Source organism: Schistosoma mansoni, chromosome W, assembly GCF_000237925.1.
Source record: "Schistosoma mansoni strain Puerto Rico chromosome W, complete genome".
Classification (NCBI taxonomy): Eukaryota; Metazoa; Platyhelminthes; class Trematoda; order Strigeidida; family Schistosomatidae; genus Schistosoma; species Schistosoma mansoni.
The window spans coordinates 52,726,625-52,794,955 of record NC_031502.1 but is presented as its reverse complement, the minus strand read 5'-3'; the positions used below and the strand labels follow the sequence as shown (position 1 = coordinate 52,794,955).

General features: G+C 36.0%; 1 protein-coding gene across 1 annotated transcript; it reads left to right on the top strand.

Annotated features, from left to right (window-relative positions):
- Nucleotides 1-14,105: 14,105 nt before the first annotated feature.
- Smp_143750 (putative metazoan probable membrane protein) lies at nt 14,106-43,724 on the top strand (the record flags this gene model as incomplete). Its single annotated transcript, XM_018790123.1, has 9 exons — nt 14,106-14,253; nt 15,439-15,487; nt 22,153-22,462; nt 28,314-28,396; nt 33,925-34,005; nt 35,803-36,117; nt 40,560-40,722; nt 41,852-42,045; nt 43,125-43,724. The coding sequence occupies 9 exons, from the start codon at nt 14,106-14,108 to the stop codon at nt 43,498-43,500; spliced, it is 1,719 nt and encodes a 572-aa protein (XP_018655497.1). The 3' UTR covers nt 43,501-43,724.
- Nucleotides 43,725-68,331: the final 24,607 nt, after the last annotated feature.

Genomic DNA, 68,331 nt, shown 5'->3' with positions numbered 1-68,331 from the left:
TAATATTCATTAAACTTAAGTCTAAGATTTCGTTTGTATGGATCTTCAAGTTTATAAAATAACGAGTTATTTTCAAAGAAAAAATTACGTTCAATTTCATAAATGTATATAATTTATTTGATTTACCGTAGTATTATGAGGTTGTTCCTTCTATAATTGAATAAATACTAAGCATGATTTAAGTTAATCATCACCCTTAGTTATTATTTTTAACTTCAATACAAATCATTTAGTGTGTAGTTTCTCATTACATGTTCATTTGTGATCATATCGTTCTAAAAATAGCAAAAGGTCAGAAAAAAAATGACAGAATCTCTGATGTCCAGGTTTTGTGACGTGTCAATTAACCTTGCAAAACAACTGTTAATTACAATGTTTTATATATTTACACCGTTAGTCTGCTGATCAACAGCACATCAAACATGAACGTAAATTACATTATTACGGGTCCTCAAATTTATCATTACTAAATTCATAAAGTTTACCATTCAACTACGAACACTTTTGATCACATTTGACACATTAAACTGAGGTGTCGTTGAAATCTGTTAATGGAATAACGAATATGTAGAAAATTGTTAGGATGAGCCGTAAAAGGACAAACTCATACATACCATTCTTAATACTAGAGAGTAGCTAATGTACTATGGAGGTGTAGGTTTAGATATTTATAATCACTTTTTGAGCTATTAAAATAATGGGTAGATAGAAAGCTAGTCGGTATATTGTACTTTGTAATTTAACGTGACCTATTGGTAAGTTCATAACCGAATTAATAATGTAGGCGTTCGATTGAACTGTTGTTAAAAGATAATACGACTACCTAACACAATAGTTTTTTACTCTAGTATATTGCAATAGTTTATTCAAAATAAACATCATTAGAGGTCTCTTGAAACACAAGCTATTGAAAGGTACAGGCTGCCTAGTTCTCTCACATACTAACAATATCCAGATCAAAGCTTTAGGCTTAATTTTTGCTTTTTGCATAAATATTATCTTTGTAGCTACTGTGAACGATTCTGCGCCATATCACCTAAGCGTTTAGTTTATTGGCTACTGTAATCCCACAAACTTCAACCATATAGTTTAAACCTACCAACATGACTTAGTTCAATAGTCAATGACCTATTTACTGGTCACTTGATCATATTCAAATAAGATGAGGCAGTGGGCTTTCTGGTCCAAGATTACTGAATAATTTCATCTCTGAATAAATGAAACCATTATTCAGTTTTCAGATTTTTTGAGTACAATACAACTAACTAGATTTCGGTAATCTGCATAAATATCGTTGGTTTGTTAAATTGATTTTATGATGTTTGTTTTATCTTTTATTTTATAGGTTTGTATTGGCCTTTATCTTATATTACAAGAAATAATCGGTAGAGAATTTGTCCCTAAAAGGTATATCTGTTCATAGTATGAACTTGAATGGTGCTCAACAGTGGACTGGTGGAAAAGCTTCTTGTTCAAATTACACACCGTTTAGGAATTTCCATTGTTACTTGACACTAACTTCTGTCTTCTTTAATGGTAAACCATTATTCGCTAGGCTAAGGATGTGTAATTACCTAGTTAATTTACCCACACTAAATTTGAAACATATGCTTTTCACTGTTGCTGAGCTCCAGTTGAACGTCGGATAATTATGCACACCACAATTTTAGGAGTTATGCTAGTCAAGCGCATTCTTTTGTAGTTACCGAAGAAGGTTTTCATGCCTTTTATCGTCTGTATTGATCAGTTGTCGAAATCAGTAAAATGATGGCACGACTAGCTTACATATCTTAGTTTATATCTCATACAACTGATAATACTTGACCATCATTCTTAAGGACCCTTGCAGTTAATTTATAAAGGTTTGATGCTCTCCTCCGTCTTACATTAACTACAGTTACTTCAACTCTGTGAAAAATCGGGGGTTCGACCCTCATATTCTAATGAGGCTATTCGTAGATAGTGAGTATTTGGAGAGTGGTAAGATAGTCAAAATATCTCTAGACAAGTTGGCTTGATTGCTCCAATCATCTGGTCTAAGAATAAGTCACTATTTCAGGATATTATCACTGATGACTAGTTTTTACTTTCAATCTCCTTTATGACTTTGATCTCATCTGTCAGTGCTTTTCATTTGTAAAATTTCTTTACAATAAATAATATTTTTGTCACAGGGCTTTTCAAGTTCATTAACTACATTTCTGGTATTATCGAACGTCAAGATATTTCGTGATGATTTGTTTTAGTGAATCAGTATTTATTATTTATTTATTTGAACACATAAATATTGGTACAAGGGGGCACCAGATATATATGCGCCACACAAAAAATTGTCATTTCATTTAATTGTGTGAGGGCTATGATACTGCCCGGATGCCCAAACTGAAGAAGGCAGTTTTCTTAGGGGACCACATCCGGAGCCTTTGACCTAAAGGTCTGAACCACAAGGCGGCGGGGCATTGTGAGGAGATGCAGTCCCATGGTAGCCGGTGACCAACAATAGGTTCATACGCCATCTGTTCCCTCAGGATCCTGAAGCCCATGTACACCATTGGTTTGGTATCAGGGTTTTCCAACTCCCCTAGGTGGACTCGCCGTGTCCACCGGCCTGGTTAAATCGCCGGACATTCGCTTTTCATCATCTCAATTTCGTAAAGAACACCCTCGCCATGAGAAGGCAGTGAGTAGGACTCAAATAATTAGATTTATTAATAAATTATTTATTATCATTAGAACTTTCGATAAAATCATAAACGAAGTTCATATAAATTGAACAAAAAAAACACAACCCAACGTTAAACATAAGTATCTTGATTACAAATTAGTATGTAATTATTTTTAAGATAATAAATACATGAAAGAAAGATATAGATGAGTTTAATTTTTTGTTTATTAAAAACTTTGATAATAAATAGTCAATGTTTGTTATATGTAAAATAATAAAATAAGTTTGTAAGCAAAGATGGATAGTGGCCAGCAGTGGAATCCAGGACACGCGTTTCGTCCTATTTGGGACTCGTCAGCTAGATGTACCTGCATCTCAGAGTTGATGTTCACTCTGGTACTCGAACCCAGTACCTTTCGATTCAAACGCCATCGCGTTATCCAATCAACTATTGAGTCCTGATAGCCACTTGCTTGTGCAATGGGGTGAAGTTAGAATCCACTTAGTATTGTTTGTTTGAATCTTCCCATTGATGTTTAGGTCTGCAACTGGTCAGTCTCTAATTGCCATAGGTGCATACCGTACGTATTGCCTCGATATAGCCTTAATTGACAAGCATTGTAAGCAAAGGGAAGATTCAAACAAACAATACTAAGTTGATAAAATAAGTTGCTTAAAAATTATATAGTTGAACATTGCATTACATTCAAATCTGAATATATTCTCAAAATAATAATGGTTTAAAAAAATGAAATAAAATGCTAGTTGATTTAATGTAGAATAAGAGAATTTTTAGGCATACTTTGTTCATACTATAAACTTAGTTATAAAATTATCATTTGTTGTGTAAAGTAAATGTAAGTTTCCGATAATTAATTCAAAATAGGTCAGAAATGGATTATTAAAGAAAAAAAAAGTGAATAAACTCTATACTTGTGCTTTCTTTTTCAATAAATTCGAATCCAATGCCATAATCAATCATATATTCAGATTATTTGTTTCCAGTAACATGTTTTATATGAAGGTTAGTGATGCTGCTCAGCTAACCATAACTAAGTAAATACAATAGAGTTCAAGGTTACAACTCAATCCTGGTAATTAATAATCTGTCACGATTAATACTCTTATCTTCCATCCTGAACTTCTTTGATCGTTTGTTTCTTAAAATGCGTATCCTTTCGTTATGATGTATTAAAACTTGAAGTAGTATTTCTGTATCAGGGTTTGAAGCCATTCCATTAAGTCAAGGATAATGTGACCTACTTGTTCATTATTTTTCTTACTGACATGTTAACTTGCTTGAATGTGTTGCATTTATGTAAGAAATGTATCGCTTATCATATTTCTGTAGTCCTAAAAATTTCAAAAATATTTTCACTTGTATGATATATTTATTTACTTGAGCAATGAGTTTTCGTCATAATGTTTGATCTCTGTCATAAATATATTAATATACTAAATTATACATTGCTTTTTATTATAGAGATTTCCAGGACTATGTGGAAAAAAATCGTAAATCAAGATTTTGGAAATTTGTCCCTTACTTTTTAAAAATTAGGTAATTCCACATTTTACTGTTATCTAATTTATTCTAACTTCACTTTTGTAAATTGTTACCTATTGTTGGGATAGTTACAAACAATTAGGATAAATTCTTCATCTAGGTTTGTCTGATAACCGTTATGGCGTACCTTCAACCTGAGATGAACAATTTTATTCAAAATCCATGCACAAAGTGCTCGTTTATGAAAATTTGTTATGACGAAGAAGAACATGTGGTCTGACTATGCATTTGTTTTTTTTAATTAATCACTTGTGATCAGGTGAGGACTACTCACTGAAACCTAACTCTTGACTTTAAGTCCTTACATAGACAAATAGTTCTGGAAATACAGAACAAGTAGTGAACGTAAACCTACTTTTTATGCAGTAAAATAACAAACTTATTTACAAATGACTTCATATAACATAAATATAACTCAAGTAATTTTTAGCATCAAAGATTTTAAAATATGGATCTGTTAGGTCAGTAACCAGTCAATGAGATTAATTCTTGACTATCACCATTGATTTGGGCTATGTTACTCAGAGGTTCGAATAACAGATAATGATTGTCTCACGAATGCAGACTAGTAAGCCGAAACCCTGCATGTCTCAAGCTAACAGTCTGTGATATTAAGGACCAATACTGTCTTGGATTGGGTGCCTTAGGTTGTCTCAACCTACCCTTATAGTATTCTTTATTGCGCTCTTAAGGTGGTGTGGGAGACATATGATGGATGAAAGTTCATTATTATATCAACCATAACTACCAAGATCCCTACTTTTAACCTCAAAACGACTCAGTTGTTTTCACTATATGTGTGTGGTGTTTTTAAGGCCAATGTGGCTTAAAGATATACGGATATCATCAGATATCAAACCATTCAGTATCCTTCAAGTGTAGTTTAACTGCTTCTAACATATCAGCTGATTTCATATTTTTATTTCTCCCATAATACACCTCTATCTCCATATTTTCGTGCATTTGAGTCCGTCAGACAATGTTTCTGCAAACACCATAGTTGTCGCTACTTCCGATCGGTTTGGCTACTAATGTTGAACCCACTAGCTCAACAAGTTACGATTAAACAACAAGAATCGAATCTCATAGAATAGCTGACTTAACCAAATGATAGCATTCAGTAGATTCCAAAGTACCTCAAAGTGTTAGATGACGATCATTGCAATATTGAATAACGACCATCTAGTAAGCAGAATATTATTCACAGTTGCAGTTGTTACCGTTATATCACAGAAGTTTTGTTAAACACTTAGCTATTTGTCTTCTGTGGAAACTGTTCGAGATTCTATTAGCGGTTTCAGAGGTTAGTTAAGCGGTATAAATCAGTTAATTTCTTTAATGCACTACGAAATACGTCATGTTTTCCTCTATCTATGATACTCATTGATCTGAGTGTTAAGAGTTCTTTCTAGTGTCTGTACTAAAATATACAGATATTTCATAAAAAGTGAGCGCTTTCAGGGTATGCCATAAGGTACTGATCCTGCTATTGTGGAGTTCATGACTGTGTGCTTTTGTGTAATAATATTTAATATAGATAGTCGTCCCTATCTTTAAAAAGGGTTCATGTTGTTCCTGTGATAACTATCGGGGGATAAGTCTACTTTCGATTGCGTCCAAACTATTGGCTTCTATCATTCTTCGTAGGTTGTTTAAAACCCGAGAACGGTTGACTCTCGAGGAGCAGGCTGGTTTTGGTTCTGGTCGAGGATGCATTGATCACATCTTCACCCTCCGCCAAATGTTAGAACACCGTCATACTTATCGCAGGCCAACAATCGTAGTGTTTCTTGATATCAGGGCTGCCTTCGATTCGTTGGACAGGACTGTTCTCTAGGATTGTCTATTGAAGAAGGGTGTGCCTGAGAAGCTTATTAACATCTTAAAGGCCCTGTATACGAACACCTCAGGCAGAGTGAGGGCATACAACCACCTTTCTCCCTTGTTCCATTCGAGCAGTGGGGTTAGGCAGGGTTACCCGATCTCACCATTCCTCTTCAACTTTGCCATCGACGACATCCTGGAAACAGCTCTGATGGATGTAAGTAATGGCGGTGTGGATATGTTGCCTGGAGAACGACTTTTCGACCTCGAGTATGCGGATGATATTGTCTTACTGTGCGATAATGCCCAAGGCATGCAATCTGCACTTAATCAGTTGGCAATCAGTGTCCGCAGGTACGGCATGTGCTTTGCAACCTCCAAGTGCAAAGTATTCCTACAAGTTTGGCAGGATTCTCATCCTGCACTCACCCTGGATGGTGAGCAGATTGAAGTAGTTGAGAAGTTCGTGTATCTAGGTAGCTACATAAGTGCTGGTGGTGGCGTGAGTGATGAGATTGATGCACGTATAATGAAAGCCAGAGCGGCTTATGCCAATCTGGGCCATCTTTGGCGCTTTCGTGATGTTAGTCTGGCTGTAAAAGGTCGGATCTACAACGCGTTGGTGAGAGCAGTTTTGCTCTATGCTTGTGAAACTTGGCCTCTCCGAGTTGAGGATGTTAGACGTCTCTCTGTGTTCGATCATCGTTGTCTCCGACGGATTGCTGACATCCAATGGCAACACTATGTTAGTAATGCAGAGGTTCGGCATCGTGTGTTCAGGCGCAGAGACAATAATTCAATTGGTGTCACCATCTTGAAACACCGACTTCGGTGGCTTGGACATGTTTTACGAATGTCGTCACAGAGAATTCCACGTCGTGCATTATTTGCCGACTCTCGGACTGGTTGGAAAAAGCGGAGAGGAGGTCAGTGTATGACATGGTGTCGTGGTATGAAAGAAAACTGCAAAGGGCTAGCTTCTGTTGGTCCTTCACGACTCCCTGGCTGGGGTCCGAGAGATGGTGCAACACAGTGGCTAGAGACGTTATCAGATATTGCTCAGAATAGAAGCCAGTGGCGAGCCTGCTGTAACCTTTTACTTTATTCATAAAGAGTGGCTATAACTTTCTTAACTGAGAAAGCTCTTCTGGTTGTGCATTTCAGTTCCCCCCTATCATTACTCTTCTCCTTCTTTTTCTTTCCTTCTTTTATATATACACATCTTCCTTCTCCTCCCATTCTCATTATTTTGTGTGGCGCATATGTATCCGGTGCCCTTTGTACCAATATATATATGATTAAATAAATAAATAAATAGCATTAATTTGGGATAACTTAACTCACATAACTATGCAATAGTCAGTATAATATTCTTCGGTCAAGTCAAGTATCTTCTAGGGTTAGCTACGATTAGGTGTGCTGAATAGCCAAGCAAGGAGAAAGGAAAAATTCTGAATGGTCTTTAAACGATGCTGAGGTGACCTTGAGAAACTTGTGCTACCTTCTAGGTTCGAAATAGAGTTGCGACTTAGTGTAGGGAATCAGTTAAGCTTTATGGTTAGAAGTTAGGGTCAGGAATTAAATTCACGTTTTCATCACGAACTGACATCAACTACGACCCCAGAATGCCATTTATCTGTATGAATGAATGAATTTCGCGCAAAAACCCAATAAATCATATCTGACATTTGATCGGCTCGTTTTTGAGTTACAATCCTTCCCTGAAAAACCCAGTCTCTGGTATATCCAAATCCCCCTAAAACAGTTACTTACGATATTGTTATCTTTTCTTTATGAAATTAGAGTTTCTGTTTTCTCACGTCATATTTCTTATCACATATAAAAACACTTGCTACTTTATGCTTTTCTTTTCAAATGCTAATTTCTGGCCCACTTCCGGTGACAATATAATCATTTACACACAATAACTGCTTCCCTAATTGATTCTTCTTTGGTCGTTACTAATAAATTTACCCAGTAATATCAGACAGGGTTTTGATGATGAATATCAGTTTTCTAGCATTTAATGTAACTGCATTCGATTTCAAAGTTTCTCCTTGTATAGACAAACTGTATCAGTAACGTAAATCTACATTATGCGACTATTATTATTATTATTATTATTCGATATATTATTTTGCAAATGTCTGATTAGTTCTATCAATATATTATTCAATCACCGAGAAATTTTGTAGTTTTATCATCTTATTCTCTGTAACCCATCATAAACTTTCATCTTCGATCGATGAAATCTAAGTACATGTCTGTTTATTTGTTTATCAATAATTCCATGTTAAATAATTAGAAATCCAGTTAACTAAATGATAGCGTTCAGTAAATTCCAAAGTACCTCAAGTTACTTTATTTCCCATAGGAGCATGCAGAATATTCATGTATGCATATTAGATACACGTAAACTGCCCATTGATAACTATTTCCCAGCATCATGCCTATTCCTAATTAGTCTATTTATCATATAGGACTGAGTGCACAATGCTAGCATACAGACAATAGTAATTTCTTTTTGACTGATGTTATTAATATCTTTTGATTTAATACGTCTGACTGACAAGTTCCAGGATGTAGGCATCTTATTCGACCACTTCTTAAACTAAGAATTGATTGAATTGAATAAATTTACATATGAATCAGACGCCACCCATACTTTTAATATAGTCTATTAATAACTCTGCTGTATATGATAGTCTTATTATAAGCACTCACTGTTTAGGTTTGGTTACAAATATACGTTCCTTAAGGATTTAAGCTAATAACTTTTGGATCCATTATTCCTTTCGATACTAGTGAGCTAAGAATAACCTTATCTATAGTCTATGTAACGATAAGGCAATTGCTTCAGCTATTTGATTCCGATTGATTTTCATGAACATATTAGGTGACTGATGCAATCCCACTAGCATAATAAATACACGTAGTCGTTTATTGACAGTGGCTCGATATTTAATTAAAATGTACATCATATGCTAGTCAACTGATATCTTGTTCAACTGACAATTTTTAGATAACTAATAGTTCAAAAAATTTCAAATCTCTCATTTTTATCCAGGTAGTTTTTATTCTCTGGTTATCATTTTTATATTCTTTCCAATTATTTGTGAATAATAGTTTATATTCTACAGTATTCATATAGATATACAAAACTAAAACCAAATGGTAAGTAATAAATATAGAACAGAAGTGTGGTCTATAGGAATTTTTGTCTCAATCTGAATGAATATACAACATGAAAGATCAATCGGAAGAAAGGGTTAACTCGGTGATTGTCTCATAAATCAAATGAATTTTTAATAAATCAAATAAGTTTCAAACCATTCTAATATAACAGTTTTCTTCTAAATGAATAGTACTCTTAGTTCTAAGTTGGTAAGAATCAAACCCAGCAACTTCGTTCTCGTGCACAAACACTTAACCCTCAATAGTGGCCTAACTTAGGTCGCCTCAGGATTTCAGTGAAATCCAACGACCTCCACAAATCTATGCTTATCATTTATATTGGATTTCCCGGATACGACAAAGCTTGCCTAAACACCTCCATCTAGTTTCATTCAAAGATGCAAACATGTTTCAACTGATTTTACTGAGGAGGCTATATTGACCACACAAAACGTTCCCTTTTAAAGCTCAAACCAATGCACCATCGTCCATGGTTGTCTGAAGGCAAATAGAAATCAACCATTATCGAAAACCTTGACAATTCTGGTTATCCATTCCTTCGTCCACAAAACCAGATGTCCTGACTGCAAGTGAGTTGGGATTAGGAGTTTGTGCAGAGAAAAGCCAATCTGTCACATCAAGCTTGATTTCTGTGTTCATAGACGACATCTCCAAACCTTTTTTGTTATCATAGTCATAACTTCTGAGATTCTCTTATTTCTTTTTAATGTGTTCGTTTCTTGATACTTGTCAAATTGATAATAATCTTTTAGATTTCTCTTCTGTATGTTGCTTTGACATAGCTACTTTTCGTTATTCACTGAACAATTGGTAGAGCAACATATCAACCGGCCTTCATCTCTCCCTGTTACTCACTACTGTGGTAAAACTAGAATTAGAGGTTGAGATAAGCCCATCGACTCTTAGTGAGGTTAAAAGGGCTATAGCTATTCTAAATAACCAAACACTTTTAATCCATGATAACAATAAATATTAAACGAATGTCCTGTAAAAGACAGAATAATTATTATGTGGTCTCTTCAATATCCATGCCTTCGCTAATTTCATAGAAACCCTATAATTTGAGCGTGTATTATACATACAACCTGTAGGAAGAAGTAAAATGAAACGAAATCGTTGCACATGGATAGTGGCACCTCAGACTAATCAGTAATGAGGCCTAAAAAGTATCAATATGGGAAATAAACAGCTAAATGAAAGTGCTATAATAATTATTATTACTAACCATGTTGACACAATGAAATGCTTAAGGTATAGTGATTTCTACATCATCCGAGCCAAAATAAATTTGGAAATAGTTCATATGTAAATCAAATGACTAGATATGTAGTCCAGGAAAAAATAGAATTTAGCAACTATTTGTTAACTCACAGTTGCATGAAAACAACGTATACCGGAAAATCGGTTTAATGTGAGTTTTTGTAAGCGATTAAAATTTATCTATGGGTTCATTTTAAATAGACAGGTTTATCGTAATTATCATGATATTATCGCAATAGACAACATTTTACCTTTCAGTCATCATTCATTTTATGAATATAAATTAATGCTTTAACGTTCCCTTACTCCTGTTTACCTTCGTGGGGTATAAACCGTCGACCAGGGATCTCTAATCTACTCTGTCCTTATCTATCGTTTCCAGTTGTTCTCAAGTGCTATCTATTCTTTTAATGTCCGCCTCCAATTTTCGGTACAATATGTTCTTTGATCTGCCTCCGCCTGAATCAATTCTAGGGTTACTGTCGGTCTCAAGCCCGATAAATTATAATAGTTGCGTATTAGGTTAGCAACGACATCCCATAGAAGATAATCTTGCTAAAAAAAACTAATGTTCCCAACTACTATGTCAATGTCTTGTAGTTAAATGCGTGCTAGATGAATGATAGTGCATTTCTTATTAGCTTATGTAATTAATATCACTGAAGTTTGGCGGAAATTGGATACCAAGTATATAAAAAACAGGCGCTGAAATTATACTTGGAACAGCTTATTTGATAGAAATTTAAACAATTCCAATGTTGTTCTCACTAATCTGGTGCTAGCTTCATTGAGGAAATCATCAATTTTATGATAAACTTTTCTCCAAACATATTCGAAATTTGATTTTATGTGTATTAAGAATGTGAATTATGAAAACAACCTGGCGTATGAGTATATGTTTGTAGCTGTGTGTTGTAAGCTAACTGAAAGAATATGTAAGCCTCTCAAAGTATGTACTGACAGAAAATAATCGGATAATATGCTGTGATGCTAATTAAGAGCAATAATGGAAGCAAACTTTGTTCTCCTATTCAGCGAGTTTATCTAATCAATTTCGTCTCACATTTAAGCCATACATGAAATCAACATATCAACGCATTTGGACGTGTTTAGTATAGACCGGGTGTAAGGCTAAAATTCGAATTTCTTTCACTGGGATTATTTTATGTATAAGTTTCATACCAAATATTACTAAAGGTCAGAAAACATGTTCTCGTAGAATTAATATATATATTACCCTGGAAATTATGGAATCAGTGTAACTTTAATCGCTAAAAAAATCCTAATATCTGTAAAATTGTTTATCAGAATCATTATTCTCTCAATATTATAATAATCCCTTTGCTGAATTAACAGTTTAGAGTTCATGCATGTAAGGATTTTAAACTATTAAAAACTATCAACTCGTGAATGCAAACAATGCACTTACACTGTAGGAAATCTTACCGTATAAATATGCCAAATATTTTTTATTTATTTAAAGAATCGTAATAATGACGCTAATAAGAGTAGCCGTTGAAAATAAATGGCAGTGGCTTCTTGTTGTATTCCATTTGTTATCTTAATTAAACAAACTCAGTAGCTCACACTACAAAGTCCAACTTTTCTTAACACACACAAAATCCTATGTCACTTAACATCACTCTTGACCTAAGTACGCTTTTATGTATCTATAATTATTCATGAATAATATACTTGTGACGAGCATATCGGACACTTGGTATGTTTTAGATGAAATATTACGATTTTTCGCACTTTACATCACGAATAGACTTTAGTTAAACAAACATTAAAAACTAGGAAGCACGGAACATTTGTTTTTTCCTTGTATGTAACTCCTCATCAATGTGCATCCACAACCTTTCCGCTGATCAGATCCCATGATGATGGACTCAGGCATAAATTTAATCCATCCAACTTGACTTGCCTTCACTCTTACTATCATCACTCATCGTATGGGACAACTTTGCATGAATTATTGAATCCTATGCTTGAATGTCTCTACATGATTTCACAAACCAGAACAAAATTTCTATTTATGTTTAAAATTAGTATTGTAGTAAATGTATGCAAAGATACGAACCCACTTTTATGTCTTAGAGATGAACTTTGTGGTTACTTTTTTTAGAAAAAGTGTAAACATTCAATTACTTGTTGTTAATAGAACTACAAAAATAATTTATGTAATTTAATGATTTATTCAGTGTGGAAATGTACATTGCTGGTCTATTCATCCTTTGTGCACAAAGAAGTTAGAACATCACTATGTATTTATTGTTGTTATCTTTTCTTCTCATGTTTACTTTGTACTATAACGTAACTAATCGATTTCTACATGGATGTTTGTTTTAGTTGTTGAATTAACTATAACTTAAAGAAAATAATCACGTTTCGAAATAATAATGTGCTGTGTTGTAGTAAATCGATCAATTGTGTATTATGGTTTTTTGTTAAAAAAAGAAAACGAAAACCACTGTGCTATTAAAGTCGTTCAAGTGTTTGGAAATTACTTGACGAAAGGATTTTTTTAAACAGACGTTTATAACTGAACATTCTTTTTTGTATACTTTTACGGCTAAACTCTGGTAAAATAGAATTCTTTCAGTGTCTGCTTGTAGTCAATAGTAAGTATTCGCTGAAGTGGGGCGGAAAATACTGCAGTGTAGTCAGATGAATACATGATGCGATCATTCAGATTATTGGCTGTTTTTTTGATAATAATAATGAACATGTGATATATTTATGGTGGAATTTTATTGACTAAATAATATAGTGACTCGAAGGTATCAGCGCCAAGGTTGGACTTAACAGTTATTACATAAATTGACCATTGGGTCGAAAGCTAATAATAAATATAGTATTGTTATATCCCAATGAGTAGAAAATCATATTTCTGACGTTTCTTGACTTGGATTAAGTGGCTTACATTAAGTCACGAAACGTCAGAAATACGATTTTCTACTCATTGGAATATATATATATATATAACTTTTATTTTAAAGCGTTCAACTGATAGTTGTAACAATTCCAGATAAGTTATTTGTTTTAATCTACAAACCCTGGTATTCTTTCGAAATCCATGTATTGGTGTTTAATTAAACGATACCGGGGCACCCGAGCCGATACAAGTTGTTTTCTCAAGGGGCCACTCCTCGAGCCTTCGACCTAGAGGTCTAATCCACAAAAAGATGGAGCAACTTAAGGAGATGCAATCCCATGATAGCCGATGAACAACAATTGGTTTATACGCCATTTTTTCCTTCAGGATTCTGAGGCCCATGTGCACCATTGGTTTGGAATCAGGGGTTTCCAACTTCCTCAGGTGAACCCTCCATATTCACCGACTCGGTTAAAGCGCCGGACATTTGCTTTTCGTCGTCTTAATTTCATAAACAGCACCCGATTGGTTTCATATCGTACTTGATACTAATATCTCTTACCATAGTGAAACGATTTAAAGAACTGTAGATTGTTTTCATAATTATTCGCATTCATGTTATTATGGTGATGGACTCAGACGTAAATTTAATCCATCTAACTTGACTTGCCTTCACTGTTGCTATTATCACTCATCGTATGTGTATTTTATCTGCACCGATGTGTAGGTCTTCTGAGTTTGCGAAACGAGCAGGTCTTGATGGTGTCGCGTATATATTGGCTATGCGTTTTCGTGTTTTCCAGTTATTTGCACTCACTCCAATTTTCGTTATTTGCTTACCATTATTCTTTACATCTCAAGAGTCAGGTAAATCAATCGGTTTTTAGATGATAAATGTTTCATGCAGACCAAAATTCTAAGCGTTTTTATTCCATATATATATATATATATATATATATATATATATATATATATATATAAACGTCGAATAAAACTAACATCATGACAAAGAATCAGTCTTCTACTTAAAGTTTGGTTATACCTCACTCACTCATCTGTGTTAATTCGTAAACTATATAGCGACTGCTAAACCTTGGTGACTTTTTCTTTATGTTTTTATCTCACTAATTTTTCTTTTCTTTTCGAGACGTACCTTCTGTGCTTAATCCTTCCTATTACCACTGGCACTGTTACTACTTTTACTATTCTCGAATTCGGCCTGACAACTTCATCTCTCTGTATTAATAGGGTATGGGGACCTAAACCGATATACTATACCTACATGTTCTACGTTGTGACTGACTGGAGTGCTTGAAACTATGTTGGAACCAGTTTTCTTTTGTAATTCTCTCTTTCAAAACAATTAGTGGAAAATACATAAAACGAATGTATCCATATTCCTTGTCGAATGTTGTTATAACGAAAGAAGGTCATCGACTCATTAAAAAATGAAGATATTTCAGCGAAGAAACTCTTTTTTACGGCATCATTATTTTGAAGCTGTACAATCGTATTAATAGATAATTTTTTACATGTAGTAGTCCATAGTTAAATTGACAAATTTTACAAAATTATCAAAGATAGTCAAACTTATACAAGTGGAAGTCAGTGAAAATTAATTGGTGTTACATAATGTATTCAAGATTATCAAGAATTCCAAGTATCGAATAAAAAAAAGTTGTATCATGTAGCAAAGTAATCAAAAATCATCAAGAACTTACGTTATGTAATAGTTTTGGAAGTAATAAAAGGTAATAATCTATGATATAAAAAATAAAAATAATTGTCTACTAAATAAAAAAAGAGAAGGTAATAGGTTTCTTCATTGAAATATTATAATGAAGTTGCAAAACTCACCTATCAAAGTGTATCCCTACACCAGATCTCACCAATAATTTTTTGTAGAAAAGCATGAACTGCAAAGAAAGTACAGTCATTCTTCGTCAAGCTGTCCTAATATATATATATATATATATATATATATTCAACTATATACATGTATATTTATGCTTTATATAAGTTTCCATCAATTTTTAAAAATTACTTTTACAGATAATGAATTTCGACGAATCACAATAGCTAATCTTGGAATAACAGATATGTAAGCAAATTTTACTGATTATTTACTCTCTAGTTTGTTCATTAGCAAGTGTGGTTGTAGGTGAATGGCGAAAATTGGAATGGTCCTTATAATGAATATTCAGTTTTTTTAGTTCATCCGACATTGTTTTTTATAGAGACCTCCGTTACTTCTTTGATCATAGTTCCAGTAAGATTATACATAATGTTGTCAGTTAATATCGTGGTACAAGTGAATATTTGTTTTTGTTATATGATTTATGTGACGTGATCACATATCATGATGCTCAGAGTAACATTTAAATAAGTTTTTAACTGTCTGTTTCACTATAATATCATTTCGAAAGCGATTTCCATCACAAACTACTGTCAGCAGAAGCTGGTAAAATACAGAGTCTTTTGGTAGCAAGATGTTTCGAATGCGTTTCTCTCCCTCCAATAGCAAGTTGTTGCTTCAGGACTGATCTGCATCAACACCTGAACTAAGGATAGAGAGTGAAGTAATCGAACATATCGACAACTTCACTTATCTTGGAAGTCTGATCAACCTTAATGGGTTGGTGTCTGGCGAAGGTGAGATATACGTCTACCAATTAAGGGACTAGTATACTGCGCAGCAGTTCGCTCTATTCTACTTTACGGCTGCGAAACGTGGCTATTAAGATTGCAATACAATGAAATTGAATACTAGTCTACACTTTTCATAGGTATCTGTCATAAAAACACAAAGACATTTTACTTTCTTCTAAAGGTTGTTTACTGCTAATTTATTAAAAAGAACTGTAACTCTGTGATTTATCTCTATTCTCTTAACTTTAATATCATCACACATTCACAATAGCTAGTTTATTTTCAGTGAATATGCTAACACTTCCACATAATAATTGTTTCTGGTCACTCAATACTCATACTTACTCACTTTTTTATTTAGTTACCATAAGTTTAATCAAAATCTATTTTGTCTTCCAGTTCGACTACTTAAAATTTGTATCTTCTCTTAATTGATAAATTGGTAAATGTCTACTTCCAATGGCATGATCCCCTGGGGTGTATTCACTTTTTTCAATCAACCATTCTAAGTCATCGTACCATCGGAAATGTTACTATTTCGATATTCTCCAACATGAATTCGTATTACTAGGAAATTCGTCCATGCAAATGAAATTAAGTGTATCTTACTTACTTACGCCTGTTACTCCCAATGTAGCATAGGCCGTCGACCAGCATTCTCCAACCCACTCTGTCCTACACATTCCTTTCTAGTTCTATCCAACTTTTGTTCATTCTTCTCATGTCTGTCTCTATTTCTTGGCGTAATGTGTTCTTTGGTCTTCCTTTTCTCCTTTGACCTTCAGGATTCCATGTGAAGGCTTGCCTTGTGACGCAGTTGGGTGATTTCCTTAATGTGTGTCTTATCCACTTCCAGCACTTCTTCCTGATTTCTTCCTCTGTTGGAATCTGGTTTGTTGTCTCCCACAGTAGGTTGTTGCTGATAGTGTCTGACCAACGGATCCGAAGTATCTTGCGTAGACAACTGTTGATAAACACTTGTATCTTCTGGATGCTGGTTTTCGTAGTTCTCCAGGTTTCGACCCCATACAGTAGAACTGTCTTGACATTTGTATTGAAAATCCTGTCTTCGGTATTGATTAACAGATGTTTTGAGTTCCAGATGTTCTTCAGTTGTAAATATGCTGCTCTTGCTTTGCCGACCCGCGTCTTCTTATCTTCATCAGATCCACCATGTTCATCAATGATGCTGCCCAGATATGTAAAAGTTTTCACATCATCCAGAGCTTCTCCGTCAAGTGTAATTCGATTGATGCATGCTGTATTGTATCGGAGAGTCTTGCTTTTCCCTTTGTTTATATTGAGACATACTGCTGCTGAGGCTGCTTCTACACTGGTCATCTTCTCGTGCATTTGTTGTTGTGTGTGTGATAGAAGAGCCAGATCATCTGCGAAGTGTAAATCGTCCAGCTTCATCCTAGCTATCCATTGTATCCCGTGCTTCCCTCCAGATGTTGACGCCTTCATGATCCATTCGATCACCAGGAGAAAGAGAAAGGGTGAGAGTAAGCAACCTTGCCTGACACCGGTCTTTACCTCGAACGAGTCAGTGAGCTGTCCTCCATGAACAATTTTTCAGTTTAATCCATCATGGGAATTCCGTATAAATTAAGTGTATCAGTACCAATTTTATCTACAATAAAAGCCTTTTATGAAAACTACTAATAAATAATAACTGCCAAATTATCTTGGTTAACTTTCTCCTCCAATTACTGTTAATAAAAAGTGGGACTGTGTCTGAGATATTGTGTTCTCTTCTGTGAATTGAATGGTTTGATTATGAACCTTCCAGTTGTTAATCCTCCTCCTTATTAGCTGATAAATTTGATCTATTTAGATATATCTGTTGCTTTATGCTTGGTTTAGTGTGTCAAACTTCTAAAAATTATCGGTTGTCTATGTTTCTTTTGTCTAACCTTTCGATTTTTCCCCCGTTCAAACTCACACCCATAGTCATCAACATTCATTGATATAAGCGAAGCTATATCCTTGGTGTTTATCAGATAATTGATGCTTAATTAGGCATAAATGGAGAGGTTTACCGTTTTGTCATTTGAATTCTGGCTTTATGTAAGTGATACCTGATGATGTGACTCACCTGTTTGCCAAGCACAGATTCGTGCATTGCTTTCGTCCACTTTCTTATGTGTTAAAGGTAGTGCTGCTACATGGCTGCCCAAACCAATGTAGGTTGAGCTGGTCTCAAATCTGCGACCTAGTTTTTGAAAATCAGACGCTTTATTCACTAACCCATTGCTCCACTAAATCGTAACTACAGATCTACAAACCTGGTCATTTTATTTGTGTATTAGTTATAATATAAAGAAATCTTTTCTGAATTTCATGTCTATTTATTATGTTTTAAGTTTTTTACACCGTTGCACCTTCCTATGTGTCACGTGTTAACAATCCATAAACTCTTTCAATTTCCTCCCTGTTTTCTCATTGATCGTTTTTGATTGATTTTCATTCTTTAAATGCTTCTTATTGAATTTCTATGAACTCAAACCATAGTTATTTTTTTCTTTGTTATGTAAGTTAAAACAAGTTAGTATTAGAAATGAAGAATATTGCTTTACACTTAACTGTAAATATAAGTATCATAAAAGAGATTACTTATAGATTAATGAGTACAAAATATTGATTATGGACCTGTTCAGAACAATAATAATAATGATAATGATAACATTTCAGTAACTGTTATGTTAGTAACCATCCAAGTAATATTGACACAACAAATACGTTTCAACATATTTAATAATTTCGAAAAAGATGTATAACACTTTAAAATGAAGTATATGTAAATAAGCCCCATTTTAATACATGTGTTAGAGAAAACGAAAAAAAAAGATGATCAGGGGGGGGGCAGAAATGGAATGGTGAGAATTGATTAGCTTGTATTCGTAAAATATTTCATCATTACTAGTTGATTAAGGTGAAAGTATTCAAATTATGTTTTTTTTGATAGTTGTTACCGATTCGAGTACTTTACTCAGATTTCACTGTTTAAACAACATCTTGAATGTATTTAGCGACTAAGAAATAATACAAACCTTGTTATACAAACGAACTGGATAAGAGATAAAAGAATTAATTTTGGCAGATTAAAGATATAGTGACAAAATGTATTCAATGTTTGATGTGATAGTTTTCAAAACGTACTATGGTAGCTGACCAATCCAATGTGGTGTTCATTGGAATCATGGAGTGATCTAAATTAGACCGCCATTGATAACCTGGTAGTATAGGAAAACCGTTTTTTTTCTAGTATGGGACCCTGCAGTTCGGATCCACGATACCACATGTGGAGATCGGAAACCTTTTAGTCTCTTGTATGAACGCTTAACCTATAGACCTTTGAACCAGCATCTTACGGTGTTAATGTCTAACCTTAATCAATATGATTTCCAAAAAGGGTGACAGTAACCCAATATGTAACATAATTGTATGTCATTTAGTTAATAGTGGCTACACGGTGAACGAAAACAAGCATTTAAAACTTCTCACTGTATTTCATCACATCTTTTTAATACTCATCAAACACATTTTATGTTCTAGTGAAGCTTTGTATTATTGGTGTGACACTCCTGTATTATATATTAACAGTTAATTTAACTAAATAACATGATTCAATTTTTCAGTATTATATAACTAATAATGATCATGTGTAATCTGAATCCAGCCTTATGGTACTTTACCATGAGAATAACAATCCTCATTAGCTTTGTCGATTGGCGACATTGTAATAGAAACAGAATCTCGAGATTACTAAATCACAGTTAGTCTCTCTTTTCTTTTCAATAATATTTTGAAACTGATTGGTATTACGATTGTTTAATGTAGTACATTAAACTTCAAATGACTACCGAAATAACCTAAAAACGTTTTTGCTTTTTATCGAATGAGTGTTTGTTTAGTGCCATTTTTTTATTTGAACAAGTTGGTTTTCTCAAGAATCACTAGAAGAATTGGACAATAGTTTACGCATAAAATTACCAGTACAAAAACACCCATTTATTATTTTATTGTTACTTTTGAGTTTTCTATGCTACATGGCTTAATTGAGTTGTTTTGATCGTCATTCTGGACATTACCAGAGCCTACATGAGGCATCGATCTTAAATGTTAATCTCTGTTTGTTCAGTAACATTCATTTGGTGTTTCACATGTAGTCACACAACATAGTCCTAACTAAGGATGAGTAGCGACTGAACATTATGTAAGAACTCGGGTTTCCTTTCATTAACAATCATATAGATTCAGTCTAAGCCAAGATTTAGATGAACTACTTAACAACGATCTGTTAGTTGACTACTTTTCGAACAAAATAAATGCTTTGTTTCATACTAATTATATTTCCCGTATATCCAGGGGTTTTTTCAAAAACGGTTGTCAGATTCATGAGATGTTTGCGTTGTCGTATTTAGCAAAAATAAATTCTTCCCCTCTTAAGATCTGAAATCGTCAAATAATAAGACCACAAAACAATCATCTAAAGAAATCAGAAATGATCATTTTGATAATCCACTTCAAAATACCATAACCTTTGGTATACATTAATTAATAAAAACGTTTAACAACACTCACTGTTGACTTTTTGAAAGTCAATTTACGCTACACAAATCAATTAAATCGATTTCCAACCTGTTATATCGTGTGAGTGCGTTCTTGCCCAGTTGATATATATGACGTTATAAGACCGCCGATTAGAGAGCAGTGGATTTATCGATCGGGTTAGTGTACACAAAAGCTGTATGAGCAGTCTTGAGTACTTATCAGTCCTGCTGTAGTGAACAGAAAACTCGTTGGGGACAATCGAATGTATCTAAGCAAAGATTACAGACTATCTCAGTAAATTCTGATAACCAAACAATGAACAGTCAATTTGCAAATTAACAACCAATTGTTTCAATCTTCACTGTTTCTTCTCTAATTCCATTGCTCATGCATTTTCCTACCGATTGCGCTTCGTTTCAGTTCTTTCCTCATCGGTCTTCTGCCAAAATACATTCTACGTCTGACCATACCATATACTACTTATATGGATATAAGTAAACCACACCACACTGCTATCTGCCTAACCCAGTCAGTTAAGTCCAGAACACCAATAACAGCCTCTGCAATATGAACCATTATTCTCAAACATACTGGGTTTATATACCAATCAAACTGACCACAGCGTACCATAAAATAGAAAATAACATTTGTACAAGATTTAGCCAAATGTGGCTGTGAATAGGGAGAACAGTAATTAATGGACTATGGATAACTCAAGAATGGTAAATCGTATAATAATAGTCTATAGGTCAAAATAAAGCTTATAATAAGAGGAACACGAATATGAATAGTTTAGTTACTTAACAATTATACGATAGGAAATATACATATCATATTGGTCCATAAATAGTTCTTAAAGTTACCATTCATAAATCTCCACGGGTTACAACAATACTATTTTTTTCATTATACAAAAAAATTATATGTATAGTACTAGTCCAGAAATAGATTTCAACCATTACCGTTCATTATTCTCATCGGTATATGACGCAACCGTTTATCAAGACACAACCCGAAATGAAGGTGGTCTTAAGATGTTTATCCGAAAACCTTTTAATTTCAGTAATGATATATTTTTTTGCACAGACGATGTTCACATAAATCCCTGTCATAAAAAAGCGTACACACAACACCACGAATTTCCATTTATCTTTATTTACTTAAATGTTTATTTCATGCTAACAGCAATAAAAACGTGTTATAGTAGACGGGGAGGTGAATTATGTAAAATCCTATGTCAATCAATAGAATATTTAAAACGATAATGATAAATGTGAACAATTTAATGAGAATATTCAGGTTATCAGAAAGTCATAGATTATTTATAAAAAATAATTAATATACCCTATTTTTGGTAAGTAGTATCTGACAGAAAATTTATATATTTCTGCAAAGACACAACATTAATTAATATATAGCATCACAGAACTTCTATACAGCTAAATAATGTAGCCACTAAGTCCTTATTGTATTCTTTTACTCACTCTAAAATTAAATCAATGTTTTAATTATTTAGTATCCATTTAACTTTTTTTTCAATTTTTCCCTTTATTTTATTAGTTCAAGAGGATGGATATTATACACCATTATTATCACATGTATAATATTATATTTGATGATGACTGGATTATGCTTTACCGAAGCATATACCTGGCCAAGAAAATTGAGAATATGTAATAGTTGGAAAACATTACCTTTAAATAATGATTATAACAATAATAGTGGCAGTAGTAATAAATACCAAAAACCGGATTCATCGTTGACTAACGGAGATAGAGAACAAATTAATCAAGGGGAACAAAAAACTATAAAATTCTCTGACAGTGATGACGATGATGTTGATGATTGTGAATGTGATCGTATTAATGAGGTAGGTAAGCATAATAATTTGTAAATGTGAAATTTGATTTTTAAGGTACATTTTTTCCTGAAATTAATTTTATTGAGTTGATTATTTACTAAGTACTACTTCTTCTACTGTAGTGAACGAAAGCTCATGTACAGTAAACCAATTTATCATTTTGTGCATAATCACGCAGCGCCCTTTTAAAATATGGAGATCACTCATCACTTGCATATTTTCTTCGTGTTTTCTTTTACTTACTCTATCGTTCTTCGAATTATGTTGTTATTCCGAGTACTCACTGTTTTCTCTACTCTTTATTTCATTTTCTGCTAGTAAGCATTCTGATCCATGCTACATACTACTTATATCTGTTCATATAAGTAACCACACCATACTATTACTACCAAAAATAGTAGTATTTGTGTTCACAGAATCCATTGTTTATATTATTATATTACAGCTGTTAAGATCTAAACTTGGTCCGATAAACCATATCTTTCTCATCTTGTGACCACTGATTTGTTCACTCAACCAGAGCATTTAAATATTCTTGTAATTTTGTCTTATTGACCGTACGGTGTTTGGATCTCCATACTTTTAAGTGATCCTCAAGCAACAGAGCAGATAATTTTGAAACTTTTGGCAGGTCGTTTATATAATGTAAAAGAAATTAAAATAAACAATCTGGTCAAGTGAATTCGATTATAGCTAGTTGGTTCTTTCTCTTGTATGTTATTGGTCTATTATTCTAGGTAGCGACACATTGTCATTGGTAAAAGACTTGTTTCAAATAACGTTCATCATGTATGTATGGTGTGAAGTTAATTTTTCACATTTAAAAGCCAATGAATGATCTAATCAGCTGACTATCTTCAATTGTACGTGAAATACGCCAGTTGTATATACCCCTTTTTTGGAACAAAGAAATGGTATATGCATGTCTAAATTATCACATTTAAGTGCTTTCATCCGTTTGATTATTAAAAATACGAATTTCTGTGGGGACGTATGAACAATGAATAAACATAATATAGAAGAAAGATTATATTACTATATATATATATATATATATATATATATATATATACTGCAATTAATGATAGAAAAGACTATGTATTTGCAAATGTAAGTTATGTATTATTAATAAGCTGTTAGAATAATCTTAATTCCACCGAGTACGTTAGATTCGTAATATCGAATGCGTTGAGGAAGGACTTGGGTTCTGCAGAGAAACGTGTCTATCCAAGCCGGTTCGTAAAGAAAAGTATGGAAGATAGTCGGAACAAAGAATTCCCAAATTTTATTTCAAAAAATATCGTTATGTGCATCTGTATTTTAAAAGTGAACAAATTTTCGATGGACCTAAAAATCGGATGTCAACAAATAATAACAGAAGGCTTTATGCGGCAATGCTGCGATTAACATTCACTAGCAGGAATTGAATTTTCGTATACATTGAAGATAATCTCTGTCATCTAATCACTTCTATAAGCATCTCCTTGTTTACCTACGTTTGTGAAATAAAGTACATAGACCTTAGCTAGTCCTTGCTTTCAACTCGGGGATGAAGACATACTAATGTTATTCTCCATAGATGAGTGGAAAGCGGTAACGAGTTCTATCCTCGAACGTTTAGTCAATTCAAACCACTCCACTGATTCACTGGTTGGTTTTAAGATTGTCTTTAAAATGCATTCAAATGTATTCAACTCTTTAAAACTGCAGATGTGCTTGTCATCCATGGCATGAAGTCTAAACTGTGTGTACAAAAGATTTACGTCTTATCGTCGTCTTTACCGTTTCCTTTAAATATCATTATTTTTTTATTTTCATTTCATTGATTCCTCATTTTGGAAATTTCGCTCTTTAGTTATTTGTTATATCCCCATAATCTTATCCATGATTGTTTCTTATGTTACTTTATTTAATCCAATCCCACTAAAACCTTTAATTAGTGTGACGAAATTATCTCGCTTCATTCACATTATAGGCCATTGTTAAGTTATTAATTTTATTCAACTTTTTATTTGCACACAATATTTTTTTACGATTTACGCTATATCATCTAGTATTATAGTCTTTCTAATTTTCACCATTTTTATTTATTGTTCATCTATCCTCAAGGAATTAGTATCTAAATCTGATATATATATATATATATCTTGAGCAGACAATTGTTTAGAAATACTTGTACTATTTTGACAATGGTTGTTGTAGTTCTCCAAGTTTCATCTCCGTACAGTAGAACCGTCTTGACGTTCGTATTTAAGATATTTAAGCGGAAAGAGGAAGTTTAGTGTTGAAAGTCGAGGTGGGAGGAATAATAGGAATTGAAGAGGGAGATTGATTATGAATACAGTGATCTTGAGTGCTGTTATAGGTATGAGGGCAGTTATCACTTCCCGGTTGCCCACACCGTGGAAGGGTTCTTCTAGAGGTACCTGAAAAGGAAATTGGGTTAGAAGTGGTCTTAATGACCTGAGAGCGTGACCGCAGTGCCCAAGGGACAACTGCTTGAGGTCGGTCACACACGACCTTTTTGTGGGTAGTTTTTGTGTTAGCTCCGTTCTTTAAAGGACCTTACCGCCGGAGACGGAAATACGTGGGATAAGGCGAGGTGTGCATTTTTAGGGTCGACCTTTTCTAAACCCACCCCTCCTTGTGGGAAGGCAGCATCGCTTTTATGCTAGTTGTCTGAATGAAACACCTTACTGCTATCACACCTCTGTACAGTCAGCAGTATGACTTCGCCTTCGGACCTTGGGTTTGCTGCTTTTAATCTCACCGCTCTTCAAACGACCTGCCTGGCATGGTCAGTCAGTCAGTCAGTTACAAAGTAGAACTTCGTACATACGTACATCAGTTCGAGTTGCCATACCACATTAGCACAGAGATGAAGTTGTCGATTCAAATCCCATATTGGTAGAAGTAGTAAGAGTATAAGTATTATGTGAAAGATAAGGGTTTGAAGATGTTATTGAAGGAGTATAATACGGTGAAATAAATTTGGAAAAAGAAAAAGGATACGGACATGAAGAATTCAGAAGATTAGAATTTGGTAGAACACAAAGAGTGTATGCATTTTCGCCATTGCAAACGATTTTGAGCCATGTCATTCAAGGTCTCTAACCATCCGTTGCCTGGCATGGTAGGACCTTGAGGAACGATTGTTCCAGCCAGTATAGCTCGATTGAATCATCGCGATAGGCAAGCCCGACCACCACGTCAAGGAAGCAGCAACGGTCGGGTATCAAGTCAAACTTTGGTAAAGATACCTACAATGCTCCACATTGTTACGGCTGCCATGTACTTTAAGGTCACATTGGTATTTGATTAATGTTTTAGAATCTACCAATCAGTTAACAGGTGGGATGATAGTTACACATCTTATCTTTATATATTTACGGTAATCATAAATCGTATATCATTGTATCAATTTCACTTGCTTCTATGAGGAACATTTTACGATCAGTGTTCTTTTTTCAACAAATTACATCTCTCAATGAAGCACTATCATTTTATTCCGATTTTCCTAAATATTTTTACTTCATGTTTATTTCACTTCTAGACAAACATAATTAAGGTGTGTATATTGATAAAATAATCTGACAGCTGTGTATTAAATGGTGAATACTTTGTTGTGACAAGATATATTTTTCATGTCAGTTCTTAATATTTACTTAGTGTATCACTATTTACCTTGAAATACGCGAGAAATTAGCTTAGTAACACTTATAACACACCCTTGTCAGAATTGTAGACATTTTGTTTACTATGACAGGACCTCAATCCGATTGGTTTCTGTTGTAATTGATTAACGACATTTTGTGAATATGCATTTGATATGGTATTTCATCCCTTTTGCTCGTTTTCTTTATTTAAGTGTGTTTCTGTTATGAAATGGATTATTTCATAAAATTATATCTGAAGCACTCAAAAATTTGTTTTTTTCTTCAAATTTCCATTTTGAAATTTTAAGCTGCGCGCTTTCAGTTGGATTCGGTACTACGAATTTCTCAGCCTCATTGACTGATTCTCGAGGACACTTTAAAGTTTTACACATGCTACGTGTTTTATTTGCATCATCTTCAGTTGTAGTTATAATAAAGCTCTTGTTTCCTTATGTGATATTTTTACATTTGTCATTAAGCCACGACTCGAGCACAACCCACCGCAGCATCTCAATCAAGTCATCATTTTTCGCCCCCGAATGCCCTGGTACGGCCGAGAGTGGGGAGAGTCCGCTCTCCCTCTCGAAATGCTCTCACATGGCCAGCGAATATATAGCCTCTGCTAGGGAAGTCCTACTCACTGCCTTCTCGTAGCGGGGTGTTGTTTACGAAATTGAGAGGACGAAAAGCGAATGTCCGGCGCTTTAACCGGGTTGGTGGACAAGGCGAGTCCACCTAGGGGAGTTGGAAAACCCTAATTCCAAACCAATGGTGCGCATGGGCTCCAGTATCCTGAGGGAACAAATGGCGTACGAATCAATCATTGATCACCGGCTACCATGGGACTACATCTCCTCACGATGCACCTGGGCAGTATCACAGCCCTTAAACAAATCGAATGAGATTTGTGAGGCGCATATTTATCTGGTGCTTCCTCGTACCAATATTTATGTGTTTAAATAAAATAAAAAAATTTTTACATTTATTGTTATTAAGGGTTTCAGTTATCCTTTGGTGGTCCTATATCTGACTCCAATTTGATCGTATGTTGATTGTTATCGAAATATACATATCGTCAATCCTTGTATATTATTATCCACTTAGCTCGCGTCAGTGGATAACGGAATTAAATTAGTCAACTACAAGGATGAAATTTGAATGCGCATATTTCATACAATCGTTGATCTGAACTGACCATCTGTCATTGAAACGAAGCGAAATGACCCTCGGTGGAGAGGGCATGTAAGCCAACTCGTTTTAATCAAACGTGACTCGATATTTATAGTCAGACAAAAATAAGCTACAGACATGTGATGAGTAAGATAGGGTATACACATACATACGCTTACATAAAAGCAGTCAAGGTTGACAAGCAAATAATTAGCAAGGTCAAAATGTGACACAAGAAAAATAAATAAATCGGCCTGTACGGAAGCTAGAATAAGTTATGTGGCCTTGCATAGCAGTACAATCCTGTCATTAATATTCAGGGCTGAATCTTGATCATTCTTTGTGTTTATATGTGCGTTTGGTCCAGGGACATTCAGCTGGTTAATCTCAAATAGGATAAAAGTTACATCCCGGACTCTAATACTAATTAAATCTGCATAAAGCCAAAGCAGTGATTTGGGCAGAATAATATGAATTCATTATTTTTCATGATTTCCCATCAGGTGCTAACAACCATATATATATATATATATATATATATATATATATATATATATTAAGATGTAACACTGAGGTATGATATAATGCGAAACAACTGACATTGATGGCGGAAAGAATTAGAAGTACAAGGATTATCTTTGTAGGAATAGGCGTGAAGTGATTTAGAGATTTGAACACGTGATGAGAAGCTATGAAATATAGTGAATTAATATTAATCTGCCCCAATCATTGTTTTAACATTAGTCAAATCTATAAAAGAAACCAATTGGATAAAACTAATTAAATTTCATGTAGTCTAAGGAATTTGGTCTCATAATTGTGATACACGTTTCATCCACCATATATTCACGGTCCAACAAATCTTTTATGAGCTTTGTTCTTTCTCTCTCTTTACTAAAAAAGTTGGAGTTGTTGTTTACAGTCGTCCTCAAACTAGATTTTAACGGTATTTTTTACCATAATTGACATTCTGTGTATTTTTCACACAAATCGTTATAAAGTATCATTCTGATATAATTTTCTTTTTGTATCAGATACCAAATGTACTCATGTTAACAGGTGTCCCAAGTAGCACTACAGTGAAATCATTTGTAAAAGAAATAACAGAATTCTTCAAGTAAGTTTTTATACTGTTATCGTCTTCGAGTTTCATTCTACTGCCAAGAATATGTATAGTTTCAAATGTTTTCAATAACCTGATATGCACTACTAATATATACGCTATTGGTTAATTTAAAAGACGATAGCCCAAAATTTATGGCATACAATATTCAAGCATCCGGATTGTTTCAAAGAAATAAATTTATAATAAGTTTAGTATCTTCAAAAATAACCATTACCATATATGGTTGGCTTTATTCTGCAGAATTATTCTTTCAACATTTGATTTTTTATCGCATAAAACTACTTAAAAAGGAAATAATATTATCCGTTACATTGTTCAAGGTCTTATAAAAAGATATACAGCATTGTATGTTTCTTACTGTGAAGAAATGAATGTCGTATCAAATACTTCATTCTTTCTTTAGTTACTGTAGATGTACGCTTATATGTGTGCTTTTTCTAAATGTTTTTGTCGTGACTAGTTTGTATTAATACATGATTAATTGGTTTATTTTACTGTATTATAATCTGTCTTATTCTCCTTATCTCTTGTTATAATTGTATTTTGCTAATAAACGACCCAGCTATTCCTATTGCTTAGTATTCTTATACGATGACACTCAACAAGACCCCAAAATCAGAACACGTTGAACAGGAATGAAATTGTATTCAAAATAATAATGGTATGTGAACAGCAATCACTAGTTTAAATAACGTTCATATATTTATAGTATATACATAAGAAGCTTCTAGATTTTTCTCCAATAATATGCTCGGGCTGATCGGTTTAGAATTAGCCAATCAGCGCGCAACAACACCATGCATGAAACATGCTTTAATCCAATCTATGTCCCACTAACATCTCTCTATATAATGACGATGTTGATAATACTGCTACTAATGGTGATAATACTAATAATAGCGGTGACCGAAACATTCTACGGTAGCCATTAGATATACAATGTTCTTTGTTTATTCAAAAAGCAAGTTTTAGTAATCTGGTTAGCCATCTTCCCATATATATATATATATATATATATATATATATATATATTAAAATGCAAATAAGTCTTTTGCAAGTAATACAAACTAAAGCAATTATATGAACGAATATTCCTGAATGTTGCTGTACTCCAGTTGTATTTCATTGGTAATTTCTTTCTAATTCGTTGATCCCAAATAATCAGTACGAATCTAGTTAATTAACTACAGACATTTTTCCGCTTTCACTGTCATTGTAATTTGAAATTTGTTTATTGACTTATGAAGTAATTATTATGAATGCACATTTCTGTAAGTAGCATTACTTTGTATTGTAGTCTATTTCAAGTTAATTATCCAAAGTAAGCTGTAATGGCTTATTTTCAGCCTTGCTATATTGTTTGGGGAACTTAGCTATCCTTTCCTAGCTTGAAATTTTCTTTAAACACATTAATAAATCTATAGACATTGTATAGTCTTTCTCCTTCATACTTATAAAAGACAAGTTAACTGTTGCCACACTAAGAAATTTTATTACGAAACCCAGCTACAGAATTTCATCTACTTCTCCTTGAAACATTCAACATTAAAATAAATGGATTTCGATTTGCAGGTGAATCCAGGATGGACATTTTGTCGTGTCTAGGACTCTTGCGCTGTATGTCAATATTCCCGTTGGAGCTCAAACCCATGCTTTCCACCCCAAACGCAAACACGTTATCTATCGAGCTACAATCCATTAACCATTAATTTTTCCTTTGGTATAATTGAGCTAAACTATGATAGTTATAAAAATATCCTTTAAATGCAGTTTTATTTTAAGCTAATTCCTAGCTAGTGGTTGTTAGATATTTTTTTATTTCTATCTCGTTTGTTTTCGTCTCAGACTGGCTTCAGTTGTTGAGCCGTTGAAAACAGATAGCATTAAACAACAGCTGATCCATTCTACTTAATGAGTTGGAGTTAATCTGTAGTGAGAGTTATCTCGAGATGATTTCGTTTCTGAAGGGTCTTATATTTGAACGAAATAGCTGTCCATTAAGTCTCCATAAGTCTTCTAACTCTTTTGCTGACAAGTTGAGAGTATTTTTTTCTACAGTAACGTTTATTAGCTAACTGTTCAGCAGTTTTTCCATCTCTCTCAGTCTATATCCTATTAGACCTTCAAAAATTGAACATTGCAGTTTTTGCACTTAGAAGAATTCGCACCTGGATTTCGTTTCATATCTAAAATTTCTAACACTAAATAAAGTCAATTGTCGAATTTCTTGTATATTCTCAGTGTCTTGATTGTGAAGTCTTGATTACTATAAAACGACAACTACTGTTATAAAGCAAGTGTTTGTTTATCATTCTATGCTTTATTTAGTAATTTTTTTGATACTATTTGCGTTACGTCATCCCGCCAGCAGGAAATCGTATCACATCACTAGAAGTAGTTCATTATTACATTTCTATAGTGTAATAAAAAGAGGTAGATTATCAGAACTATGCGAACATGTACCAAAATGGTTACGAAAATCAATAGAATCAAATGACTCAATAAGAGTAGGGGATAAACATCCATCATCCTCTATTGTCAAACATATAATCGAAACAGGCCGTACAATTGATCTTATCTACGCTCTTGTGGTGTTGTATAAAAGTTTAAAAGAGTGTATACTAAGATTCATTGAAGTCATATGAAAATTCAAACCCCCTCTGTGTATTCAAAATCAGTTTGTTCTCACCTTAAACCGCCTTAGAAATCAGCTCAACTGGCCTTCAGCCACACTTCGGTTTCACACGATCACCAGTCGACCTGAATGGCGGGTTGAAAAAGCTAAAGGAAATCTAAAGCGAGGGAGAGCAGCAGGCTCTGGCAGGTTTACCCCTAATATTTTTGAGGATGGCGGTCCAGTACTAACAATGAAATTGACTGAGGTCTTAGGTAGAATCTTGGAACTGGACGTAATTCCATCTGACTGGTCCCAATCACTGATTGTGCCAGTCTACAAGAAAGGGCAAAAGTCTTCTTGCGACAATCACAGAGGAATCAGTTTGACTAATATAGTGTCCAAAATATTAAGTTCAATAATACTTCGACGCCTAACCAAAGCTCGTGAAGAGCATACTAGAGAAAAACAGGCTGGTTTTCGACGTGGACGTGGTTGTATAGACCAGATATTCACTCTACGTCAGGTCCTAGAACATAGACACACATTCAGACGTCCCACAATAGTAGTATTTCTTGACCTTAAGGCGGCATTTGACTCCGTTGATCGTGAGGTTCTATGGCAGTGTTTGTCTCTGCAAGGAGTACCAAAGAAGTACATTAACCTCATAAAGGCTCTCTACTCGAACACAACTGGTCGAGTTAGAGCCTATGGCGAACTGTCATCAGAATTAATTACCTCAAGTGGTGTTCGTCAGGGCTGTCCACTCTCTCCATTCTTGTTTAACTTTGTCGTTGACGTACTTTTAGAGATAAAACTTTCATCATCTCAATCTCCTAGAGTTGAACTTTTACCGGGAGGCTCACTTGTTGACTTAGAATACGCCGACGACATAGTTTTATTTGGTGAAGACGCTGACAAAATGCAGTCTTCTGACCACTATAAGCAACAATGCAGGCATGTTCGGGATGCTATTTTCCCACTCGAAGTGCAAAATGTTACTTCAGGACTGGGTTGCATCGACACGTGAACTAATGATAGGGAGTGAAGTAGTTGAGCGTGTTGACTGCTTCACTTATCTTGGGAGTCTCATCAGCCCTTGTGGTCTGGTGTGTGACGGAATCTCAGCACGGATACAGAAGGCTCATCTAGCTTTCGCCAACTTTACGTCATTTATTGCGTTGGAGAGATATCCGTCTGGCAATCAAAGGACGGGTTTACTGTGCAGCAGTTCGTTCCGTCCTACTTTATGGCAGTGAAACATGGCCGATAAGAGTAGAGGATATTCGATCATAGGTGTCTTCGAAGCATTGCTCGTATATCCTGAGACCACCGGGTAAGTAATGCAGTTGTTAGGAAACGGGTACTAGGTAAGGATGGTAAATCGATTGATGAAGTAGTGAAACTTCATCATTTGAGATGGCTGGGACATGTGTTACGTATGCCCAACCACCGACTGCCCCGACGTGCAATGTTTTATGGTGTAGTAGTAGGTTGGAAGAAAGCTAGGGACGGCCAGACCAAAACGTGGCACAAATCCATGAAGTAATTGACAATTGGACTGAGCCATGTTGGTAGGTGTAGACTATCTGGTTGGGATTCGCGAGATGATAGCAACCGATGGTTAGAGACCTTGAATGACATGGCTCAAAATCGTTTGCAATGGCGAAAATGCATACACTCTTTGTGTTCTACCAAATTCTAACCTTTTGAATTCTTCATGTCTCTATCCTTTTTCTCTTTCCAAATTTATTTCACCGTATTATACTCCTTCAATAACATCTTCAAACCCTTATCTTTCACATAATACTTATACTCTTACTACTTCTACCAATATGGGATTTGAATCGACAACTTCATCTCTGTGCTAATGTGGTATGGCAACTCGAACTGATGTACGTACGTACGAAGTTCTACGTTGTGAAGTATTAGGGCTAAGATAATTTGGTCACACTTAAAATCAAATTCCTGGTCTGCATTTTATATTATGAAGTTCAACTAATAAGGTGTTTTTGGTTCTTTTTAACGTTGTCATTCACACTATAATTTTTATGATTATATCCTTACTCTGTCTCAAATCATGTTGAAGAAGCTTTAGGTTACATGTACTCCTTACTGCACAAAATTTAGATTAACAGATTTGTTACTAATTAGTATGTTTGTCACTGTTGAATCAGGCTCTGAACTTGAACGGTAGGTAATGTATTTCTTTTGCGCGCACAGGTTCATACACTTTTTATTAACACTGTACATTTCGAAATTGTAATTAATTAAAGTTTACCTCACAAATATTAACTTTTTTATTGCATATTTTAAAAGTTGTCACTTGAAACTAGTAATTTCGACATACATACTTGGTCTTTAAAGTTGATTGATATCCTCAACTAACAACATCAGTTAGGTACCATCTCATTCTCGACGTTATTGACTCATGCACGCTACTCATTACCGTTAGAGTTTAAAGCCTGGTAATCCTCATCTCGCTCATGTGCAGAGTCGTTGTGTATTGGTCTAAACTTTTGAATTAGAATCTTACAGCTGTTCATTAATCTTTATTTTAATGGTTCTCTACCATTAATACTGTTACTACTTCCACTACTCTGACATTTACCTTGATTATTTCATTTAGTTGTGCTGATATGGAGTAGCCACCTAAACTAACACGCATATATGCTAAGTTTTACGTTATTTACAACTGATTGACAGGATAGTTTCCTAGCTGATGTTAAATCATAATGAAAACGCCTTCAGAAACCATCTTTCCTCAGAATGTAAGTAGAATTTATTAGCCTTATTCTAGTTTCAGTTAATTAATACTCATCGGTAAATAGAAGTTTTTAAAAAAAGAATTATTATCCTTGTAATTCAAGTGATACTTTCTTCCCATAAAACACATTTATTATAGGATTAATCATCCAGACTTGAAGGTAAAATGGATTGAGCCGGTTTATTTAGTTCGAAATTTGATGGAACTCGAACAAGCAAAGTGAGTTCATTAAACACAGTGAACAAAGGAAAGAGTTTATTTCTTAATCTCAATTTACATCATATAATTTCTGTTATCAACACTTAATTGGTTAGTCTATGTATTTTAAAAATGCAATTTTTTGATAAATTTGGATTGTGTAATAAGAAGATTATCAGGACTATGTAATACATTGGCGCAATACATTTCGAACAATCTGATCACACATATACTTGTTAAAAACATTTATCTATGGAAATTAAATGGTCAAATAAACAAATGGTCAGTTCTAAGTTCTGTTAAACATAGCTAAAATATTTAGAGGGTGGTTCGCTCTTTAAATTGTAATTTATGTCGTATGCAAGGCAAAGCTGCACCAGTGTGTAAAGCATGTATGATTTCTTTCACCATTCAAATGGCTTATTACATACATGCTTCTCACGAATTTTCTTTCACAAGTATTATATAGCAGTTAGAGATACTTGTTATATCGATTGCTTGAGTGTCCAGTTAATGTATGACGTTATAAGACCGCCAATTGGAGAGCAGTGAATTATCGATCAGAGCAATGATACACAAAAGCCGTATGAGCAGTCTTGAGTACTTATCAGTCCTGCTGTAGTGAACAGAAAACTCGTTGGGGACAATCGAATGTATCTAAGCAAAGATTACAGACTATCTCAGTAAATTCTGATAACCAAACAATGAACAGTCAATTTGCAAATTAACAACCAATTGTTTCAATCTTCACTGTTTCTTCTCTAATTCCATTGCTCATGCATTTTCCTACCGATTGCGCCTCGTTTCAGTTCTTTCCTCATCGGTCTTCTGCCAAAATACATTCTACGTCTGACCATACCATATACTACTTATATGGATATAAGTAAACCACACCACACTGCTATCTGCCTAACCCAGTCAGTTAAGTCCAGAACACCAATAACAGCCTCTGCAATATGAACCATTATTCTCAAACATACTGGGTTTATATACCAATCAAACTGACCACAGCGTACCATAAAATAGAAAATAACATTTGTACAAGATTTAGCCAAATGTGGCTGTGAATAGGGAGAACAGTAATTAATGGACTATGGATAACTCAAGAATGGTAAATCGTATAATAATAGTCTATAGGTCAAAATAAAGCTTATAATAAGAGGAACACGAATATGAATAGTTTAGTTACTTAACAATTATACGATAGGAAATATACATATCATATTGGTCCATAAATAGTTCTTAAAGTTACCATTCATAAATCTCCACGGAATATAACAATACTATTTGTTTTCATAAGTCGAAATAGATGTAATACATTTTATATCTCTCATGTAGTTGTTCAAAGTTGATTATTCAGATTACTGACATACAACTTCATAAAGTATGAATCAATAAAAAGCTACGTTTTTAGTATCTTACCTAGCTGTTATAATTTCGTGATAAAGCACGAATGTAATTTATGATTTCTGAATAATATACTATGAAATGAGTTTCTTACGGTAACTTGTATGTGGTCTGATTAAAAGTGCTTCACGTCCTGGTTATCAACCATGGGTTACATTTTTTGTAATACCAGCAACACACATTCTACGAGATAAAATCAAGTCTTTGATTTTAGACAGTTCTGGAAGACTTTTCTATCTTTTTTTGAATAACTATTTCGACAATGGAATATCTGCCCATATCTTATTGTAGATCGTAACTCCTGAATGTTTTATTTTGATACCAATGAGCATCAACTTATCATAGTATACAATTCAGGTATTATGTACATGAATATGCTTTCATTACATTGGTAAAACTGTTTGTTTGTAGAGCTGAAACAGAGATTTATCTACGCGCTTCAGTTGAACAATTAGAAATAACTGGTGAACAGCCAACCTATCATAATTTCGGTACTATTTGTCATAGACGGGGTATGAGTAAATCAGACGCCGATGCAATCGCAGTATATAAAAAACAATTAGATGTGCTTGAAACACAAATCAACACTTTTTACGCAATCAGTGGTCTATCGAACATTGAATTTTTAATAAAGGAAAATCCAGGAAAGAATCTTACTGATTTATTCGATATACCGCATACAGGAATTGTTTTTATCGGTCTAGAAAATTCAGGACAAGTTCTAAGGTCGGTAAAACCACTTTTGTCAATATTTCTATAATTTTTAGTTTATGTGATGATTGAGTGACTTTCTTATTTGATTTTATCCCTATTTTTAAAATAAAAGCTCGTCAATTCAAGCTGTTATACATTTTTGACCATAGTGCATTAAGTTTCAGTAATTTTATGGATGAATTCTTAGTTGCTGAAATGAAATAAAAGACTATTGATTGGTAGACGATACGTTGTGGACAAGTGATAGCTCCTCGCGAAATTGAATAATCCCAGGTTTGCTATGTTTATAGAAATTACGAGGTCACCTAAAATCAGCATACGGAAAATAGGATCAGCGACATGACCAGACAGCTTAACTACTCCAATACACCTCAACCCTGTTAAGTAGGCGGAGAAGACTAAGTTCAGATCAGGGGTAAGTATATTACACGAGCAGTCAGATACACGAACAAACCAGGCACACAACTCAAGCATATATATACATCATAAAAAAGTCTTTGGGAAACGTCACGAAATAGCTTATTAAAAGAGGCAACGAACCAACGACATTTAAGGTCCTTCCAACGGGTGATACGATCTGAAGATAAAAGCAGCTGCTCTTGGCGCGAAAGCAAGAAATTCAAATTTCCAAAATAAAATTACAAAATTAAGACTTTTACTAAGTGATTTCCGGCGATCTATCATCCCCAACACATACCCCTTTTAATGGCGTACGTCCTTGAGGTCCACCCGCATCCTAACCGTTTGTCGCCATTGTCGAAGTGACCACCTTCTGGAACGTGGGTCGGCTCGTTGTTGTACTTTCCCTTGCGTAGGAACTGCCGGTAGTTTGAAGGTGTCTAACAAAATTTCGAGCGGGAGATTTCGCCCTGGGGAATCGAGCCCAGGATCTTCAGTCTCGTTTGCGAACACTTAATCTCCTGACCACTGGGCCGGGACCCAACATCGTCAATGCCTAACTTCAACCATTCCGCGACCCTATTTTCTATTGTCTTCGGTGGACAACTGCTCCACACCCGAAACGGATTAGCTGCACCGGTCATGGCTTCTCACTAGAACGCGGAGATTTACCTCGAAGCTAGTCACTAGTAAGAGCATGATAAATTTTTGTATGTCGTTTTGGAAGATGGTCGCACAATATCGTGGATTGATTGAACTTGGACATTAACTCCGTTGGATCTCAGCTCAGTAATGTATAGGTTAAGCGTTCTCTCCGGAGATCGATGGTCCTGAGTTCGTGTCCCGCATGTGGAATCTTGAATGGGCACTACTAAAGATTCGATACCGGGACGAAACGGCCGTCTAGTGCTTCCAGGATTTGAATGGTGGTCTAACATTTATTAGTGCATGAGGCGGCTGAACGGAAACGCGGCATCAGTGCTTGAAGTCACTAACTTCTAGTCTGAGCCATGTTGGCAAATGCAGACTACCTGGTTGGGGTCCGCGTGACTATCGTAACCAATAGTTGGAGACTCTTGGTGACATGGCTCAGAATCGATCACAATGGCGTAGGTGTATACACTCTTTATCTTCCCTTAAACCTTGAGGTTAAAATTGCTTCATAACTTTTTTCCTTCCTATACTATATCCTTATATACAACCTATCTTTTATATACTACCACCACTAAATTAACTATTTCTATGAATCCGGTGTTCATATTGTTGTGCTAACTAGGTATGGCAACTTGGACCGATGCATAAATGTGCCTGGTCCTACGTTGTAGCTGAATGACTGAGTGCATGATTTTAGTGAAATAAAAGGTTCAAATTATCTAGAAAGTAGGATGTTATTAATAAAAATGTTCACATTTGTTTAGCATTCCTTAGTAACCATACTATTTTTAACGGCTAGATTAAACGAATTTTTAAGGTTTTCTAAAAATATTTATACTCTACTTTTCAAATACCATATATAGACATCTTCAACTTATTTGTCACCTTTTATTTACAAATTAATAATGTAACTTGTAAGCATAAAACACTCAGAAGCCTTTATAATAATTTAGTTAAATATATATAATATACCAACGAGTAGAAAATGGACTTTCTGATGTTCCGCGACTTAGTGTTGGATATTTCTTCAGAGGGTAAATGAATAAAGCAAATCAAAACAAGTTTGACCAAGCTTACGTAATGTTATACTAGCTAAAGGCAAGATAGTCTTTGTGTTTATTTATGTATATCTCATTGGGTATATAGAAAAATGTAAAACGACAGAGCTAATTTGTATATATGTTGGTGGTTTTAGGTTCGCACGATAGAAATCATTATTTATAATATAAAAATTATTAAAAACGTTTTTCCAACTATAAAAAAATACTAATGATTGAAGCTTTCCATATATTCCTAAGCTCTATTGTGTTCAATAGAAACGGATGTCTAACTGTCCATTAAACTTGAACCACTTTTTTCAAGCAAACATATTTCATCTGTTTAGTTATTCTTTAGAGAAACAACTTACATATCAAGTCACGAAACATTGGAAACACAATTTTCACCTCACTAGAATATTAAAGCTATATCATTATTCCATTAATACAAACATTTTACTCAATGCCCGATGTATTTGAAATTATCAAGTCAAACCTTGGTAGTGATGCTTAGAACCGTTTTTAGTTGCATGTTTAGCAAATAGACTTGTTTACATTTTGATAAAATTGTCCATCCCTACAAAAAGTGCACTATATTGTCCCATAAATGAACTTCTGTGTGGTTGTTAATCTGTCTTTTCATTTCCGCATACGTTATTTGGTTTACAAATATATGTTACAAACCGGGTAACTTTATTTTGTCGTTCATTGATTGATCGTTTGAAGACATTGGTTTTCAAACTAACAACAAGATATAACTCTCTATTGATATCCAGGTGTACAGTTTGACTGTAATCTTGTAATCTGATCTTCTACAAGTAGTGTTTCAGAGCTAGGAAAATGTTATAGAACTTAGTGAAATGAATTACTGATTTAGGAAACGTTGTGAATATAGTCAATCACTTTAGGTGGCAAGTTGGTACATCATATTTAGAATAATATATATATTTCTCTTATTCTCTTACTTATTCTTATTTGTTTTTTCACTTCTCACTCTAGATTTCTGTCTTCATATACAACTTATCCGCTACATATATTTCCAATCAACAATACTATACATATACAAAGCTACTGTAAACAACATCGTCCTTGGCGTAATTTATACTATATTGAGAAACCGAAACGATCTTATCTATTCAGTCATGTTTATTTAGCTCCACCATCATCAGACTTGTTGTGGTATGAATTAAATATTATTTTATTTCTCTCCTGATAAATATTTATTATAGAGACAGAGAGGTCTTTGGAAGCTAGTTCAAACCAAACTTTTTAAAGAAATATATTATTGAAAATGATTCTGTTTAACATTTTTCAAAGTTGACTTCTTAACTGTTATTCTTTTGATCAACATAAATTACGTAGACAGCATAACTGGTTATATATTTATTGATGATATTAATCTAGATGATAATCATTGTAGTAGGAGCTACTAGTTAATCTACTCAAGGTCAGATACTTTGCTCTTGTTTTTACTCAAGAGTACATCCTAATTTTGAAAAATATTTAATGTTTAACACTAATCACTCACATTACTATTGGCGTACATTCTTTCTCAATTATTTCATTGATGATATGGTTATATCGTAACTTATCTAATTCATAATAAGAAATACTCATTTAATTGTAATACTTGGAATGTAAAGTGTGGTGTATGCTACTGATGTGGACAGATATAAGTAGTATGTATCATCAATCGAAAGTGAAATGCCTGGAGGCAGAAGGTTAAGAAGATCGAATTGATGAGAACGAGGAATGATTGGTGTGGAAACGAAAGAACAATGAAGTCTGAGACGATTGACTGATATTTACAAAAACAAAAGTCAATTTTGAGATAATTAATTGACATACTGCAAATTAAGTATTTACTGTATGATTCTCAGATTTTACTAAGATGTTCTGTAATTTTGTGTTGAAATACATTCGATTGTCTCCACTTGTGTTATCGTTCACTACAAAGCATTTAGTCAATACCACAAATTTCATTCACATTAGAGCTTTAAGCTTTTCTCATCTTTGTTAAAAGCCATTGATATTGATCATTGTAAAGAGATTCATTAGTTCAGATGAGAACATATTTATTATTTAGTTTGTAAATCTTGTTACTTAGTGTCATTTGGAAATATGAACACATATAGTTGAGGTGTCCCTAGGATGAGATTATCTGACAGTCATTGTACCGATTGATACTAGCTGAATATTTACCAGTGATATTCATTTCATGATTTCTGATGAATTTTACACTCATTTATATTCTATGAGATTTTTAAAACATTTGGATAGTGTTCTTGCGAAGTGTATACAATATATAGCATTTTTGAAAATCCATAATTCAATGAACCTATAGACTTATGTAACTATTCACAGGCTGAATATAACTTCCACAACGCATCATGGATCTAAATGGTGGTTACGTGTAGTTGGAATTCGTGTAGCTGTTGTTTTGTTGGCATTCGTCTTAACATCACCTGTTTATATACTTACTATTGTAAATTTTACTGGATTATTCGACTGGTTGGGTAAAATTTCGGTACGTATTCGATATATATATATATATATTCCTATTTACGTATTTGCATTCATTTTTAATTATCCAGTGAAATCATGTGAACAGTATTGTGAATCATGTTTGTCTGACTTTGTCATAGCCAAACGCTTTTAATAATAAACCTGGTTGTGTTTGGATTGCTAATTTATCATGTCCTTATTTTTGCATTAACTACCAAATTCCTCGTACATGTGTGTTTTTTACTGATGTTCCTTTGTTTTAACTAACGTCAAATGTGTGATGTATGTGTTTAGGGTTTCTGTGAAAATGCCTCAAAGCAATTACACTTGTGGTGAAAAAGCGATATACAAGAGTTATATATCATTTGCTTTAGATAATACAAGTCTAAAGTGTTCAGGACATCATAGGATTGTTTAAAAATCAATAAGTTTCTAGATTACAATGATTTTTTACTGATAACAAAAAGATTTTACACTCTAAACCATCATGAACTTCAAAAATAGTTTTAAGGCTTTTCTAGTTTATTTTAAAGTTTCTCAATACTTTAGTTGAAAAATAATCAGTCAGCAAATTCAAATCACTGCATATTCATTTGAAGTGTCAGTTCCATTAGGAGTAAACTGGAAATTGTGTGTATTACTAAAATTTGCTACAAAACTTTTTATGATAGGTCACCAAAATCTGATAATAATGTTCATCAATAAATAACATCAATTGAAAACTGTCAGTGATATTTGTATTTTTGACTTCATTGAGTATTGGATCCATTGTATTTATGCTTCTTGAGAATTTCCTACTTCCATTACACTATTCGGTTGAGGTCATTCATGTTTAGTCATTTTATTTTATAACTTGATTGTGATATGCCCTGCTTGTGATTTAGAATTCATAGGTAGAATTACAGTAAGAATCAACAGTTTATGCTTTTGGAAATCCCTGAATTGATTGGAAGTAAACATCCACTACTGTGCTCACTCGTATTCACTTAATGCTCAGATAATGGTGCTTATTGACAAGAAGTTCCGTAATTGTAATTTAGTTGTACGACTAATAGTTTTAATTATGTTTAAAGAAATAATTCAATTGAAAATATTATTTTGTTTATTAAATGATTAACATTGTGTCAAACTATCTAAACATTTTTTTTCAGCGTCCATTTATTTCTAAATGGGTTCCGGCAGCAATTTTAGCAGGTGTCTCAGTACTTCTAACACGTCTAGTAATCATCAGTGAATATTGGACGAGACATAAGACACGTGGAGGTTTAGAAAGTGTTATCTACCGAAATGCTTATTGGTTCTTATTTTTTACAGTGTTATTATTACCTTCTCTTGGAATAACAGGGTATGTTAGTTTATCCAAATGTTATTATAATGTTTAAGCTTAATAAAATTGAGACACTAAATGATGAGTTGCATAAAGTAGTTTGAGAATTTTTTGTAATAGTAGTTAAAAATGAGAAGTAACCTTCTATATTCAGTAAGCAAAATTGTGAGAAATCATAATTTGGTATATTGTTCATAGTATGCATTTTGTCAATTTTCAGCTTGTTTTGTCATTAAGGATAAGCTCAATAAAATAACTGCTCAATTGTTACTGATATTAATGAATTTTACTGCTTTTGGGAAGGCACTTGGGGGCTTGAGAAGGCTTGACTGCATTATTCTTTACAATTAATTAGAAATACCTTATAAGCTAATTCACGTTAAGTCTTCAGATATATATAAATAGTTTTATGGGATTATATCAGATACCAGACGATTTTTTCTAACTCCTCTTCTATAATTTACCGGTTTATTACTTGTTAAAGTTACCGGAATATATAAAATAAACATGGATATCTGTTTATGTTATTGCAAATAACTTTGTTTATTTAACGACTTTCAGTTGAATAACTTGCCTTTTTCAGAATTGTAATGTTACTTCCATAGCGTGGATACGAAGTGTAATCGTTTCTTTTGAGATATTAATGGTTGGATATCTAAAATTATCCGATATTGTCAGTTTAATTATATGTTTTCTCATACGTTGATTAGATATTCCAACTTGTTAATTCTAATGACTCAATAGGTGATGTACGATAACATCTACCTGGGTGGTTTTATATGAAAAATAATCAAATACATTCGATATCACCTATACATCGACCTAGTCATCTGAAATTTTCGTAGACAATTTCCACTGAGAATACGTTTAGATATAATCTAGTATCAATTTCATGAAAATCCTGCATATCTAGACACTGTCTAGTGCATACTACATGTATAGATGTATATTCTTGAATGATGATGATATTGTTTATATAGTCGTTTACTGGATATATTCTGGACTCACATTTTTCACAGATATCTTACTAATAACAAAATCATTTATGTAAAATATACTTGGTTAATATCTCTCATGTACTGTGTTTTGTTTTCCAGTTTTCCAGCTCTGTTACATCAGCTTATAACAACTAAAGTGAATCATTCAAATCCATTTGCTCTTTACGTACCATTTCGAACAGAATGTATATTTTTACCAGACAGCGGTGCATTATTTATCAATTATGTAATAACATGTGCATTACTTGGAACAGGTTTACAAATTCTACGTTTGGGTCATATTTTTCGAAATTTGGTTAGACGATACATTTACGCTCATACTGCGGCAGAAAGAAAAATTTTCTCTGAAGTAATTGGTTTTTATAGGTCTCTTTGTTTAAAACTCATACTCGCGCATCATATATATATGACTTTGATCACAGTAATTTACTGTCACTGTTCTCATAAAATCCTTTTCTTGTCAACCACTATATAAACTTCATTATTGGCAAACTCGTTATACAATCAAGTTAAATATTATCATTTTAACATAAAATGAAACGCTAATCTGTATCAAAACAACACTTAAGATAAAAAAAAACCCACAGGGACTTGCTACTACCAGCTTGATTTTAATGAGTATAAAGTATTTATTAGAAAAGCTTCTAAACATTAGGATCATATCAGTTGAAGATTTTCACTAGAAGTGGTTGTCTGAACACGTTAAGTCATTCGAATCTCTATGCACTATGCCAAAAGGTACCGTCGTAAAGTGAGTCATAGTAGTTGCTTAGTCACTAGTTAATTACTATTAATTTGTTGATTAATTTCTGTAAATACAAAATATCTGAACTAAGTTGTGTAAGTAGCTGCAAACCATTTTCTTCGGTGTCATCACGAATATCTCAATGTTGATACCATCATTAACATTGTAACTACTTCTACTTCTCTGATGTTCCTCTGGATAATTTCGTTTACCTATTCAAAGGTAGTGTAGCATGCAGTGCTCATATGTGCAGGTTCTACGTTGCTTAGGACTAACTGACAAAACAACCTTAACAAAAGTGAACAAAGAAATTAAGTTTAATTTTCTCCATGATTTGAACAATTGAAGATGTTATGATTGTTCATCAATATGATTGTCAATAAGAATAATGTTGTAAGAAGCTTGAACTTAAATGTGTTTTGTGTATTGAAATAGCTTTTTTGGAACAAGCACAATATATGTGTAGAAACTAAATAAAATTGTTACTTGTTTGTGAACAATTCATTAAACTGAGAACAGTATTCAAAATTAATAATCATTACTTTGTTAGGTGTTTTTCGAATGTTCATCTTAAAGTCTCAGACTAATATGTTACAGCAACGGGAAGCTATCTTGATGTTTTTTTCTCCGTTCTTATACATGAACGTAACGTGATAACACTTTTGATGGAGATGCAGTGAGGTGGTCTGCGTTTTTCAACTTAGCTTCAGAAAAATTTCCTTAAATCTTGACTAGTATGATTAATTACACTTGTTTGTAAAAACAATATCATGAAAAATTCAGTTATTGAACAACTCTTACTTAGGCTTGTGACCAACCTCTTATGGAGGAGCATAGGCCACCCATCATCATTCTCCATCTAACTCTGTCCTGGGCAATCCTTTCCAGTTTTCCCCACTTACTATTCATCCTTTTAATATCTGCTTCCAATTCTTGATACAGTGTGTTCTTTAGTCTTCCTCTTTTCCGTTTCCCTTCAGGATTACATGTTGATGCTTGCCTCGTGATGCAGTTCGGTGATTTCTATAATATATGTCCTATCCACCTTCAATGTCTTTCCCTAATTTCCTCTTCAACTGTAAGTTGATTTGTTCTCCCCCACAGTAGTTGGTTGCTGGTGATATCCAACCGACGGACATTGAGTATCTTGCTCAGACAATTGTTTATAAACACTTGTACTTTTTTGATAATGGTTGTAGTAGTTCTCCAAGTTTCAGCTTCAAAAATTTATATTGAAGATTTAAACTTCGAATAACTCTGAAAATGACATATCTGAAATAGTATTGATCAAATGGTCAATAGTTCAGTTTTGTCTTTCTCGGGTCTTTTTGTATCGATTCACTACCTAGTCATATGTGTGTCGTGTGACTTCAACCCACTCTATTCAGTCGGGTTGTCGCTGAGATTTGTTGAAAGTTGGTTCATTTTTATAATGGTTTTGATCGTTTTTCTCAGTTCATTTAGTATTTAATGGATTATGTTACCTCACGACATTGATTTAATCAATAACTAAGCAAATTTCTGTATATTTGGATTATTTTATTGTGGATCATCTATTTTTATCTAGTTATTCAAGGTGAGTTAAATGAACCAAGTTTTTTGGCTTATACTTAAAACTTTGAAAATCATTATTGTCTCTATCAATCTCACACCATTAGGGTTAAACGCTAAGTTTTGGTATCTCGTAGATTTTAACACCATAGTCCATGTGAAAATTCGATAATGGTACTTTTTTTTCTCTACTACACGAATTAGCCTCAACCGGAAGCATTCGCATTTGGAGAAAACTATGCATTTCTGTCAGTTGTTCATACAATTATTATTGCTTACACACCAGTGTGTCCAATCATCTACGTCTTTGGTTTAGTGTACTTTCTATTTAAATTTCTTATCGATAAGTTTATGCTTGTATGGATTTATGATCCGTTGCAATCAGATATATATGGATGGACTGAAATGTTAGTTTCCTCACTGATTATGTATTTATTAAAATTGATTAGTTTCTTTGTTGGTTATGTTGTAAAATTAGATAAATAAATGTATCATTAATGATTATATGCGCATCACCTTGTAAATGTTATCACTTTGTCTAGTGCAAGTCAAAAAACGTTTTGTTGTATTCTATAACAACTATCAAATAGTTCACTTCACTTTCTTACCAACTCAATCCGTTAGCCGATTTGTATTTTATAATTAGTTGGTCACTTATATGCAGTATAGAAACTGACATACACGTTAATCGGTCCAAGTTGTATTACCACATTAGCACAGGGAGATGTAATTATTTCAAGACAGAGTAGTAACAGTATCAGTAGTAGTAAGAAAGATTAGACGTTAAAAAAAGACTGGGAGTGTAAGTGCCTGCGCCATTTCAAACGACTCTGAGTCATGCCACACAAAGTCGCTAACCATTTGTTAGAATAATCATGCGGACTCCATCCAAGTGGTCTTCACCCATTATCATGGGTCAGTCCGCTTGTTTATAACTTCATGAATTGGTACTACACTTTATTTGACCTCCCCTAACTTTCTTCCAGCCACCTCGTACACCATAAATCATCGCTGGTCGAGGTTTGCTGTGTTTCGGCATAGACGATACATATCCCAACCACATCAGTCGAAAAGAATTCCATACGTCATCAACCGATTTTCGATTTCTACCTAGCACCTTCTCCCTTACTTCAACATTCCTCACTCCGTTATAGCACGATACGCAAACAATACTTTGAAGACACCAACATTGATGAATGTCTTCTATTTTTAATGCTCATCCTTTACAGCCATGAAGTAGAATGGATCCTTTTTCCGTGTAGTAAACTCATGCTTTGATTGGTAGACGAATGTTGCATCCACAACATAAGTAACGCGAGTTGGCAAGTTCAACAGAGCCTTCTCGATTATTTAATTATCATAGAAGTGAATAGAGACTGAGGAATCCAAATTTAAACATTGGATATCTGGTTGTCTCAACTTGTTGATATAAAATAAACCGCAACCTTATTGCTTACTATTATTCAAACATCACGGCTACTTAAAAATAGTTTACGTAATACTTGGTTGTGTAAAGTATTTATTCATAATGTTAGTTTAAAACGTATATTTCATCTGCTTAATTCCTATTTATAATTCAAAGTAACACTCTGGATGTCCAGGATTATACCGAGACGCATCAACCTCTGTTTTAAATAATCAATATTTTCTCCAACCACACGTTAAATAGTGTTTTTTGTCACTGGATTTTGTGTTTTTAAGATTTCAAAGTGAATACGTTAAAATGTAGTTTTATTCGTAAATGAATAGTATCTATGTTCTTACTTCTAAGTAATAGTCAGCGTTTTAAATAACAAAATCTACTTTGGGATATAGCTGATTCTATGTCTCGCTGATTTGTTGTTTTATAAAAGCTTACATCGTACTGATGAATGACATTTATAATATTATACATCATGTGATGGATTTAACGATGAATCTCAGTACTGTTTATCCTCAGTTTATTGTCTCACATCCTTATGCTCGACCGTCACTTGTATAATTGTAGTTTTGGGACAGTTAACGTTAATGTCTGTTTGTGTATTTAATACTTATCACTACTAGTTTTTACCAAACACCACGATATAATGTAGTGTAGTTTTAATGCCGAATACACACTGATCAATACTGTAGGTTAATCAGCTTAAGTTTATTTGTCACCTGATGACCAGATTATGTAAATAATCCGGTTTTAGTAGTATTATTTCTGAACACAACTTGAAACAAAATAAATGTCGATTACAAATGAGTCTTTTTTGGAATTTCGAAGATACGCACTCTTTATGTATATAGTACAAAACTTTCCTAAATATGCTTTTAATACGTTTCCCATTCTAATGTACTACCATGTTGATTCACAATGTATGATTACATTCATCAATTGATGAAATTCAATTACCTATATTATTACTGTCTGTCACAAAAAAAAATAGTCTTAGATTATTTTAATATTGAAGTGATTTTTATGTAATTTTCTTTGGTTTTTATTACAGAGACAAAAAGAACTATCAATATATTTATCATTTGAAATGGTTTCTTCAATCAACTCGATTTAGTTTAACTGGAGTTTGTATGGCATCTATCAATGTGTTTGCTTTTTACTCACTACGATGGTCTTCTGTAGAATTACGCCCACTGATCATCGCCTATTTTGTTTTGACTATGGTTACGATAATAATATCTGTAATATTTTCTGCTTTTGTCAAATACCATTTATCTTCTCTTATATGCCCTGTTTCTGTATGCAGAAAATATTCCGGTCATTATCGTAAACTGATTGACTATAATCAAGTAAGACTTTTATACTAGTGTTTTTTCCGTAAAATATTTAATCATAAACTATCATCTTTTTTTCCAAAGTGAACAAAATGGTGTTATTGTCGCTGATGTTGCCTTTGCTCAACTAGACCGCATAATTATGATGTCTTCATTGCATTGATATGCCGAATTCACCATTATGAATTTCTAAATTAATCAGTTTATATTGCTTACCCTGTTGTCCCACTGACTCTTAGTCATAGTACTTGCGATTGGCTCTTCCAGTCTTTGTTCTAAACTATTCTGATTCTTGTAATTTGACAACTAACCTATGTGTGTATTTCCCCTTGACCCGGGTTTCGTGCTACTTGGCACTCGTCAGCAAGGTGTACCTGTAATCTTGAGGGAACTGGTGCTCCCTGACGGATTCGATCCTGTGTCACTCAGCTTCACAGTCAGAGACGTTACCACTGAGCTATTCGGGCCGCGCTCGACCTCCTGTAGGACTGAGATGTAATCACAATTGATTGATCACTGAGTGGTGGTCAATGTCATGCTGGTTAAGTCCTTTATCTGTAATATTTACTTTCATTTTCCAATCCCTAACCCCCAAAAGCTAGGTGTTTATGGCTTTGAACTAAGTGAATAAATCTGTATTTCATAAATGAGTTAATTTAAGTAAATTAACTAAAATATGATAAATTCTCAACGTAACTTGCTGTATGAATGTTGAAGGATGTTAGTTACCTGATAAAATGTAAGCAGAATGTTCTGAACCTGTGTAAAGTTATGTTGAAGGTGTTTTTGTTATTTACGAATTCTCATTAATATATAATTCTATATGATGTAATTGGTATTCACTCACTTTACATTCTATAATCGGAATTTGGTGCAGCATTTCACAGAAGTAAATTTCTTACTATAATCGCCAAGATTTTTCACTATATTCGTCTGTATATCAATATAATAGGTCGTTGGTAATTTGAGAAATTCTGTAACAATATTAGTCCTTTACATTCATATTGCATTAGATGGTTGTTCGTGATTTATAATTTTTTTTTATATTTTACGAGGAAAATACTTTTTTGGAATTTCGCTCAGTTCATAATGTTGTGACAGAATATTGAATATTTATCTTAATAAATTACTTTTATTAATTTATACTTATTTTAGAACGAAATGATCTCCAGCGCAGTTATATGCACTTGCCCTAAATTATACCTTGATACTTCTATAACTGAAAAAGATTACACAATTCCTATTTTACGTAAGTTCAAATTGTGAGAAATTTCATATCTATCAAAGATACATTTTAGCAATCTTATAAACAGAAAAAAAAACAACTTTAAACTTCGGTTTTGGTTTTGATTATTACTTTTTGTATATTGAAATGTAATTTACCGTTACTTCTGCAAAAAGACCATACTGACTTCATTGTTATATTTCCAATATCTTATTTTTAATATTTTTTTTTCCATATTGAACACAGAGTTAAAGGATTTAATCAAGTTGTATGAATATAGAACAATAATTTTTCCGATTATCAATCTTCTTATCTCTGTTAAATGGACATTGTTTTGACACTAAGATCAATAAGCCAACTGACACTTAAAAGATTTTATAATTTCTTAAGTTCTTTTAATAAGTGTAAAATCCACAATATATAATTCAAATGTATTTATCATAATCAATCGAGAAAATCAAGTTACATACGCATATATACATATATTAGTGAGGGTATGATAGTTTTCAGTATGGGATGATCGAGCAATATCGTGGATTGATTGAAGTTAGACATTAAAACCGTTGTATGCCAGCTCAGTGGTCCATAGGTTAAGTGTTCTCCCTGGAGATCAATGGTCCTGAGTTCGTGTTCCGTATGTGGGATAGTGGATGTGCACTGTTTATGGATCCCGTACTAAGATGAAATGGCCATTCAGTGATTCTGGGTTTTCAGCAGTAGTCTCACCTAGATCGGTTCATGGTTTCAACTATTACCACTACTACAATCCCTATAAGTACTTAATTACTTACCTACGCCTGTTACTCCCAATGGAGCATAGACCACCGATCAGCATTCTCCAACCCACTCTGTCCTGGACCTTCCTTCCTAGTTCTATCCAATTTTTGTTCATTCTCCTCATGTCTGTTTCTATTTCTCGGCGCAGTGTGCTCTCTGGTCTTCCTCTCTTCCTTTGGCCTTCATGACTCCGTATGAGAGCTTGTCTTGTGACGCAGTTGGGTGCTTTTCTCAATGTGTGTCTTATCCACTTTCAACGCTTCTTCCTCCGCTGGATGGAATCTGGTTTGTTCTCTCTCACAGTAACTTGTTGCTGATAATGTCTGGCCAACGGATCCGAAGTATTTTGCGTAGACAACTGTTGATAAACACCTGTATCTTCTGGATGATGGCCTTCTTAGTCCTCCAGGTTTCGGCCCCATACAGTAGAACTGTCTTGACATTTGTATTGAAAATTCTGATGTTGGTGTTGGTTGACAGGCAGTTGTTTTGAGTTCCAGATGTTCTTCAATTGTAAATATGCTGCTCTTGCTTTGCCGATCCGCATCTTCACATCTGCATCAGATCCACCGTGTTTATCAATGATGCTGCCCAGATATGTAAAGGTTGTTACATTATCCAAAGCTTCTCCGTCAAGTGTAATTCGATTGGTACATGTTGTGTTGTATCGGAGTGTTACGTCCTTGATTTGTCTACCCACTTTCGTGCCGAGGATAACTTGTCTAGTGTAGATTAAGACCTTGACGCAATAGGCTGACTGGCTTAACCTTGAGGCCAGTATGCGTGAGTTCGAAGTGGGGTAGAGAGACGAAAACTATCCTATCACATGATTGGCTGACAGTCACACACGAGAGGGAAGACAAGACAACTGGAACAGTACTCGCTTTATTCCAAGTTCCGATCTGGTACTCATTTCGGATTAGTGTAGAAAGATACATGAATAAATAGATGACTAACTCGACCACAACGTACAACAATCAGGAAAATATTATTATGTCGAAAACTGGGGAATTAAAGTAGAAAATAGAGTACAAAAGACTATGGCAGTGAATCCTACATCAAACGAAATTTTATGATCTGTAGAATAGACTAGGGACAAAATTAAGTGCTACTGTTTTACAAGCTTTGAATCAAATGAAATAACGTCCCCAAAAACAGCCAGATCATCTGCGAAGTCTAAATCGTCCAACTGCATCCTAATTGTCCATTGTATCTCGTGCTTCCCTCCAGATGTTGACGTCTTCATAATCCAGTCGATCACCAGGAGAAAGAGGAAGGGTGAGAGTAAGCAACCTTGTCTGACACCGGTCTTTACCTCGAATGAGTCGGTGAGTTGTCCTCCATGGATGATTTGGCAGTTTAGTCCATCATAGGAATGTCCTATGATATTGACTATCTTCTCAGGCACGCCGTAGTGTTGTCCTGTCCACGCTAACAAACGCTTTCTCGTAATCAATGAAGTTGATGTAGAGTGATGAATTCCATTCAATTAACTGTTCCACAATGATCTGGTCTGTACATAATCGATCTTTACGGAATCCAGCCTGTTGGTCTCGAAGTTTGGCGTCTACGGAGTCCTTCATTCTGTTTAACAATGCCCTGTTGAGGACTTTTCCTGGTATTGAGAGAAGAGTGATGCCTCTGTAGTTATAACACTTGCTGCGATCGCCTTTCTCTGGTATTTTGATCGGAAGTCCTTCTTTCCAGTCTGCTGGTACTTGTTCTCCATCCCAAATCTTACTGAAGAGAATGTGGAGTAACTTTGCAGTTACTGCCACATCTGCTTTCAGTGCCTCTGCCGGGATGTTGTCTGGTCCCGCTGCTTTGCCGCTCTTGATTTGTCTGATGGCCATGCTGATCTCTTCAACTGTTGGTGGGCCAACATCGATTGGGGGGTCCGTGCTTGCCGCTTTGATGTTGGGTGGGTTCAGTGGAGCTGGTCGATTCAAGAGTTCTTTGAAGTGTTCTACCCACTATTCCGTCGTTCTTCAATGTCGGTGATTACCTTGCCTTCCTTGCTTTTCACTGGTCGTTCTGGTTTACGATAATTTCCAGCGGGTTTCTTCGTTGTGTCATACAGTTGTCTCATGCGTCCTTCTCTCGCAGCCTTTTCCGCCGTCGTTGCTAGATCCTCCACATGTTTACGTTTGTCGGTTCTGACGCTCTTCTTCACTTGCTTGTTTACTTCTGTGTATTCAGCTTGTGCCTTGGCTTTTTCTGCTATTGTTCGGCAGATATTGATTGCTGTCCTCTTAATTCTCCGCTCTTGAATCTTATCCAGTATATCAACAGTAATCCATTCCTTGTGATGGTGCTTCTTGTGGCCCAGAACCTTCTGACATATTGAAATGATTGCATCTTTTATCCCTTTCCAAATGCTCTCCATAGTAGTTCCCTCTCCATTGAGTGGATCATGAAAGGCCTGAAACCTATTGCTGAGGGCTATCTTGAATTTGTTGAGTTTGTTAGTATCCCGAAGGAAAGCCGTATTAAACTTTTGTGATGTTGTCCGTCCCGTTGTCCAATGCTTCTTAAGTTTTAATTTCATCTTGGTGACCAGCAAATGATGATCTGATGCTATATCAGCTCCTCTCCTGGTTCTCACATCCTCTATCGTCCTCCTGAACTTTTTGTTGATGCAGATATAGTCGACTTGGTTCTGCTTTGTGTGGTCCGGTGAAGTCCATTTGGTTTTGTGTACGCGTTTGTGTGGAGATATAGTGCCGCCTATGACCAGTTTATTGAAGGCACATAGGTTTGCAAATCTCTCACCATTTTCGTTCCTTTCTCCCAGTCAGTCCATGTCGTTCCATGACGTCTTCGTATACAGTGTTGTCCATTCCGACTTTGCCATTTAAACCTCCCATCAGAATGGTCAGGTCCTTTGTTGGGCACTTCTCGACGATCGACTGCAGCCTATCGTAGAATTGGTCTTTAACGTCTTCATTGTAGTCGTTGGTAGGCGCATAGCATTGGATGACGTTCATTGTAATGCCCTCTTTGTTTTGAAGGAGGCTTTGGTGATCCTTGGTCCACGAGATTCCTATCCTATAAGTGCTTTTTGTGCTTGTTTGGATAGTATCAGTGCAATTCCTTGTGTATGTGGAGTATTTTCTTTTTCATGACCGGAATATATCAGTAGCCCCCTTGAGGGTAGTCTCTGTTTTGCAACCTGCGTCCAATGTGTTTCACTGATTCAAAGTACCCCCAGGTTTTATTTCCTCATTTCTGCAGCAATTCGGAAGACTCTTCCGGTCTCCTACATTGTCAGGACGTCCCATGTACCTACAAAAATTGTTTCTCTGGTTGTTAGGAGTGGCATCGTCCTCATGACTTCCGAAGGAACTCGGATTTCATCATGAGACGTCATAATTATTCCTTCAACTCCCAGGGCAGAGTTTAAATGGTTTGAATAAGTTTTCCTAGTTGGCGTTTTTTCAGCGAGTTAGTTTTCTATGGGATGGAGTCGCTAACCCCATGCCCAACCCTCCTCCTTTACCCGGACTGGGTACCGGCAGTAGTCTCAGGAGGGGTTAATCCTCATAAGTAATCATAGTGATAATTTCGTAGTCAGTAGTGTTATCAAATTTAAATTATATTGTTGGTAATAGCCAATGGTTTTAGAACTGGATAGAAAAATTCATGATGTTTTACCCTAGTTGGTTAGTTTGTTGTTTCTTGACGTTAACTCTTTGGTGGGAATGTGTGCTATAATGGGGTCTAAGCCGAATCTAAAAAAGGAGGGAAGATTGTATTCGATTACGAGTTACCTTTTTCTTTTATTCCTCCCTGTATTTACTCACAATTTTTTCAAATTTTTCAGGTGTGTAATTATGTTAATAGAGTATGTACATATACTAAAATTGATCTGGTATTAAGGTCTAGGTCGATATTAATGCACTTATCTATGTTACTGGAATTGTAGACGGGGTTTAGTATTATGGACTTACTAATGATATGACTACCTAAACTAAAGGGTCTTTCGTTGATCTCACGTCACTTTCTATGCTGACTCATCCTAACGTGACAGTCAGTAGCATTATTTTGAAAACCTTTAGTAAATACCTTTTAGGCTGGCAGTGTCATAATATATTTAATACGCAAAGAATAAATCTACTACATGGTCAATTATGGTCATGAAGTCCTGATTATGTGTCCCTGCGTTGACCCACTGACTCTGAATAAGTGTTTAACGGCTAATGTTAACCATGGTTTAGCTTGAAGGATCGTGTCATCAGGAGCCAATTTCACTACAAACTAGTGCTTTGACTCTCATCTTTGTTTTTCTTAGCATTGATTTTCGGCAGTTGCCGTCTTAGATTACTAAACTCCGGGCGTACCTGTGTGAACAGATTGCTTTTTTCCTATCCCAGTGAGACTTGAATGCGTTTTTTGTGCTGATTTCGTAACTCAGCCGTCTATTTTACTTCTCGATTCGATGGAGATTGTCAGACCATAGCGATTTATGTATATTGCGGCGTCTCGTAGAAAGTATGTACACCTGTAATGTACGTTCGGTCAAGTTTAGACGAGTCCATGAATGTTAGACTGTTACCTGGGAATGCGGAACTGACTTATATAAAGCGCTTTACTATCACCCAGTTAGAGTTAGGCCCTGATACCCTAGCAGAATTTACACTACTGTGAAGAAAACACTTTAGTGTCCTGTGAGTAGAACTATGTTGGACGGATTCATAACAATAGCTAGAGGGTCTTTTCTGAAGCCGACATTTATCGACTGCCCTAATTACTGTGGTCTACAGCATGGTTGGCGAGATTTGTCATGTATATGATGATAAGTGGTTCCCTAAACATTGGGAAATCAGATGTGGGACATTGAAAGTTAAGGAACCGTGAAACAAAGAAAGATCTACTTAAGTATTATGCACCATGAAACTCAAGAAGGGATAACGTCGTAGAATATACAAATCCTATAATCCTTACTAAATGCCTGAACGGAAAGATTGTGAAGGGAATAGTTCGAGTGGGAGGGCGTCTTAAACCCAATGGTGTCAATCATCTGATAACATATCTAATAAAATCACACTCTTGAAACTGAGGAAAACCTGGGGTTGACATAAATGTCGGCTGTCGTAAGAACTATGTGTCGAATTCCCAAACAAAAAGAATAGATCTGGAGGAAAACCAACATGTTTGTATTGTGCGCAGAGAGATATATCGTGTAGTCCGACAAATAATGACGTCCCTTACTAAATTGTGACAATTACCGATATGGGTGTTCTGGAGTCGACTTATTTGAACTGATTGTCGTCAGTGGATGAAAATGAACCTTCAAGAGGCATAGCCTTTTTTTCTTCCTGAAGATACAGACATAGGTTTTCGAAATAGTTAACAACGACAAGCCCGACAGAATACATTTTCCTCAGTCATTTCATGATTGGTTATGTGGCAACCATTTAATCATATTAAGGCCATTTTCCTGTACGTGTTGTGCTAGAAAGAAAACACCTGAAATCCCTCCAAAGTTGATCATCGGCCGGCTCTAGATGCAGAAATTGGAACATTTCGTTGTCTGTCTAAATGCTAGAACTTATGTCACTCACGAGCTCGATAACTCAACAGATAACATTGCTTAATAACCTTCCTATAGTAACGTTCAAAATGGTTCAGAAGGGGTACTGTATGCTATTCTATCCCATTTTTACAGACATGTGACGAAACCTAGTCGTCAATATAGGAAAAAATATTCTCATCAGTTCAAGAACAATATCCTTCCCAAATAAGAAGGGTACGTTAATTCAATTTGCTCCAGGTATTAGCAATCAACAGTGAACAGTAACAAACCCTGCTAAAATTAAACAAGGAACATGCTTCAAAAGCAGCCTCATGAAATGTAGGCAATCAGTCCACAAAGTACCAGCCAAAGTGTGGCAGCGTAATATTGTGAACTCCATAAAAACAATGTTGAGTAAAACGGTTATCAAAAGACTCATCAACATCAAGGAAATAGTAAGGATTTAGAATTTGTGGATGATATTTTTGGTATTTGTACGAACTAATGATTATTTGGTACTTGATTGCTTGCTTATTGTGAATTAGTAATGTGATACGTTCATTCGTACTCATCGTTTTCTATCTGTTTTAAACTGCAACATTTCTGGAATATTAGATAATTAGAATACTTCTAATTATCATAGACAAACCAATAATAAGTGCAATCAAACTCAAGAACGGGAATCAATATACGAAATACGGACAACAATAAAAAAGCACACACTTCCGAAATACATAGGACTGATCACAGTAAAAAACAGACATGGAGAGATTTTCTCCATATCTGCATATGTGTACACTAAAAGAATCTCACAGAAAGTATTGTTATTTGTTTTCTTACCCCCCTGTCTTGTATTTTAAATTTTGCTCTGGACTCTTATGATCACGCTTTTGTCCTCTTCAGTCTTTTTTTATCCATGTCTTCACGATTTGACTTGGGTTTAGATTCACCTTCATTATTTAGTTTTGCTATTGTATGTTGCCTGGATGTTGAGTGTTATTTTTTTGACTACTCATTGGGAACGGTTACTCTTGTCCTTTCGGATAGATATTTGATCCCATCGTGTAGGAATAATCTTATTGATTCTCGTGTATCAAACACCCATTCATTACCCATTCCGTTCGCTGCTTTGTGCTCTGCCTTGTGCTACAGAAACCCCTGACTTTATAGCACAAGGTACACAGTTCAAAGTATTTTGTATCTTTGAAATAATCTGTCTTCTTTCTTAAATTCGCACTGATCATATTCAGCAAAGGATTTGTCTTGATATTGTACTGACCTACCTTTATGATGAGAACGCGATTGGTATAATGGAAAGAATTATTGTTATAACTAATTGTACCAGTGATTGTTTTACTGTACTCGTTTGCTTAAGTTATAGCAACTCACATACAATTGAGTTGTTCATATCTAATTTGGTTAAGCCCTTTTGTTAACTTATTTAACGGACAGAGTCATTCGTACAATAACAACCTATCCATACTATTGTACCTTTGTTATGTATGCTTGAGCATTGCTTACTACCTACGCATATATTCATTCTGCTATCCTAACTAATAATCGCTTAATTGATTAGATGATTCATTCATTTCACTATGTATATATGTACATCTTAATCCCTTTCATTGACTCGTTGACTCACACACTCGTTTGTTGACTCTATCACTCACTCGTTCATTCGACTTGCACACTCACTCGCTTGCTTTACAGCACTACTCTTTCATGCTTGCTTAAAGTGACTGTAATTTCGGATATTTGTGTATGGTTCAATAATAAACGAAATCAACACTTCGTATTCGCCTTCTGATTTATACACCGTTAGGGCGTTATCAGAACGAACAAATTACGAAATTTATAGATATCAAATACCGACCACCACAAAGTGTATTATTAACATACTTCCTTCGGTTGTCTGCGACCTTGCACGAACTCGTATACGCTCGGTAATTCCGCTTTCAAACTTTCGCACGATCTCAGTATTCTTTTGATCCCACGAGATCGTCAACAAATATATCTTATTACAACCGTCAACTGCCTTCTGGTTTTTGGCGTATGGAGGGATCCAACCCGATATCTAGCACGTAATCTTCCTGTAGTGGTGATCATAGTCAATCGCGACTCCACGCCAACTACGATACGATTCAATCCAGGTGACTCTTCGAGATCTTTTATGGCAACAGAAGAATGTATTTCGGTCCAGTGGAATGAACTTTTGTTCGTTAGCTCACAGCTCAGATTTGTAGTGACCGGCCAGTCTCGATAAGAACACGATTGGAATAACGGAAACAATTATTATTATTGTAACCAATTGTACCAGAGATTGTTTTACTGTATTTGTTTAACTGTATCAGTCTCACTTCTTGTTCCGCTATCCGCCTTGTTTGGTTCGAACTTGCTCACGCACTGCCCATTTTGCCTGTACTCTTTGGCACGTCTCGGTATTACTTCAATACCACGAGATCGCCAATAAATATACTTGATCTGGATTAATAAAGCCTTCTGATTTACGAGCTATCAAAGGAACCAAGTCGTTTTTGGGCGCGTAATCGAATTGTAGTGGTGATCATAGTCCGTCCTCGACTCGACATCCACTGCAAACTGGTGAGCCGTATTTGGAACACGCACAACAAACTGGTGAACCCTATTTGGAATACTCCACTACAACTGGTGAGCCGTATTTGGAACACGCAATACAGCTGGTAACCCAATCCATCGAGCACAAGTCAAACTTGGCCAGTTCTCCAAACCAGATCAATCCGGTGAGTCTATTTATCTATCCACATCTGTTGCATATATTCGTATTGATATTTTTCAATATATAATATTTTGGCAACTTAATATGGTAGATAACGATAAGAATAACATAAATATGATAGACTCCGAGATACAGGTTATCAGTTTTCGACCGGTTCCTTTCATCCCTCATGATCCAGAAGTCTGGTTCGCGGCACTGGAATCTCAATTTGAGATTCGCCGCATAACCAATCAAAGGCAGAAGTACGCCTACGCTTTGGAATCATTGCCCGGGGATCACTTAACTGCTGTTCGTGAGGTTGTCCTCAATCCGAACGTTCCGAACGTTTACGACCGTCTTAAGGATGCCATCCTTCGACATTTCCTCCCATCAAGAGAGGAACGATTGAGGACTCTCTTAGCACGTCACCCTATGGGTGGTGCTAAGCCGAGCCACCACCTCACGCGCCTGCAATCCCTTGCAGGAAACTCGACAGCTGACTCCGAAATAGTCAAAGAGTTGTGGCTCGAAGCCTTACTAGTCAGTATCCAGCCAACCCTTACGGCTCTGCTCGAGGACACCCCGCTCAACAAGGTGGCCCTCATAGCAGATAAGATTCTAGCACGAGTTAACACCAAAGACGACTATTTGGTTGCTAGTACTTCCCGTTCTAACGTTGATCTCGATGCTAGACGACCTCCGGCTCATGGGGATAGGGACAGATGTATCCATACTCGTCTCAGTTTCCGAGACCGCGCAAATGTGCCAGCCCCCTACGCCCCCCGACCCAGGTCACAATCTCGTAAGGCCGTAACGACTCGCCCCAAGCGGGCATCTTCCAAGCCACGCCAGAAGGCGGTTTCGGAAGCGAGTCCAGGTTGGTGCTGGTTTCACCGTGCTTTCGGAGCCGGTGCCCGTCATTGTCGAGCTCCCTGCTCATACAAGGCGGGAAACTCCTCAGCCGGCGAGTAAACGCGGCCGTACTCGCCGGCACTTCACCTCAGGTTGGCCGTTTATTTTACGTGCACGATTATCGCACCAACGCTAGGTACCTTGTGGATACGGGTGCCCAAGTTTCTGTCGTACCTATCGGTAACAGTAAGTCTCAAGCCACTATACTTCGACTACGCGCTGCGAATGGCTCAGTCATTCCCACCTATGGTACACGACAACTTACGGTCAACCTGAGCAACCGACGACAGTATCTGTGGACGTTCATCATTGCCGATGTTCCCACAGCTATACTCGGTATCGATTTCCTACAGCACTATGAATTGCTAGTCGATTCACGTAGGCTGCAGCTAATTGATACTTCGTCGAACAGCAACTTTATGGGCTTTAAAGCCCACACAAACGCGTACCGAATCACAGGTGTATTTCACTCGCGTGACGATTTATTCCACGCTTTATTTCAGAAATTCCCCAAATTAACTAAACCTCTCGAGGAGACTCTATCGGTGACCAATCGTGTGGTACACCACATAGTCACCCGCGGACCACCAGTCACGGCAAGACCTCGCCGACTGGCACCGGACAAATTAGCTTTCGCTAAACGTGAGTTTGACAATTTACTAGCTACTGGTATTATTCGTCCTTCTCACAGTCCTTGGGCCTCACCTCTCCACAAGGTTCGAAAAAAGGATGGGGTTAGTTGGAGACCATGCGGAGACTACCGAGCGTTAAACACAGCTACACGTTTCGATAGCTATCCCATCCCCCACATACATGACATCACGGCATCACCCAAGGGCACGACAATTTTTTCCAAGATCGATCTGGTACGAGCATATCACCAGATCCCAGTCGCTCTTGGAGATATAGAGAAAACTGCTATCACGACTCCTTTCGGTTTATTTGAGTTCCTACGAATGCCATTTGGATTACGGAATGCTGCTCAAACTTTCCAAAGGTTTATCGATAGCATTGTACGAGACCTAGATTTTGTTCACGTCTATATTGATGACCTGCTAATCGCATCATCAAACGTAGATGAACATTATCAACACCTGACGCTACTATTCCAGCGCCTTTCGGATAATGGAATAATAGTCAACCCCGACAAGTGTGAACTCGGGAAGAAGGAAATAAAATTCTTAGGTCATGTTATTAAGCATGAGGGTATTTTACCTTGTGAGGATAAAGTACGTACTATAATGGAGTACACTGTACCGTCCACACTCAAGGAACTGAAGGCTTTTCTCGGTTTGGTCAACTTCTACCGACGCTTCATTTCGCACGCGGCAGAACAGTTACGACCGTTAACCGATTTACTTCGCGGTAATCCACGCAAACTGGAATGGAACGACGCCGCACGTACTGCATTTTCAGATATCAAAACGGCCCTAGCTCAAGCCACACTTCTCGTGCATCCTGACCCATCAGCCACGCTTAGTATAGCGGTTGATGCATCGGATTTCGCCATAGGAGCCGTTATGCAACAGAATATCTCCGGTAGTTGGCAGCCCCTCGAATTTTTCTCACGACGCCTCACTCCCACGGGGACGAGATATAGCGCTTTTGGTCGCGAACTGTTAGCAGCCTACTGCACCATCAGACATTTCCGGCACGCTGTAGAAGGTCGTAAGTTCATCTTATTCACCGACCATAAGCTCTTAACGTATGCTCTGCATACCAAGTCTGACCGCTACTCACCACGAGAGTGCAGACATTTGGACTATATCTCCCAGTTCACGACAGACCTTCGTCACGTCAAAGGCGAGTCGAACTGTGTTGCTGATGCTTTATCACGTATCCAACTTAATGCAGTTACTTTGCCAATGCTTGACCTACCTGCTATAGCCGCCGCCCAAGCAAACGATACTTCATGCACGGAAGCACAACAGTCTACGTCCCTTCAGTGCCGGGAAGTACCCCTAGCTACTAGCTCAGGTACTATCCTATGCGATACTTCTACGGGCCTCCCTCGACCCATCGTACCCTCCGCTTATCGCCGTCTCGTCTTTGATGCCCTTCATGGTCTATCTCATCCTGGTATCGCAGCCACCCTACGCCTCATCGCTGCACGATACGTCTGGCCGTCAATGAATAAAGATGTCCGTATGTGGGTAAAACAATGTTTACAATGTCAACGATCAAAAGTGCACAGGCACGTAGCTGCCCCTATTGGCACTTTCGCTACGCCTGATGCTCGCTTCGATCACGTTCACATAGACATTGTAGGACCATTACCACCATCGCACGGGTATGATCACATACTCACATGCATTGATCGTTTCACAAGATGGCCCGAAGCTATTCCCATCACGTCTATTACGGCGGAGACAGTCGCTCACCGCTTCGTAGAACGATGGATAGCTATGTACGGTTGTCCCTCGACTGTCACGACTGACCGAGGACAACAATTTGAGTCCGCATTATTCTCCTCACTAACACGGCTGCTTGGTACGGAACGCATACGCACTACCGCCTACCATCCAGCATCAAACGGTTTAGTTGAGCGGTTTCATCGCCAACTTAAAAGTGCTCTTCGAGCACACGAAAACAACAATTGGTACGAAACCCTTCCGCTCGTCCTCCTGGGAATCAGAACGAGTCTAAAGGCAGATATTCAATGTTCCGCCGCTGAACTTGTTTACGGCACGACATTGCGTCTGCCTGGGGAATTTTTCACACCACGGAGCAGCACTAAGTTCGGCGAATCCGACTACGTCCAACGACTATCTGCATTCATGCGAACACTGACTCCGGTGTCAACTCGTATACAACATCGACAGGTCGCTCTCCCTCGAGAGTTATCTACCTGTTCACATGTTTTCATACGAGTAGATTCGGCACGCAAACCTCTACAACAGCCTTACGAAGGACTTTTTCACGTGATTTCCCGTCACGAAAAGACCTTCAAGGTTGATTGACGTGGCCGCATCGAAACAGTCAGCATTGATCGTCTCAAGCCAGCACACGTCGATGACAATGCTATACCTGATAAGCCGAGACCCAATGTTAGACCCATCAGAGCTTCTAGCGGGATTTCTACATCTACTTCGGATCCCACGCTAGATGCACCTGAGACCTCATTCTCACGTCCCAGTCAACAGCACGTGTCATCTGCCCCGTCTACGGACGAGACTTCCGTCTCACGTCCAGACCTGCAGACCACACCGCCCTTGACTGCGGATGAGATTGCAGGCTCACGAGGTTCGAACGAGACTGCCGTCTCACGTTCTGGTCGCCGAGTACGCTTACCCGTACGCTTTCTCGACTAGCCTCATAACCAACTACGGATACAGTATAGGAATCTACCCCTATACTACACGAAAGCTACACTTTTCTCTTTTTCTTTCATTTTTTTGTTTACCCCGAGCCTACGCCTCTGACCATCGCTGTTCTGGTATCGTCGACTTTAGTCAATCTTGGCGAAAGCTGGCCTGATCACCCACGCTATAGTCAACGCACTCAGTCGATCTCTCTGACTCCAAATACGTATGATATACATTTGGTCCCGAACATGATTATCCTGGTCGCATCTGGTTCCTTGGCTCAATCTGGTTTCGTCCTATGTCTGCAGCGTTTCTGGTCCGGACCTCTACGAACGCAACCTTCAGATTCTGGATACAAACCACTCTGGTGTAGCATGCTAATCCAAACAATCAACACAGTACGTTCCTTCTGGTACCGTTCTACGTCAAAGACTTTTGGTGGCAACTCGAGGATCAACGATCACTTCCTGTTCTGCCAACGCCTTCGTCCTACAATTGCACGTTTCGCGATCAGTCCCACGAACGAAACCTCTACGTATCGAAAGTGTAAACCCTTTCTAGCGGGGGGCTCCTGTAGTGACCGGCCAGTCTCGATAAGAACACGATTGGAATAACGGAAACAATTATTATTATTGTAACCAATTGTACCAGAGATTGTTTTACTGTATTTGTTTAACTGTATCAGTCTCACTTCTTGTTCCGCTATCCGCCTTGTTTGGTTCGAACTTGCTCACGCACTGCCCATTTTGCCTGTACTCTTTGGCACGTCTCGGTATTATTTCGATACCACGAGATCGCCAATAAATATACTTGATCTGGAGTAGTAAAGCCTTCTGATTTACGGGCTATCAAAGGAACCAAGTCGTTTTTGGGCGCGTAATCGAATAGTAGTGGTGATCATAGTCCGTCCACGACTCGACATCCACTACAGATTTAACACTTGAACGTTGGTCGATACGCGTGCAGCTTCTGGGACTTAACTTTTTGATTTAATGTTAGCTTATTGACTCAATCAAGCCAATTTACTGCAAGCTAAATCAAGCAAGAGAGGTGGCATTTAATAGAAACGAATGATTGATAAAGCATAGTGAATGGTAAAATAATAAAGGTGCTAGCGCTTCCAATCAACAAATGTTCTTTGTTACATTCTTGAATTTGAAAGACAACCTGCCCTATTTATTTTGAATATTCTCGTCCATTATTGGGATTCATTCAGCCTTGTTTAAATTTCAGAAGTTGTTTTTTGAGTAATTTATCTGCGTATTCTGTTGATAGCAACTTATATGGGTTTTACTTGTCGATTTTAGTACGCACACAACCAGGTTTTGTCAGTGATTTATTTCCTTCAGTACTTCTGCTGTTTTCTCGTTTAACCCATTACTAGTATCAGTTTTATATCAAGCAGCTTTGCAGCTTTAATATTGTTCTTGACCAGGTACCTGACATGGGTGCCTAACATGCTCGCAGCTAATAAGAATCGACTTCTTGTTACTTGGGCTTAAGAAACATTTTGATTATACAAGCTAATATAATACCTAGCTGATACATCCCAGTTAACATTTCGTCATGATGCTTTCCTGATTTATTAATTCAATCTCCTTGACAGATTTCCAGGGGGTATATAATTTCAGTCAGCAAGAAGCGGTTCTATTTAACAGGAATAAAGTTATTCGCTTGAGCGATTCTGTGTGACCTTGGGATAGAGAGTCAGAATGAAACCTTTTGTAGATGAGATAAATATCACGAATAAAAGAGGAGGTATCAAAGAGGTAGAATTTTGAATTACTAGAATACCTACTCTATTTTCCCAGAATTAACGCTTCTTCCTTCAACAGTTCCAAGCCTGAATGTGCTTGACCTACTTATTTTAAGCCTTATTCTACTATTTTGAAAAATCTCGAACTTGACACAAGTAACTCTAAATGTCCTATACCCAACATTTTCAACCATGACAGTCCTAACCATAATATCCTCTAAACAACCTCATTTCTGAATCCCGTGTTTTCGTTGCATGTCACTTACTAGCGACAGCTACATTAGATCTAAGATCATTATGGCCCAAATATGCCGACTTGTAGCGCATCGTCAAAACATATTATTTTGTAGAAGGCTACCTGTAATTCATTTTAAAAGATCTCATGAATTAAACAACTGATACCCTCACTTTGTCCTGTCGATTACACATTATAGTGCCGCGATTCGTTAATCGTTTACTTCGATAACCGTATAATGCTAATCTTAACGGTGCGTAAAATCAGAAGACAAAGAATAGCAGCAACTACAGTTTATTGTCGAATAACTCAGGTTAGAATATTAACGAGCGAGCGGCAAGCGAGAGAGCGAGTGAACAGGCGAACAAGCGAAGGAAACGAACGAGCGAATTGCAAGTAATTACATAGGCAAATTATAGTCAGATTTAATAAGGGCACAGCAAGACAAAACAAAGGCTGATAATAATATTTGCGTGCATACATATATGGGGAGGAGTATGAGTCATCGAATGATATTTAGACAGTCAACATTTTGGATAGAGCGTCATGTGCTCTAGTGGTATAGCAGTGCAAAGAATATGCAGATTGTTACTATCCAAATGACGATGTCTGTTAAGTAAGTTAATAGAAAGGGCTTAACCAAAATTGACTATAATCGAAAATGATTGTAGGATGGTTGCTATAACATGTTAAAACTTTTTTGAGGTAGTTTGGCTGTGTTGTATACACTTTCCCTGTGGATGTTTCCATATTAGCTCTTTTGAGGCTTAGAAATAGAAGAGGTACTACCAGCGTAATATTTGACAATCAATGGAACAATCCAGCAAGTATGTAAATGACTCGGAGGGAAGGATACGTACAAAGTTGAAAACTTAGACTACAGTTTCAAGACCCTTGAAGCTAGTCATTGCGTTGGCTCTAAGCAAAAGATTGACAGAAGTGATAAAACGACTGCTCAACGCTTTTGTTACAAGACGGTAGTGGTAGTTACATACCTACAGAACAGTACAAGGAAATAACAAGAGAAAGAGTGAAATATAGTTATTGTTAGTTGTGTAAAAATATAATGTTCATAAACAGTTTGGGACTAAACAAATCTTAAGAAGCAGGTGTTCATCTGAAATATTATCATCAGTATTATTGATCAAGTCTAACAAAATGCTCTGGTAAGATATAATGGAGGATTATGTGGAGGCAGCTATCTGTCACTGCGTTGTTAGGAAATGAAGACCATACATACACTTGGTAGATGTTTTCTGAATGAGGTGCCTAAAAGGATATATGACTATAACTCAGACACGAGATAGGTAAAGAATCCTCATCATTCCAAGATACCCGAGGAAGCCAGCCCGCTCAACCTTACTTTCTTAATTTGTGATACTTTTCTCAGTATGCCTCCATGTCTTAATTTTGTTCAAAGGTTGGCCCTCTCATTTACCGCATATACAGTAATGCATAAAAGTAAAAACTGGAAGTGCCTGAGGCCAGAAATATGGTAAACGAAAGGTTGCCAGGTACATTGACTTTCTAATGATATTGCTGATTGAGGACTTATCATTGACTATTTCAGGTTGTTTTGAAACTACAGATCATACACCAAGTGATAAAAATGTGATTTGCGTATCCATTTCCCACGGAGATCACAAAATTTCATCTGTAGTGATAATAATAATAGTAATATATTTCTGTAATAGCAGGTACACGCCATTTTTACAGGCATGATCTACAAGTTACAACATATACTTGTTCACAGTATGCATCCCAAGCAGGGTTGTTTAGTAAATATAATATATAAAAGTTGATAGCAGTTCATTCGTTCACGCATAAATTGTTTTCATCAGAATATTTTCCAAATGGGCATCGCGTCCACGTTACACACCATATCCAATCTCGGCAAAATTATGTTAGGATTTTGGTTGTGCTAAGTATTTATGCAATGCGAATTTTAAGTTTATAGTTATTATAAAGTAGACCTGTGGAGCGCCTGGTGCGAACTATGACCTTGGGGAAGCGCGTTCGTCGAGCTTGTTCCAGATCTCAGAAGTTACATAGCTTCACCCTCAGAGCAAGATTCTGAAGAGAGAGAGAAAAAAAAAGAAAGAAACAGTGGAGCAGCAAGGCATTTGGATACGAACGGTCTCCAATGCTTAACATTTGGTAGTGGAACAGACGGAGGTATGGTAAATTATCATATCAAATAGATGCTAGCTCGTGTTGCTAAAGTGAAATGTGATCAGGGGCTCCAGATGAGAGAATGCAGCAGTAAAAAACAATGAGTTGTGATATTTATCAAGGTGGAGTATGTTCGAATGAAGGAAGGGAAGTCAAGATCGGAATGAGAAAGACTGTTGCTAGGATTTCGTGTTGTACAGTGTAGAAAGTACTGTAGCCTTATGTCTGGTGTGCTGCGTAGCCTTATCAAAAGTGTCTTTCATTTGGCCGGAATTTCTTTTAAATACGTCCATAACAGTGTTTAGAGCTACACAATGGTGCTAAGATACTCTCATGAACATTCGATGAGAAAACTAGTCGTCTAAAAGACGATAGATGCACATGGGTTTATAAACGTTTTCAGAGTGCCCACGTAAATCTTCTGTTCTCAAAAACAAAGAAAATGGAAGCCAATGTACTGGAAAACCGTATTTGTTACTCCAATTCATTAAACATGATCAAGAAAACCTCCATCATGCTGCAGATCATTCAACAGTACCGTATTTCAGATACTGGAAAGGATGTTTTAAAAGGCCTTTATGTGGTTCATGGGAACCAACAACCTGTTCAGTAGCGAGATATATGGTTTCCTACTCTCTGTTATCAAACAAGCTCTGATCCTCATATAAAGGACAATTAAAGAAATTCATGAACGGTAACCTGTGAAAGAAAGTAAGTGCTATGAGATAGGGTAACAGTCTAGTAAAGTATATGACATCCATACAGTATTGCCGAATAGCGACATGGCTTTGATTGTAATCTATTGAAAAACGAACCTTGAACAAGTTAGTAATACTTCCTAAGGCTGTGGAAAACTCAATGACAAGTTTTATTTGTCAGATTGATCGAACTGAATTTCAAGGGAGGTCAATTCTGGGAGGGAATTGTTGCAACAACTTTGGTTGGTTAGTTGAGAGTTGTCTGCAAACCTCTAAGTAGTTTTAAAATATTGTAGCTCAAGTATTCTTTCCACCACCTGTAGCTCCTCCGGGAGCTACGGCCGGTACCCAGTCCGGGTAAAGGAGGAGGGTTGGGCATGGGGTTAGCGACTCCATCCCATAGAAAACTAACTCGCTGAAAAAACGCCAACTAGGAAAACTTATTCAAACCATTTAAACTCTGCCCTGGGAGTTGAAGGAATAATTATGACGTCTCATGATGAAATCCGAGTTCCTTCGGAAGTCATGAGGACGATGCCACTCCTAACAACCAGAGAAACAATTTTTGTAGGTACATGGGACGTCCTGACAATGTAGGAGACCGGAAGAGTCTTCCGAATTGCTGCAGAAATGAGGAAATAAAACCTGGGGGTACTTTGAATCAGTGAAACACATTGGACGCAGGTTGCAAAACAGAGACTACCCTCAAGGGGGCTACTGATATATTCCGGTCATGAAAAAGAAAATACTCCACATACACAAGGAATTGCACTGATACTATCCAAACAAGCACAAACAAACAAGCACAAAAAGCACTTATAGGATAGGAATCTCGTGGACCAAGGATCACCAAAGCCTCCTTCAAAACAAAGAGGGCATTACAATGAACGTCATCCAATGCTATGCGCCTACCAACGACTACAATGA